Source organism: Pinus tabuliformis, chromosome X (genome assembly GCF_031772625.1).
Source record: "Pinus tabuliformis cultivar Carrire ecotype Pingquan chromosome X, CPIR1, whole genome shotgun sequence".
Lineage (NCBI taxonomy): Eukaryota > Viridiplantae > Streptophyta > Pinopsida > Pinales > Pinaceae > Pinus > Pinus tabuliformis.
Window position 1 is genome coordinate 1,690,084,433 of NC_142308.1, and position 72,089 is coordinate 1,690,156,521.

A 72,089-nucleotide genomic window follows, 5' to 3' on the forward strand; every position below is an offset into this window, starting at 1 on the left:
ATATGTTCGTCCTCGCAGGTGCATAATCTCTTCACTCTAGTCCTCACATTTTATCACAATTGCTTGAGGATTCTTTCCGAAAGCCACAGCCTCGACTCTGCTCGTTGTCTTCGGAATCATTTCTCTGCTTAGGTTCTTGTACATGGCCCTATAGGCCCATTGGACCACTGGCATGCACAGATCCCAATCAGTTTGTCCTGTCTGGTAAACTTTGTTCATGATTCTGCACAGCTCTATGAAGGCTCCGATGTGGAATTTTTTTGGTGTGCATCGCTTTTCCTGCTACCACGTCGGGTTCTAATTTTCGATCCTTAGTCTGGGATGTGCTTGTACAGCACACGTCTGCACCCATCAACACAGGTGGCCGCACACACTGCTTCTTCCTGGCTACCAGGCTCTCGTTCGATGCTGGGGACTTCCAAACCGTAAGCGCATCCTTCTTCTACATTCGTGCCAATTTCCAATATTATTCTGATGTGTATTCCACCATCGTGTGGGTGTCACATGCAATGCCCATTCCATAGCACCGTATCGCTCTTGTTAATGTACCGCAGTTCAAATTTTTCTAAGAATTCATCCACCATTGTTGCCCCATCATATGTTGCCAGTTCCCTTGCTCCTGTTGTCACACATCACAGTGATCTAATCATCATGTTGTATTTCAGCGTTGTCACTATGTGTAACTAGTTCTGCCAACATTCTACTTATTCATCTGAATCCGAAGTATAGGAACTTTCGCGTTCCCATGAGATTCTCCCATTTGCAGTCTGGTTCACCTGATCCTGGTCTTGCACCATTAACTGGTAGATGCAATCTAGCTCATCGTCACTGTCATCATAGTGCACAGGTTCAGTGTAGTGAACTCCTTCGGCTGGATCTAGTGGAATTACTACTTGTAGGGACTGTTACACAATAATTTGTCACCGTCCCTGTTACTCCTTCTCCCGCACATTGGAGGACTTATTCGGGGACTTGTGAGAAGTGACATAACCTGAAAACACTTGCATTGTATCCCCTTGAGTATGTACTTCATATGCCTTGAAGACACCTTCTGCAAAATACCCATAAAAATAGCCCTTTTTCCATTGGTGCGGTTCCACTATGTATCACTCGCGCCAATGGGGGAAATCCTCCAAAGAGGGCATGCCAGCTGGCGCTCTGTCTCAGAGTCGCACTCACGCCAGCCCAGTTGGGTAAAGTTTTTAACAATCAAACTTACAAAGGTTCTTCCTAACCTATTCATGAACTGATTCCATCTTGAGTTAGTTCAGTTGGGCTTCGAATCTCCATAGAAGGGAAGTAGTTCTCCACCTCTCATGGAAGCTTCTTAGTGATAAATCCAATCCCATGAATCTTGTGGATGACCCTAACTCCTTCTCCTCTATCTATAAAAGCTTGTCCTTTTGCCTTTGACAAGTTAGTCTCCAAGTTCCAAATTCTAAGTCTCAAAGTCTGAGAATTGCAAAGTTCATGCTACAAGGAGCCTTATTCATTCCCATGAGGCTAAATCTAAAGTGAGGAGATTCTTGTCCAAGTAACCAAGGAGAGATAGGCTTGTTCCCCATTACCAACAAGCTTTGCAAGGCGTGTGCTGTTTTCACCCAGCCAAAGGAGGATTTGACGTTAGAACTATGGTTGTATTGTACTCCTCGATCGTAATGGTCGGGCAGTTCTTTCGAGCATTGTTTTATACTTTTTTGGGCTCGAGAGACACAACTTTAAGAAAAGGACACCCCTGGAGTTTCCTTTTCTACTGTCTTTGCAAACTCTCTAAACATGAAAAGACGCCAAGTTTTCCTTTGTCAGACTCATTAAAATTTAATGACATCGAATGCCATCAAAATGATGGCTTTCAAGCATATGCTATCCCCGTCAAGCTTGTCATCAAAAAATAACCGGGGTACTCACCGGCAATGGTGGGGAAAATGGAACCACAATCATTGTCGTGTCGGCAGTATGTCGCTCTTGAACATGGCACTTTTCTGCATTCGTGTCTGGGTGGGGACATCTCATCTTGTTTTTACACTTGCCTCCGTGGGTTTGGGTTATCCTGTTTGACCTCTCATCTGCTCATTTCCCTGTCACCATTACCCCTGATCATTTGATGTCAAATACTGCCAAGTCCACTGTCGTGCTGCCAATATGTTCAAGAGAAGTTAACCTCTGCAGAATACTCAACCTCCCTCTGATACCTCACAAAAAACATCTTATCCTTCTCTGTCTCGTGTCGATGATGTGGGAAGCATTATGGCCCACCTTTGATTAAGGTCACTCCGTGTCGACTTCAGCTCATTATCCAGGAAGTTGACCCAGAGACTCCCTTCAGGTGCCTTGGAGCTTGCATGCCTCAATGGCAGGTTCTTCGTGTTCGACGCTAGGTTTTCATTATTGACCTCTGATCGAACGATTCTACGGGTGTTCGACGTCGGCTCACTAATTCGCACGCCGTAGATTGTACCTATAGTACCTTGAGGACCATTGTCATTATTGGTGGTACCTCTCGCATCTGTTAACAGTTTTCATCATTGACCGGTAATCAGACGTTGTTCTTGCATGTTCGACTTCGACTCCCATATTCGCATGCTTGAACTTGTACTTTGTTTGGGTCGAGATGGAGCGCAAGACCCCGGATTTTGTCTATTGAGATCCAAGTTGCAATTTTTTGGATTATTATGATCATTACATGACTCATTCACTGGATGGTTGCGACCATGCCTGAGTCTACTTATCGATCCTTACTGGATGGCTGCGCCCATACCTTGGATCTGGATTTTTATGTACTCTGCTATGGATGGCTGTGCCCATACCACATACATCATGTACTTAAGATATCAGTTGTACTTCTTCATGCAGGTTCTCCGGCGGCAGTGTTTTCAGTTGGCCATGTTCTTGTAAAACATTTCACCCCTCTCTCTCGGGCTTCATGCTTTAGGGGGCATCTATTACACAATAATTTGTCACCGTCCCTGTTACTCCTTCTCCCGCACATTGGAGGACTTATTCCGGGACCTGTGAGAAGTGACATAACCTGAAAACACTTGCATTGTATCCCCTTGAGTATGTACTTCATATGCCCTAAAGACACCTTCTGCAAAATACCCATAAAAATATCCCTTTTTCCATTGGCGCGGTTCCACTGTGTATCACTCACGCCAATGGGGGAAATCCTCCAAAGAGGGCGCGCCAGCTGGCGCTCTGTCTCAGAGTCGCACTCGCGCCAGCCCAGTTGGGTAAAGTTTTTAACAAACAAACTTACGAAGGTTCTTCCTAACCTATTCATGAACTGATTCCGTCTTGAGTTAGTTCAGTTGGGCTTCGAATCTCCATAGAAGGGAAGTAGTTCTCCACCTCTAATGGAAGCTTCTTAGTGATAAAGCCAATCCCATGAATCTTGTGGATGACCCTAACTCCTTCTCCTCTATCTATAAAAGCTTGTCCTTTTGTCTTTGACAAGTTAGTCTCCAAGTTCCAAATTCTAAGTCCCAAAGTCTGAGAATTGCCAAGTTCATGCTACAAGGAGCCTTATTCATTCCCATGAGGCTAAATCTAAAGTGAGCAGATTCTCGTCCAAGTAGCCAAGGAGAGAGAGGCTTGTTCCCCATTCCCAACAAGCTTTGCAAGGCGTGTGCTGCTGATCACCCAGCCAAAGGAGGATTTGACGTCAAAACTATGGTTGTATTCTTCCTTGTTCTTTATCAATAATAGACAACTATCATTATGGTTCCACTCTTATTGTCTTTGTAATGATGATTGAGTTATATCCTTTCTGACTGATATATAGTTGCATCTATTGGATTTTATGCTTGTGTTTGTGTCATTATTTACATGTGCAGGTGTATGTTCACGAGGATCGTGGGGATTGTGGTCGGCCGGAGCAAAGGAATGGGAGCGACGAATCTTCTACAAATATTAGCGTTGGAATCCAGGTAGGTCCTCATCATCGGTCTTTGATTTGCAATTAGGAACCTGCGTGTTAGCGTTGTTTGATTGTTGCTAGACCCCATTTGGGCTAGTAGGGATTGCCTCTGTCCGTAGAGGGGATTTACCTCCACAATAGGGACTTTTTCTCGAATATCATCTTCTGCTTCTTCAGGTTGATGATGCCATTCATATCAGTGGCCCAGTTTATTCCTAGCAACGTGGGATAAGGATTGCTGTCATCAACAATCACTATTACTTCAAAGTCCATCTGCGTGCTCGCGCCTTCGATATCAACTGTTACCCATTTCAACCTCTCCATGGCCGAATATTCTACTGCTTCGCCATTCGTAATTGAATAGGGGACCACTACAATGTGGGCCTGCCCATGCGTTCCCATATCTATTTTGGTTACACATTCGCGTCTGAACCCAGGTCTAGGATTACATGATCCATTTCAAATTCACCAATCTACACCGTTAATCTCATTTCCCTCCCGGTGTGCCATGTATGCTTTCCTAGTTTCCGGACTACGCGCGGTTCCCTTGACCCTGCACATTAAGTTATCAACTCCTGTATTCCTTCAATTGCCCTATTGTCGCGTAGCAACTTCATGCATGTCTCAAAAAAGGTAGTAAGCATAGAAGGATCCATTCCTGGCTCTGATCGATCCTGACTACCTGAAGTAGAGGCCTCCGCAAAGCTCTTCTTAGCGTCCATAAACATCTCCTTTACGCGTTCTATGTCAAACTCAGGTTCCTTTCTAGGAACCTTGCGAACCAGGTATCTTCCTCGGGCTACTTCCCCTTATCTTCCCCTGTGGTCACGCCACTTCTAAGCACCATATTCACATTTGGGTCTTCTTTGCATAGTTCAAACCTCATCATTTGAATATTTTGAGTCAGAGTAGGCTGTAGTACCCCTTTCTTGTACATATGTACGATTAGCATAGGACAATCTACCATTTCATGATCAAACTGAGCACAGTACGAACAAAATATTCTCATTGGGTTGGTACAATCACGAGAAAAGTGCCTTGGTCCTCTGCAATTGTAATAGATTAACTGTTTGCGGCCCCTTCCTGGTCCCATTCCTCCTCGTCCTCACCCTCGGCCCTGAAATCTAGCACGCACCATCCTTGCGGCTAGGTCGAGGCCTCACGTTTCTGTCTTCATTCTATAGGCTGGAGTCCACTCCATCATCAACTCGTAGCTGCAACAAGTACACTTGTCGTGTCCCACTGACCTATAGAAATTACAAAATAGCTATTGCGAGGTCTATGTATACTTTTGCAACAGATGACAATTGTTTGTCATGTGTTTTCCTCCTATCTGATAGATCGCGCACCATAACGCGGGTGTCGTACTCGGCCCTGCCTGTGCTTCTGGTCTCAACGGCATCGGTCCCCCTCTTGCCAAGTAGTTCGCAAATACTAGATAGTGGTCTTTATCATGGCCCTGGCCTCTTCATTTTATGCACCACACTTCTTCGCACGGCTCTGGCTGTGGCACCCTATCCTGCTTCAAACTCTGCATCTCCAAGCATAGATTTGGTAGTTGCATGTGGATTTTTTGGACTCCCAACCCAGGATCTTGTATTGGTGTTTCATGCAACCTTATCACGATTTCCAATGCTTTGGCCTGGGTTGAAAGCTTCTACTGTGACAGTGCCATCCTCAGGTGTGGTGTCAGAGACAACACAAACCATGCATGGTGTTGTGCATCTATTAGTGTCATATTAGCCTCGCGGATCATACTCTTCAGCCTCTGATCCAGATACCAAGGGGTCTCACCTGGAAGCATCGTAATTTCTTTAAATTTGATGATTGACTGTGTCTCTGATTTCGGCCGACTAAATTCTCTGTTCAGTGCATTTTGGATCTCTGCTATTCTAGCATTTGGGTGATCATTTGAGTGCTTGATATAACATGTCAACGCGTGATCCTGCAGTGTGCTTACCAAGGTAGCCTTCTTAATGTTGTCAGCCATGACCCCTTGTGCTTCCCACACTACCCTCACCACAAACTATAACTGGTCTGGGTCCTCATTCCCTACTCCTCTGAATATGGGTAGTTTTATCATGCTCACCATGCTAAACTACGGGTTTGGTGGAGGTGGGGTGGGTGAAGATGGAGATGAATTAGGTGAACTGGGTGATGGTGTAAGTGGAGGTGACAACTATGGAATGTGCTACTTGATCAAACTCACCACACTTCTCAGAGAAACCCAAGCGAGCTCCTCCTCGCTCTCTAGCAAAGGTGAAATTAAAGGACTGTTTCCCAATCCCTCGATACCTTTGTAGATCTTTCCACTCCGCATCTTTCCAAACATTAATGTATTTGCATAACCTGATTTTCACATAATAGCATCTTAATCCAAGTATCCAGGGATTTAATGTACCTACCTCACGGTCCCTTGAGAAAACATTGTTTTGCTTCACTATAGCTCACGGTCATGTCTACTACGGACTCAATGATAAATCCCCCTATTATCCGGTTGATCCAATGGTCCACAGCTCGTGCGATCTTATTTTCTGATGCCTCTAGTGTGTGCACTAACTCCGGAGTCCACACTATCGATTGATCAAGCTTGTACCTTCCCCAGCTCTCAGCTAACCTTGCGATCCACTCATACAATTTAGAAGAGAAGGAAGTGAAGAAGATCTTGTGGATTTCCGTATATATGTAGCGATCCAGCCACCTCTTCTTAGAGATCTGCGGAGTTCTGTTTTCTTGTGTCATGAACTCGTGAAGCTTCTTGTCCAGCCACTCTTCAATTTCCTTCTTTGTTGGGTTCCAGTGGCACGAAATCAAACATCCCTTAGGCAGATCCTGGTCCTGGCAACAGAACCATTTGTTGGCTTGTTGGGGCCTTACCTAGGTTCATAAGTGATTTAGCCAAACAAATCCCGAAACTACCAGCCTTTTTGGCAACAGTCCACAGTGCGCGGACTAAGGTCTCACCCGAGGTAGTGTGGGATAGTGCTGGATCCAGGTTTCCGCACCCTAGGGATGTCTTGATGAAGGTTGGGAAGTTCGCAAACCGATCCTGTGTGCTTGCACTACTTCGCACAACCATCTGTTCTTTGCAACTTATGAAACTACTTTCGCATAGCTCTGTAACTAGCACGAAGAGGGGTTGTCTAGATCCTTATTACTTGCTGAGCTTTTATTATATATCTTAACTTAATTATGTGGGACAAATATTCTCATTAATCATTCAACATTCATAACAAGTGAACATAATCATAAACAGTAAAGAGATGCATAAAGATATCAGAAGCATAGACACAGAATATTCCACAAGTAACTTATCTTTTATTAATCCTTCATTTAGTTATAATTCCAACTCCGCCCTATGCACTCAGTTGCGGGGGTCCACGCACACAGCTACAGACTCTACTAGGCCTCTGCGCACTCAGCTACAAAGCCTCTTACTACTACTACCACCCAAGACTTAGACTTACAAACTCAAAGCAAATTCCTCATCAAAAACCCCTATTACTTCTCAAAGCTTAGACTCAAACTGCCTTTTACACTTAGAGCCTCACTCTATTTATACAATCCCATGGGTAGGTCGACACATTCTATATTAAATTACATTATTTTAAGGCGAAAAACCCTACACTCTCGCACTCCACACCTGCATTTTGCGAGTTCTTTACATTACATTGACCAAAACTTCAGGCTTCAAGCCCCAAAAACATGCTACGGGGGGATCCCCAACCAGTTCAGTGTATCGCGCTCCTTCGGCTGGACCCAGCGGTACTACTACGCGTAGTTACTTTTTCTCAAAGATAATTTTGCGCTTCATCATATTTATGACTCCATTCATGTTGGTAGCCCAGTCTATTCCTAGTAGCGCGGGATAGGGATTGTTGTCATCAATAATCTCTCTCACTTCAAAATCTGCCTGCGTGCTCATGCCTTCAATATCGACTGTCACCCCTTGCAATCTTCCCATGGGAAAAATATTCTGTTTGTTTGCCATTCGTAACTGAATAGGGGACCACTGTAACGCGGGTCTGCCCATGCGTTCCCATGTTTGCTTTGGTAGTACATTCGCATCCGAACCCAGATCCAAGATTACCTGATCCATTTCGTACTCACCTATTTGCGTTGTCAACCTCTTTTCCCTTCCTGTGCGCAATGCATTCTTTCCAAGTTTCCGAACCACACGTGGTTCTCCTGACCCTATGCACCTAGTGATAAGTTCCTATAGCCCTTTAACTACCTTGTTGTCACACAGCAGTTTCATGCATGTCTCCATAAAGGTAGTGACCGTTGAAAGATCCATACCTGGTTCTAATTTATCCTTACTACCTGAAGTGGAGGCCTCAATGAAGCCCTTCTTAGCTTCCACGAATGTCTCCTTCACATGTTCTAAGTCAAACTCGTTCCTTTGTAGGAGCTTTGCGAACCCATGTGCTATCTTCTAGCTGCTTCACTTTATCATCTCCCGTGGCCATACCACTCCTGAGCATCATGTTTACATTTGGGTCTTCTTCGCGTGGCTCAGACCTCATCATTTTTAGATTCTGTGTCGGATGGGGCTGGAGTACCCCTTTTTCACGCATCTTCGCTATCAACGAAGGTTAATCTTCTTCCTCATGATCAAACTGATTACAGTGTCAACATGATATCCTAGTAGGATTCGTACAATCGTGGGCATAATGCCCTGGCCCTCCGTAATTGTAAAAAATTATCTATCTGTGACCCCTTCCTGGTCCCATTCCACCTTGACCCCGACCACGCCCCTGAAACCCAGCATGCACCATTCCTACATTTGGGTTGAAGGCTCGTGTTTTGGTCTACACCCTATAGGCAGGAGTTCGATCCATCATTAGTTCATAGCTTCGGCAGGTGCGTTTGTCATGACCTACCGACCTATAGATATTACAAAACAATTGCTGGGACATCTGCGTATACTTATTGTTGGAGAGGTAAATCCCCTCTACGGATACAGGCGATCCCTACTAGCCCAGAATGGTTCTAGTAACAATCAATCAATGCTACTATGCAAGTTCCTAATTGCAATTAAAAGAGAGGCAATGAACACCTACTTGAATTCCAACGCTATTGTTTGATGAAGAGATACCGCTCTCGCTCCTTCGCTCCGGCCGGTCACAATCCTCCACAATCTCCGTGAATAGATACCTACACACACGAAGAGAAAGACAAACAAAAGAGTGAAATCTAATAAAAGCAATTATACATCAGTCAGAAAGGATGTAATTCACATTAACCATTACAAAGACAAATGAGAATGGAACCATAACAGTAGTCATCTATTATTAAATCAGTAACAGAGAAAGGTACAACCAAAGTTCTAACGCTGAGTCCTTCTCTTGAGGGTCCAGCTAGCAAGTCTCTTAAGCATTCACCCTTGGAGGTAGATTCTCCGAACACAAAAGCTCTCTCTCACACAAGTAATACTCACAACCTTCCTTAAGCTTCCTCTAGCAAAACCACACTTGTCACACCAACTACCTACTAGCAGCAATCCAAGCACTATAAATTCCACACTATTCAAAAACTAGCTACTCATGGCAATGGTTGAGGTTTAAATAGGAGAAGAAGTCCCCATGAATGATGGGAGGATAAGCTTATCTCCAAGGAAGGTGGTTTCAAATGACGAAACAAACATGCCATAGAAGGTAGGGTGACATTTACAAGGCCAACAACCAGGTCTAGAGTCATCTAGAAGGCCAGCTGTTAGAACAAACTCGCCCAAACAGGATCAGCGCGGGTCCATAACTGGACTGGAGCACTGACATCGCAGCTGAATAACAAAGAAGGTCATGTCAGCACGATCAGATATGAATAACAAATGCGCTGGCTCATGACATTTGATCAGCGCGGAAAACACGTGTGCTTCCGCACTGACAGCGCATTCGGTCTGTTATGGAGCGCCCATTAGCGCGGTTATTCGGCCAAAAGGCACGCTAATAGCAAAAACTTTGGCAAAGTGGGTCATTTGGCCAGATTAGAGAGCATGAGCATGATTGATTTGAATTCATGACATAGTAGGGAGACTGACAGGGAGACAGTGACAAATTACTATGTAACAGATGCCCCCTATAGCATGAAGCCCGAGAGAGTGGGAGGGGTGAAATGCTTTACAAAACTGCTGAACTGGAACACCACCAGGAAGGACCTGCACGTATGTACAACTGATATCTCGATTACATGTAGTCTAGGCATGGGTGCAGCCATCCAAAAGACATACGAAGAAGGTCTGTGGTATGGACGCAGCCACCCAGCTGAAGAGACCATGATGATAAAAAGGTATGGTTGCAGCCATCCAAAGACTCAGGTATGGGCGCAGCCATCCATCAATGAGTCATGTAATAATAATCCACAAAATCACAGCCTTGTTCGCAACAGACAAAAACCAGGGTCTTGCGCTCCATCCCAGCCCGAACAAATTACAAGTCCAAGCATGTGAATACATGAGCTGAAGTCGAACATGCGTGAACATCGTCTGATTACCAGCCAATAGTGAAAACTGTTAACAGATGCGAGAGGTACCACCAATAATGACAATGGTCCTCAAGGTACTTATAGGTACAATCCGCGGCGTGTGAATCAATGAGCTGGTGTCGAACACCCGCAGAATCATTCGATCGGAGGCCAATGATGAAAACCTCACGTCGAACACGAAGAACCTGCCATTGAGGCATGCAGGCTCTAAGGCACCTGAAGGGAGTCTCTAGGTCACTTTCCTGGATAATGAGCTGAAGTCGACAGGAAGTAACCTTGACTGAAGGTGGGCCATGATGATTCCCACATCATCGACACGAGACAGAGAAGGATAAAATATTTTGTGTGAGACACCAGAGGGAGGTTGTAAGTTTGCAGAGGTCAACTTCTCTTGAACATATCGGCGGCACGACAGTGGATTTGGCAGTATCTGACGTCAAATGAGCAGAGGTCATGGTGAAAAGGCAATGAGCAGATGAGAGGTCAAATAGGATAACCCGAACCCATGGAGGCTAGTGTAAAACAAGATGAGAAATCCCCACCCAGAAACGAATGCAGACGAGTGCCATGTTCAAGAGCGACATACTGCCGATACGACCATTATTACAGTTTCATTTTCCCCACCATTTCTGGCAGGTACCCCGATTATTTTTTTGTGACAAGCTTGACGGGGATAGCATATGCTTGGAAAGCATCATTTCGACGGTGTCTGATGTCATTAAGTTTTAACGAGTCTGACAAAGGAAAAACTCGGCGTCTTTTCCTGTTTAGAGAGTCTGAAAAGACAGCGGAAAAGAAAACTCCAGGGGGGTCCTTTTTCGTAAAGTTGTGTCTCTCGAGCCTGAAAAAGTATAAAACAATGATCGAAAGAACCGCCCGACCAGTATGATCGAGGAATACTTTTCGTAAGTAGTGACTTTGACCCGAAAAAGTAGAAAAGCGGTCAGAAGTACGTCGTTTTGGATCCAATAACGAGTTCGAAACGACAAACACCCGACAATCTTTTTAGTTTAAACGGTCGAAAAAAGAGCTTTAAAGGCGACCGCCTCTCATTCCTTTTAACGAGCCGAGAGGGGGACTCGGCAATCTTTTCATGTTTAAACGGTCGGAAAAGAGCTGAAAGCAGACCTCCATTTTTATTCTCTTTAACGAGTCAAAAAGGGAAAAATACTCGGAAATCTTTTCATATTTTACGAGTCAGAAAAGAGCTTAAAGGTGACTCGTCCTAGAGGAACGAGTGGTATAAAGGGTAGCAACTGGTTCCGGCAATGGTGGAACTGCTCAAAACATGTAATGGTCAAGAGGCTGGCTAATAAAACCACTCATCGCTGCGGTTCCTCAGGAAAGGAAAAACAACCAAGTGAAAGCATATGATCGGCCAAAGAGATGGCGGCGATGGAATGAAAACAACCAAGGCTCATCTAGCAGAATTCAGCGGATAAACATGGCAATCACGAGATGTAAATTGGGTATGGGTTCATTTTTACACAAGCCTGAACCATGGAGAACTTTGCTTGGTATGAGTTCGCATGCCCCCAGCATAATGACGCAAATCGAGGTACATGCCCCCCAAGCTTCATTGCATTCAACAAAGTGGATGGAATGAAGGTTCACCTTTGAGAGCTTGGAAAGACTCGACTTGGATTTCACGAGATCTTAATCAAAGACTCAATTGGGAAAAGGGGTTGTTTCATTTTTTAATGAGGTTGACACAGTAAAAGAACTATCCTCGTAACCCTTGTTTCATCTTTTAATGAGCTTGACACAAGATCAGGAACTATGCTCGACTCCTTGTTTCGTTTTTTAACGAGGTCGACACAAGATCAGAACTATCCTCGGGACTGATCCAGTTTCATTTTTTAAGGAGCTTGACACAGGAAAGGAACTATGCTCCGACCAAGCCTAGTTTCATTTTTTAAGGAGCTTGACACCGGAAAGGAACTATGCTCCAACCGAACTTCATCATAATGAACACGAAGTCGGGGCTTCCAAGATTGCCACTCCCGGTGGAAGGGAAACATCTTGGAAGTCAGGGCCCAATGCCCCCAGGACACTATGCACGACGGTGTCATCACTGGATACAGGCACGGGGTAGGTGGTCACGTAGTTGATCTGCGGTGGGGTAGATACAACTGGTGGATAAAAACTAGGAGGGGACGACAACTGCGCAGGAGGCATTGGGGGACTAACGAACGACAATTGATCGATAGTCACAATTCTTCCTTCGTGTGGAAAGCAAACCACATAGAAAAGCGAAGAAACAAGGGCCCCCATGGCATAAACATAGTCGCAACCAAGGAGAAGACTAAAGTCTAAAACACCTTGGGTAACCAAGACGTCTATATAGATGGTTTTGCCTCCCAAACTAATAGGGAACTTTGGGAGAACTCCTAGAGATGGGCAAGCTCCTTCGTCGAAAGACAACAGATTCTGAGTGACTAGCCCAAGCTGCGGGGAACCTAAGGCTTGCCAAGTAGTGTATGGCATAAGACTGACCGACGCACCTTCATCCAGAACAGTGCCAGGTACTGCCTTATCAGGCGATTCCAATCAAAGGAAGGGACCAGACTACTTGGTGGGGGAAGCGTATGATTGCCCCCATGTGCTAAAGTGAACGAAGGAGAACCTTCAGGAGCAGCTGGGTTAGGGGAGTCATTTCGGGACTGAGGAGAATCTGAAGAGACGAGAAGAACATGGGTGTGATTCTCTTCCGAAACAGAGTGAGCGAGTGGCGGACTCGAGTCAACACTCTTTCCGACCAATGGTTGGTCTGGAACAGGCTAGGGGCAGCCAGGTTCGGGAAGAGGGGCCTGGACAAGAGAAGAATTTGAAGCAATCTCTTTGTCGGGAGGTGGATGATCTGCAGCTGTAGAAAGATGTTGATATCCAACGGGAAGTTGGGGTGAGGGAGCTGGGAGACTTTCCAAGACACTGGAGGCTTTATCCATGAGTGGACAAAGGTGAAGGGGATGATTGCCTTCACAAAGTCTACAAGGGATTCGAATCTTCCCTTTTCCCTTACCATTCCCAACTAATAAGGTAGCATCGCCGTGAGCTTCAGAGGACGATGAGGGGTGGGCCGGATCGTGAGACCATATTTCTAGTACCCTGGGAATGCCAGGACAATCACGAAGAAGATGGTCCTCCTTGCATAATCGACAAGGAAACTTAACCTTCCGCAGAGGAGTGGAAGGGGGCCCGACTTCAGGTGTACTCGAGGGAGTAACAATTATACTTGTAGCCTCTCCCTTAGGAGACTTCTTCTTCTTGGTCTTCTTCTTCTTCTTCTTAGCCACCTGGTTACTCGGAACGAGGCCTTCGGCAGGCGAAGTAGAAGATGAGGACGTAGAAGTCGGCGTCGAAGGAGAGAGGTCCACCTTAGGATCAACATGATGTTGTTCAGGTGGAGGGACTGATGGACTAACAGCCGACACGGCAAGGACCAAAGAGGTTGAAAATAACCAAACAAGCAACCCGACAGTTAACCCCGGAAGGGATAACGTTGCCATATAAGGAGCACCAACATTCCTGAGAGGAGGGAAATGACCGGGATTCCCGTCAGGAGGGGAACTTGGGTTGGTGAACCCTGGAAAAGTTGCCATGGCAAACAAAAAGAAACCTATTCAAGCTAACACAAGATTTAACCAGGTGATGTTGACGTGGTCGAATAAATTTTTAGGACGCAGGAACTAAACTTGACCTTTTCATGTTTCAAGAGTCGAGAAAAGGACGAAAAGATGACTCTAGTCTCCTTCGAATGTTTAATGAGCACGAAGTGACAAGAAGCTCACTGGCACCTTTTCATTTAGGGAGTCCGAAAAGGATCAAAAGTGACTGCTCTGGAGATTCTAGGCAAAGGGTTTACCAAGCAATCCGTAAAACTGCTTATACACCTTGGAAATCGTATGAGAACCAAGGACTTTCCGTACTGCAGTCAATCTTCCCGAATGTTGTGTTCGGTGCTTTACGGCTCGCAGGGCGGCAGACTCGGATTCCTATGGATCAAGGATAAAAGCCTAGTGGGGTCTCCCTATATACGCGACGGTACGTGGGAGCGCAGTCCGTGTTAGACCACTATCGAGTCACAGAAGGAGGAATCACCCAACCGTAATGTGAAACAATAATGACTATGTTTAAAGACGCCGGAACACGTCTCTAACCTAGACCTCTAGATGTTTGCGTTAAGTTCCAATGCGTTTTTAGATTTATTCAGTTTATTTTATGGTTGATCTTGAATTAAGTTTCGGTTTCAGGCCTTATCGTGTGATCTCTCACAATTACTTAGATGAAAACTACATGCCAAAGAATACCATTTCGTTCGATGAATTCTAACTATGAGAGGGTTAAGAGTTTTCAATCAAACAAAATGAACTCAAACAATCAAACAATCTAATGCAGCCAATGACAAAGAAATGAAAATTTTCTTTTGAGAACACAAATCAATGAAATGCTCTTCTTTTCATTAACTATTGAATGTAAAAGATGCTAGTTTGATTTCTTTTTCAATGGCACTATGCACTTTAAAATGAATTTTGAGAGACAGCAACAACGAGCCAAAAGAAGTAAAATCACTCAATGAAAAGCACAACAAGCGTGAAAAGAGCTGATTGAACCCTAGCAACCGTGATCTGTGTCTTGGGTAGTGAAACAATCCGAGGATCAGTTCAATGACAATCACCTCAAGCAAACAAGCAAAGAAAGCAAAAAAAAGGAAGGTTTCCGCAATAGCAAAGGCAAGTAGCAACGAACTTTGTGAACAAGTGAACAAGTGGATAAAACAAGGTCAATCCAGTGAAGTTTGGATGATGGCACTAGGTCACGGGACACAAAAATGAAATTCGTCCGACAAGACTTCGCAAGCAAGTGTGTAACAGTTCAAACAATAAATATCAAGTCATAAACCAAGTAGAAAAAGCTGGAGATAGTCAAACCAACAGGTTCAGGAGGCAAAATTGAAGAAAATTCAATTTTACAGGATCAGCGCGGGTAGCGCTCAGCAACACTGCGCTGACAATAGGTCACGCGTAGCAACTTGGCGCTGTCAGCGTGGAAGGACACGACTTAAGCGCGCTGGTTCGATTTCAGAATCGTCGCGACTGTTTTACGTACAAGCGCGATGACAACAGGTTTAAAGAAACAGCTATGCGCTGTCAGCGCAACTATTTTGATATAAACCGCACTGAGGCTAAAAAAAAGGCAGAATCAAGCCAAAAAACTCCCAAACCAAGGCCAGAACTCTTTAAACCATTAAGACACTTCCCAGATTGAACCAGGAGGGCTAAAAACAGAGAACTAATCCCCAATTTTGAAAAGAGAGAACAATCAAACTCAAACACAAAAATGAACACAAAGAGACAAAGGCCAGCTCCCCAGCGGAGTCGCCAAATTGTTGGAGAGGTAAATCCCCTCTACGGATAGAGGCGATCCCTACTAGCCCAGAATGGGTCTAGCAACAATCAATCAATGCTACTGTGCAAGTTCCTAATTGCAATTAAAAGAGAGGCAATGAACACCTACTTGGATTCCAACGCTATTGTTTGATGAAGAGATACTGCTCTCGCTCCTTCACTCCAGCCAGTCACAATCCTCCACGATCTCCATGAATAGATACCTGCACACACGAAGAGAAAGACAAACACAAGCGTGAAATCTAATAAAAGCAATTATACATCAGTCAGAAAGGATGTAATTCACATTAACCATTACAAAGACAAATGAGAATGGAACCATAACAGTAGTCATCTATTATTAAATCAGTAACAGAGAAAGGTACAACCAAAGTTCTGACGCTGAGTCCTTCTCTTGAGGGTCCAGCCAGCAAGTCTCTTAAGCATTCACCCTTGGAGGTAGATTCTCCCAACACAAAAGCTCTCTCTAACACAAGTAATACTCACAACCTTCCTTAAGCTTCCTCTAGCAAAACCACACTTGTCACACCAACTACCTACTAGCAGCAATCCAAGCACTATAAATTCCACACTATCCAAAAACTAGCTGCTCATGGCAATGGTCGAGGTTTAAATAGGAGAAGAAGTCCCCATGAATGATGGGAGGATAAGCTTATCTCCAAGGAAGTGGGTTTCAAATGACGAAACAAACATGCCATAGAAGGTAGGGCGACATTTACAAGGCCAACAACCAGGTCTAGAGTCATCTGGAAGGCCGGCTGTTAGAACAAACTCGCCCAAACAGGATCAGCGCGGGTCCATAACTGGACTGGAGCGCTGACATCGCAGCTGAATAACAAAGAAGGTCATGTCAGCGCGATCAGATATGAATAACAAATGCGCTGGCTCATGACATTTGATCAGCGCGGAAAACACGTGTGCTTCCGCGCTGACAGCGCATTCGGTCTGTTATGGAGCACCCATCAGCGCGGTTATTTGGCCAAAAGGCGCGCTGATAGCAAAAACTTTGGCAAAGTGGGTCATTTGGCCAGATTAGAGAGCATGAGCATGATTGATTTGAATTCATGACTTAGTAGGGAGACGAACAGGGAGACAGTGACAAATTACTATGTAACACTTATGCAACAGATGACAATTATCTGTGGTATGTTTTCCTCCTATTTGGTAGATCGCACACCATAATGCAGATGTCGCGCTCGGCCCCACCTGCGCCTCTGGTGTTAATGGCATTGACCCTCCCCTAGCCAAGTAGTTCACGAACACTCAACAATGGTCCTTATCATGCCCTTGGACTTTGCATTTTATGCACCATACCTCCTCGCGCACCTCTGGCCGAGTTTTCCTGTCCTGTTTCAAACTTTGCATCTCCAGACATAGATTTTGTAGTTGCACATGGATTTGTTGGACTCCCAACCTAGGGTCTTGTATAGTGGTCTCATGTAATCTCATTTCCATCTCCAATGCTTCGGCCTGTGTGGAAAGTTTTTGCTGTGACAACTTCATCCCTAAGTGTGGCGCAAGTGAGGCCATAAACCATGCGTGATGTTGTGCATCTGTTAATGTTGTATTGGCTTCATGGATCATAATTTTCATCCTTTGATCCAGATCCTAAGGGGTCTCTCCCGGGAGCATCATGATCTCCTTAAACTCGATGATTTACTGTGTCTCTGATTTTGACCGGCTAAATTCCCTGTTCAACGCAGTTTGGATCTCTACAATTCTTGCATTTGGGTGGTCATTAGAATGCTTGATATACCATGTTAATGCACGATCCTACAGTGCACTCATCAACATAGCCTTTTAAATATTATCATCCATTACGCGCTGTGCTTCCCATACTGCTCTTACCATAAACTAGAATTGGTCTGGATCGTCATTTCCTATTCCTTTGAACACCAAAAGTTTGATTGCACTCGCCATACTGAACTACAGTGATGGCGGAGGTGGAGTGGGTGGGGATGGAGGTGAGGGCGGTGAAACGGGTGGCGGTGTGGGTGGAGGTGGTAAACGCAGAATTCTCTGTCTTATCAAACTAATCGTGCTTCTTGGAGTAACTTTCGCAAGCTCCTCCTCGCTTTCCCGCGAGGGTGAAATTAAGGGATTGTTTTCCAACTCCTCACTACTTCCACTTCTATATATATTTCTACTTTGCATAGTCCCAAACATTAATTATTCGCATAACACGCTTTTCACACAATACGATCTTAATCCAAGTGTTAAAATATTTAATATACTTAACTCGTAGTCCCTTGAAAAAATGTCGCTCTCCCTCACTGTTGCTGACAGTCGTGTCTACTGTGAACTCAGTGATAAATCCCCCTATTATTTGGTCGAGCTAGTGGTCTACAACTCGTGCTATCTTCTCTTCTAAGGCTTCTAGTTTGCACACTAGTTCCCAAGTCCAAACTATTGGTTTGTCGAGCCTACACTTTCCTTGGTTGTCTACTAAATTTGCGATCCACTCATACAGCTCAGACGGAAAAGACTCAAAGAAAATTTTGTGGATTTCAGTGTACAAGTAGCGATCCACCCACTACTCCTTAGATATTTGCAGATTTCTATTTTCTTGCTCTGTGAACTCATGAATCTTCTTGTCCAACCACTCTTTAATTTCTTTCTTTGTAGGATTGTTGGGCAGTGGAGCCCCCATAGTGAATTTTTGGGGCTTAGAGCCTGAGTTTTTGAGTCAATGTAATGTAAAGACCCCGCAAAATGTGGGCGCAGAGCACGAGAGTCTAGGGTAGTCCGCCCTAAGAATATTGTAATTTAATAAAAGATGTGTCGGCCTACCTGTGGTCCGTGGACCATGGGAATGTATAAATAGAGCAAGGCTCTAAGTGTAGAAAGCAGGTCTTGGTTAAGTATTGATCTCAAGTGATATGGGTTTTTGATTGCGATATTCACTCTAAGTCTATAAGTCTAAGTCATAGGTCGTAGTAGTAAAGAGAGGATCTACAACTGAGTGCACAGAGGCCTGTTAGAGTTCACATCTGTGTGTGCAGACCCCTACAGCTGAGTGCACAGGGTGGGGTTGGGATTGTAACGGGACAAAAGCCTAATAAAAGCTAGGTTGATTCTGAATTATTGTGCTTCTATTCCTAGATCTATATGTTTATGCTTCTATTATATGTGTAGGCATCTCCTTACAGTTTATAATTATGCACACTTGTTATGAATGTTGAATGATTGATAAAATTACTAGGCCCACAACATTAAATCAAATCTATAATAATAACATAGTAAGGGTAAAGGATCTAATACAACAACCCTTCACACTCTTTACAAAGCTACGCGAAGGTTAGACAACTGCACAGAGCTACGCTAGCACGCTGGATCAGTTCACGAAATTTCCATACCTCATCAAGACATCCCTAGGGTGCGAAACCTGGTTCCAACACCCTACCATACTACCTTGGGTGAGACCTCAGTCCGCGCTCCGCGGACTGTTGCCGAAAGGGCCAGTAGTTTCAGGATTTGTTTGGCTAACTAACTTCTGGACCTGGGTTAGGCCCCAAAAAGCCAAAAAATGGTTCCGTTGCCAGGACCGAGATCCACCTAAGGGATGTCTAATGTCGGAACACTGGAACCCTACGATGAATGAAATTGAAGATTGGTTGGATCAGAAGCTTCACGAGTTCGTAACATAGGAAAATAGGACTCCACAGATATTCGAGAAGAGGTGGCTGGATCGCTACATATATATAGAAATCCACAAAATCTTCGTCACGACCTTCTTGTCAGAACCGTATGATTGGATTGCGAGGTTAGATAATAGCCAGGGAAGGTACAAGCTCGATCAATTGATAGTCTGGACTCCGGAGTTAGTGCGTAGACTAGAGGCATCAAAAGATAAGATCGCGCGGGCCGTGGTCCATTAGCTCGACCGGATAATAAGGGGGTTTATCACTGAGTTCGTGATAGACACAACCGTGAGCTATAGCAAAGTAGAACGACATTTTTTCAAGGGACCATAAGGTAGTTACACCAAATCCCTGAATACATGGATTAAGATGCTATTATGTGAGAAGCGGGTTATGCGAATACATTAATGATTGGAATGATGTGGAATGGAAAGATCTATAAGGGAATCAAAGGGTTAGGAAACGTTCCTTTAATTTCACCTCCATGAGTGAGTGAGGAAGAGTGCACTCGAGTTTCCCCAAGAAGTGCGGTCAATTTGATAAGGAAGCGCATTTCGTAGTTATCACCTCCACTTATGCCATCACCCACTTCACCTACTTCACCTCCATATTCAACCACCCCACCTCCACCAAACCTACAGTTCCACATTGCAAGTGTGATCAAGCTACTTGTATTCAAAGGAGTAGGGAATGAGGATCTCAACCAGTTCTGGTTGGTGGTAAGAGCAGTGTGGGAAGCACAAGGAGTCACGGATGACATCATTAAGAAGGCCACATTAGTGAGCGTACTGCAGGATCGCGCACTGACATGGTATATCAAGCACTCAAATGATCACCCAAATGAAGGAATAGTGGAGATCCAGAATGCACTGAACATATAATTTAGTCGACTGAAATCACAGACACAATCAATCATCAGATTTAAAGAGATCACGATGCTTCCAGGTGAGACCCCTGGGATCTGGATCAGAGACTGAAGAGTATGATCCGCGAGGTTAATACGATGCTAACAGATGCGTAGCACCACACATGGTTTGTGGCATCTTTAACACCACACTTGAGGATGCCGTTGTCATAGTAGAAGCTTTCAATTCAGGCTGAAGCACTGGAAATGGTGATGAGGTTGCATGAAACACCAATACAAGATCCGGGATTGGGAGTCCAATAGATCCACGTGTAACTACAAAACCTATGCTTGGAAATGCAGGGTTTGAAGTAGGATAGGGCACCCCATCTGGAGGCGCGCGAAGAAGTGTGGTTCATAAAATGTAAAGGCTAGGGCCACGATAAGGATCATTGTCCAGTATTGGTGATCTACTTGGTAGGAGGGGGACTAGTGTCGTTGAGACCAGAGGCACAGGTAGGGCCAAGTACGGAACCCACGCTCTGGTGTGCGATCTGTCAAGTGGGAGGAAAGCACACGAGGGAAAACTGTCATTTGTTGCAGAAGTATACCCAGACTCCCTAGCAGTCGTTTTGCAATTTTTGTAGATCAATGGGCCACGATGAGTGTACTTGTCACAACTACGAGTTAATGTTGGAGCAAACCCTAGTGTTGGGCCTCAAAATAGTCCCTATTTTCACTCCATTATTCACCAATATCTTCACATTTTACCTTCATGTCACCTCCATTCCACCTCCACATCATTACATTTACCTCATTATTGGGTTATAACTATGCTTTTCCAAAGTTTATTAATTCTTAACATTTTTAAGTGAATTTATGGCTAAACTTTAGAAAATAATATGCTTATACTTATACCTAACAATTAGAATGAGTTTGTTGACATGTGTAGGTACAAAGGAAGCTTCCAGGGAATTTTTATGTGGCCTTGAATGATCAAATTCGAATTTGATAAGATAAGCCTCATGGAGAAGATCATGATCTCATGGAGAAGATCATGGACCTCATGGAGGAAATCATGGAGGATAGGGTTATGTGTCTAGATGGTTGAGAAATGTATGGAACTAAAGAGAGATTAGTGGATCATCATTATGAGTTTGTTATCACATCTCATTGTATAAATAGGAGTACCTCCTCCATTCCAAAGGGAGGACTCTTGGAGTATTGTATCCAACTTATGATGGAATAGAATAAAGCTTCATTTTACATATATTTTCATTATGTAGTTTTAGATATAAGTTGTACATATATTTCCATTATGTAGTTTTAGATATAAGTTGCCTTAATGTAGTATATGGAATAGCTTGTCACTTTGTTCTAAGGAGAATTGAGCTCACTCTAGAAGGATCAAAGGAACATGTTATTTCCTATTAGATCTTATTTCATTTAGTTGCTTAGATGTTTGAGGATTTGTTTGTGATTGATGAATGAGTTTTAAATTAGAATCTTATCAACATATGAGAAGATATCCAAGGGTCTAAGTTAGGCTCTCTCTCTCCATTTGATTTGCATGATAATTGAAATTCATTCTTTTGCTTTTATGTTTCAAGTATCGTATGAGGAGATAACCAAGAGTCTAAGTTAGGCTCTCTCTCCATTTGATTCATATGATAATTGAAATTCATTCTTTTTCTTTTAAGTTTCAGTTATTTCATTTCTTATGCTTATGGATGAATCTTAGTTTAGTTTGGATTAGTACATGAGAGGACAATCAATAGACTAAGTTAGTCTTTCTCTCTCTTTGAATCTGAACAACAATTAAAGTTCATTCTCTTGTCTTCATTTCAAGTTTCTAGTTTTATGTAATCAATGATTTCTCTATGATACTGTAGGGAGGGACAACCAGGACCTCCTTAGTTAGGAGCCTCTTCCCTTGCATATCATATTGAATCATACATAATTTAGCTAGACATAGAGTTAGTTGCCTACTCCTGCATATATTTTGCTGGCATCATCACAAGCTCACGAGTTTCCCTGGTCGATAATTTAATGCAGCAATTTAAGCCCAATAAATTGCCCAACATTTTGGCGCCGTTGTCGGGGATGGTGCTAAGGGATTAGGCATTAGGAATTTAATTCAGTACTAGTATTTTTCTTTAGACAAAATAATTTGTGAAACCTGGTGACAGCAGGATCTTCACAAAGGAGTTTAAGTTTGAGTTTTCTGATGTTTTAGTGTTTAGCTAGTTTTAAATTTTGTCTTTTCAAAAACACCCCCCCTGCATAAATAAAAACGAATCAAGCGATTAGTATGCTCTCTTCCTGCGCTTCGTGCGATCAGGAAGATCAGAAAATCTATTGATTTTGTTCAAATAAAAATACTCTTGCTGGAGAACTAATTTGCAAAAAGACAATAAAGAATTTTGTGAATAAAAAAAAAAAACATCTTTAAATTTTTAGATGAAATTTAGTTTTTTAATTTTAGATTTTAAAAAAAAAAAATAAAAAATTTAGTTTTTTTTAGTTTTAGATTTAAAAAAATAAAAAATTTTAGTTTTTAATTTTAGATCTAAAAAAAAATTCCACAAAATAATAATAATATATGTATATACACATATTATTATTAAAAAAAAAATGAAAAAAAACTAACCATTTTTTTTTGTTTTTGTTTTTTTAGATATTTAAAAAAAATTGCAAAACATTAAATACAAACAAGAAAAACAAAAATTAAAAAAAAAAAACTACTGTTTGAAAACAAACCACATTTTTTTTTGTTTTTAATATTTAAAAAAAAAAATAAAAAAAATAAAAAAAAAAAACTTTTTGAAAACTAACCATTTCTATTAGATATAGGTTTAATTTCATTATTTTATTTATTTATTTAAAAAAAAAAACTTCAAAATAAAAATAAAATAAAAATGAAAAATAACCTTTCAAACTAAATTCTTTTCCTTCTGAGATCCTGATCTGTTTGTCTTCATTAATTGAATAAACCCAATACCATCTTCTGTCACAAGGCGAACAATTGGATATGAAATGGTTGTAGTTTTTTCGCTATGTGCACCAATTTGTTGGATCTTTGCCACAACACCTATTTCTTTGTTTTTGTTTCTTTGGAACAAGTGAAACATCATAGAGGAAGACTGTATCCTCAACAAAATTGAAGAATAATCGTAGCAAGCGCAAGGTACCGTTCCTCTCGTTCCCTTTCATAAATCCCTTTCCAATAGCAGCAGATGCGAATAATCAGTCAAACAGATTGCTTCCTGAATACCTAGAGCCAAAGAAAGTTCAAAAGCTTTTATTGCTTGGATATCAAGGATCTGGTACTAATACTATTTTTAAGCAGGCAAGAACTATATACAAGGGTGACATACTTTCCGAGGAAGAGCTGCAAAATATTAAGCTGATGATACAAAGCAACCTGTACAAATACCTTAGTATCTTGCTAGAGGCTCGTGAGCGTTTTGAGGAAGAAAGTTTGACAGAAAGAGATTACAATGCACAGGATCGACCTATCTCATCAGGGGAGAGTGAACAAGAAGCTGATGTTCAAAGTGTTTATTCCATCCAACCGAGATTGAAGGCCTTTTCTGACTGGCTTCTGAAAATTGTGGCGATGGGGGATTTTGATAACTTTTTCCCAGCTGCCACACGTGAGTATGCTCCTTTGGTTGAGAAATCATGGAGGGACCCTGCAATTCAGGCGACATGTAAAAGAAGAAATGAGCTGCACATGCTTCCCGATGTTGCTGGTTACTTTTTGGGGCAGGTTGCTGCAATAGCGAGTAATGAATATGAGCCTTCTGATGAAGACATTTTATGTGCAGAAGGAGTGACCCAAAGTAAAGGAGTTAGCTTGTTTTTGAATTTTCAATGGATGACAGGAACTCAAATTCAGAATTTTACCATGATGGTGTTGATTACCAGTGTCCTCTTGTGAGGTACCAGCTTATCAGGCCGAATGCGAAAGACTTGAATGAAGGCTGCAAATGGCTGGATATGTTTGAGGATGTTCGGGCCGTAATCTTTTGCATTGGGCTCAGTGATTATGACCAGATGTGGGCTGAGAGTAATGGTCACCTCAGAAATAAGATGATCTTGAGCAAAGAGCTACTCGAGAATGTGGTAAAGCACCATTGTTTGAGAAATATGCCAGTTCCTCTTACAACATGGGAGTGGTTCAACGATTTCAATCCTGTCAAGGCACATCATAACAATTCATCATTGGCTCATCAGGCATACTATTATGTTGCTATGAAATTCAAATTGCTATTCACATCAATTAGCAATCGTAAATTATTTGTAGGGCAAGTCAAAGCTCGAGATAGGGACAGTGTAGAAGAAACTTTCAAATATATATGGGAGGTGGAATGGAGGTGACATGAAGGTAAAATGTGAAGATATTGGTGAATAATGGAGTGAAAATAGGGACTATTTTGAGGCCCAACATCTCCCCCAAACTGAAGGTATTGCATGTCCTCATGCAATCTATTACATTACTTTTTTGGTACTTGAGCTTTGGCTTAAACTCTGCATGATATCATTTACTTAACTTTTGCAAAGCGTTATTTTGATGAACTACAACTTGGTTGGTTCTTGTGTTTCAACCATATTTTGTTTGTTGCATTCAATGTATGATCTTTGCATATTGATAATTTGATTTTTATTGCAGAGTATTTTTGTTGGAATGCATCATGGTTGGTTCTTGTGTAACAACCATGATTGTATTGGCATCCAATTAACTTTTAAATACTTTTGACAAAGCCATTTGTATGCTCATGTAATAGCAAATATATTTTGAAGGTAAGTGGGGTTAATAATGTGATATATGAATGCGGATGTTATATGAATGTGACAATGTATGTATGTAAATGTATCCTTCCCCTTAAAGAGATGGTTTGGGCAGTTATGTGAAATGGGGAAAAGAAGGGGAAAGGAAGTGAAGTTTTTCCAAAAATTATTATCCTAACTTTTCAAGGAATTTAATGGTTAAAAGTTAGAAAATATCATACCTTAACTTACCCTTCCAAAAATAGATGAGAGTCGTGCACGTGTGGCTGCAAAAAACTGTTGGTCGTAGTCTTCTTTACTTGGTTTGGAAAATGGTGGATGAATCATGCATGTTTAGCTGCCACAATTCTGCTCTGAAACTTCTTCTTCAAGTTGTGGATGAAAGATGGATCTGTATTGTCGTAATCTGAGGAGTCTGCTGAACATGGCTGAAAGTCGTATCTGCTGCTGGATGATGAATCTGATGAGTCTGCTGAATATGGCTGAAAATCTATAAGGCTTGGAAGGTATACAAAATATATAAGTTACCTTTCCCTCCCAGCCTTGAAATGGTTAAAAACGTTTCAGTGATTTGGGAAACATTAAACGTTTTTAACCATTTCAATGATTTGGGAAAATCAGTGAAATGTTTTAGAAATGGTAAAACAAAATAGAGAATTCATATTGGCCAAACAAGTTGGTTTTTCGATATGAATTCGAGTTTGTATTGTGCCACTTTCGTGGATTTTCACAACCAAACTCCTTTATTATTTTTTACCTTTTTCTATTTTTATTTTTTATCTTTTATTTTCTAGATGGAGGTGGGGTGTAATGGTGTAGGGAAGTATGAAAGCTGATGAAAATAGGTTATATTGAAGTCATGATGTAGTAGTAAGGCTGGACTTCAACATGCTTGGTCGTGGAGCTTAACATACAGTATGGATGATGAACAATGGAGTGAAACGTTTAATGTTTTAAAAAGCAGTGAAATGGTTAAAAACGTTTTTAGGAAATGGGTCAAAACGTTTTTAAAAAAAACACAGAGAAAAAACCACGTTGCATTCCAGTCAGAGCACAGCAAAGGTAATAAGAAAACAGTCAAATGTTTTTTTCAAAAAATAACAGTGAAAACCCTGTAAAGCTACAGTCGGGAGGACAGTAAATAGTAAAAACGTTTTGACATCAACCCTGTGAGTTACTCAAAATAGCTCTGCCATTTTGCAGCTCAAAAATATGAATTTGTTGCCATCACAGCCGTTGAGGGGCTCAGGAACGGGAGATGCCATTAGCATACAGTTGAAAAGCGTTAAACATTTTGACAGAGGAGGTAAGGATAAATATAGCTGAGACCGTGTAGGAGATAATGCCAAGCCGTAATTTATGCAAAGAATCCCAGATTTTATGTTCCAGATCTCGTATGCATAAAATCCTCTGCCACCTGTAGATTTTGAGATACGCTGCCACATGCTGCCTTCTTGTTTTGAAATGTTGAGAGAAGATTTTAAATTGAAATTGTCTTGCCTACACGATAAGCCAAAAAATTCCAGGAAATCCAGAGAATGAGAAGGAACGTAGGTTAATTGAGCCACGTTGCAGAGGAAATCACTACAGTTCATCACAGCCAGGTAAATTGATTCTCCATGCAATCGCCGAGTTTATTAGATAAAACAGAGTGTTTGCATGATGACATCTTCAGATTAATTGCACGAGGAATGAGTTGTTAGCTATGATTCCGGTTCTCCATGCAATAAAATGTTTATTATGGTTTGGCTGCATGCTGAAATAATGAATGAAACGTTTGAGCGGATTTTTGAAATTGCTGAGCCGAAGTCTACACCTATCCATGCGTTTTATGATCAAATAGTCGCGTTCCAGTTTGATGCATGAAGGGAATGGGTCTTTAAAAACACAGCGTGGGCTGATGTTTAAAGATTTGCATTCATATTTGCTAACAGTTTTCAATAAATTTGTAGAATCCATGGCCTCGAGACTCATTTGGATATTGGATATTTTTTGATGGATTTCAGCCTTGATCCATACATTGACACTATAAATAAAAATAGTTTTTGAAGGGAAAACTTCAATACGTTTATTGGAGTCCCTAAATATTCACAATGGAATTTCTAAGATTTTGGTTTATTTGTGTCAGTGTGGCACTCACTACGTTGGTTAGGGTTGTAGCCATTGCCTATGGAAAAGAAGGAATTATCTCCATTAGATGCCAATGGACATTGTAGTAGGTGCAATTGATTGTCATATTTTGATTGAATTAAACAGTGCAGTGGTGTATATAGATCATGGAGCAATGAAATGACATATGTGAAAATTGTCATATGTCGATTGTCATGCTGAAGATTAGGCTTGCATAAAAATTTATACAGAGAACAGAATTTTTCCATCTTTCTTTTTACACACAATGGAAAAAATGCATTTCATCCATGTATGGGCACAGTAAAAAAAAATCGAAACAGAGAGGGGACTTTTGATGAATTTTGGCAAGACACAGAAATTGAAGGCAGAGAAGAATGATTTTTATTTTCTAGATTTCGATAATTGGGGAATATTATGTAGCTGAGCATAATTCTGATTGCCTTATAGGCTGATTTTCATTTTCCAAAAATCAATTACTCAAAAGGTAGTGAATGAATGAGTGTTAGGTTGCATGCAGTGGTTACCTTGAGTAAATCTCCAGCTTTCAATTTTTGAGAAGGCACAGAAGGTGAATTTGAAAATGATTATTCAGATTTGTGAAAATTGTTCATTTGAATAATTTGATTTCAATTGATTTCCAATCAACGGATCAGTCCCAGAAAGGCATTTTGATTTTTGAAAGCCACTATTTTTCGTTGCCTTTTTCTGAGTAAAATAACATGAAATTTGAAAAACGAAAACATGGGTTTTCTTCAGAACGAGCCTAATTAGACTCCATGGAAACAGTTTTCTCAAATTCATTTTTTATTTGGAATATTTTTTTGGTTCTTCCAACCCATATTTTGCAGATTGCATGGGTAAATCAGTGGCTAAATTGAGAGTGAATGCCTATACATAAAAAAATTACTTCTTTTAATGAGATGTAAGGGAAACTGGATATTGGATGCTTTGAGTAAAATTGTTGATTTGAGAGGGACATGGATCCTATATCAGAATGTATTGCAAAATTCAAGTTTTATTTGTTGTCTTCTCTAAAGCCGCTCATCCAGAATGATATATTGGTAAGGAAAGTCATCCACAAGAAAAGAGAAGAAGTATATGAAAGCATAGATATCCTTTTACAGGTAGCTCAAGAGAAATATTCAAGGGACACAACCATTGGTAGAATAGCAAGGGAGGTCAGCATACAGAGGCAGAAGATCAATGAGACAAAGGCAAGCATGAGGACATGCTTGAAGATCAGCAAGGGGGAGATGTTGGCCCTCAGTTTTGGTCTATTTTTGCTTAGGGAAACCTACTTAATCCTTATATTTTCCATCCATTTTCCATCACATCCATCTCATTTTGATGTATTTTATGCATATTCAGGTGTTTAATTTTAATTTTGCAATTTCTAGAAGTTTTTATGAAAATTGAGTTTCAAGTGCAATTTTGGACTGAATCAGAAATTCCCGTAATAGCTATGTGGATGACATGTTTGCAGGACACTTGGGCTCGAGTTTGATGCATGGATGGACAGCTTGGGAACTAGGACTAAGCTAACTCCACTTGGTTCGGCCAAAACAAGCTTTATTAGGCCCGGTCAAGGCTGGTCAAACATGACTAGTCACCAGAAAATCCCTAGGAAATAGGGCAGTTTTGAGATTTTATGGGATTGACCATATTTCTTGGGATGAATTGGATTAGTTCGACTTAGATAGGTGGATATGATTAGATATGAGTGTTAGAGATAATATAGATCAGTTTGTTTCATTAAACCTCTATTTAAAGCCAAGACTTTGATGGCTTTTGTAATGGAATTTGTATGTAACTGTTGTATAATTTGAGTTGGGAGCTAATTTGAAGAACTTGTTTCATTCCAATTTGTTGTTCATGCTTGGTTGATTTACTAAAGTTTCTGTAGCTGAGATTTCTTCAAGTGTGCAAGGCAAGGGTGGAGGGCCCCCACACCAAGCTAAGTACACTTCTTGGTTTAATTTTCATAGTTTTCATAGACTAGTTTTTGTTTCAAATGTATTTAGATGTGTGATGATTGCTGAATGAATATTGGTTTAATTCTAATCTACATATGAAGGGACACACAAGAATTTAAGTTAAATTCTCCTTCTATTTGATCTTGAACTAAAACTGAATTTCATTCTCCATTTCTCATTTGAAGTTACTTATGCATTTCTGATTTGAAGCTATGGTGATTGTGATATAGTAGGATTGTGAAGAAGGAAAATTTGGACCTTCTTAGTTAGGAGCCTCTTCTTTTACATCTTCTGCATCATAAACCATTGTTAATTAGTGCTCTTAGATTTATCTTCATGAAAGTAGTATTGTAGGGAAGGACAACCTGGTTCTCCTAAGTTAGGAGCCTCTTCCCTCATATATTACATAAGTGAATTAGAAATTGTTAAAATAGGTTTATATTTGTAATATGTACTTCTTTAAATCTTCAAATTTTATCTTCTAAACTTAATTATATATGATGTCCATATACAGTAGATTTGCCTCCAAGTTTTACAAACCCGGATTGATAATTAAATACTTGTGTTAATTTAGTCAATAAATTAGCCCAACATTTTGGCGCCGTTGCCGAGGAGGTAATTATCAGCATAGTCAAATAGAAGATAAACAAAAACACTAAAAATCTAGTTAGTATGCATTTCTCTTAGTTATGTTTCTTTATGCTTAGAAATAGAGATCCTAGAAGTAGATTTCCCAAAACAAACCCCCCAACAAAAACATAAAATAAAAAAATAACTACAAAATCCATTTGCAAGACAAGATCTAAAGAATGATGTTAAAGAAATCATTTAGAGAAGGAGGGTATGCTACCACAAAACTATTTTCAAGTCCTTGTCCTCAATTTAGAATGCTCACTAGGGTTGAATCTTTATGTCAAAGGATAGAAGAGCAACAAACCATACATGAAGATGATCCACGGGAAGAGAACCTAGAACTTTCTTCTAGCTATCTTTGTGAGGAGGTGAATGAATCATGGATCACAGGAAATGAAGATCAAACATTAGAGCCAGAAATTGAAGAATTTCAAGCAAGTATATCACACGATCCCTTGTGCATACAAGATTTTGAACAAGTACCACAAGAAGAGTTTTGTGCTATGACAATTAATGAGAACCAAGCAGACAAAGATCATCTTAAAACTTGGTTTCAACTAGTCATTAGCTCACAACACTACTCCATTATTCAACATTCTTTCTCATCAAATCTTGATCAAATAAATTTTCATGTCCAAAATTTCATTGAAGTATATTTTTCAAATTTGGATATGAGTTTACTTATGATCTTGTTACGAAAATGGATGCACTGGAAATTCTCTTATACTTGAGAGAATGAATTATTTTTCTAAAATAGAATAGGATAGAATAGAATAAATAAACAAGTAGAATAAATTCACAATAAGACTTCCATAATAAATTTGTTTCAAACAATTTCTTCAAATCATTGTTCAATATTCATTTGAAAGGACTACATGGAAAAATGCAGTAAGAACAAGCCTATTTTGGGTAACCATATAGGATCATTTTGAAATCATGGTTTATTTACATATCTCTTGAAATCTAGTTTTGGAATCCATTCTGAATTTTTCAATTTATATCACAAATAAAAATGTGATCAAAATCAAAACTAGGTCTCAAGTGACATGTTAAGGACAGAGTTAGTACAGCCTATATTTGAAGTGTCTAATGGAAACATTTTTATCTAAAATTCATAGGGAAGATAGCCCTTGGAATCTAGTTTCCAAATCAATTTGATTCACTTCAATTAGGTATCATATGAAAAAGTTATTCTTGAAATACTAACTGCTCGTCGAAAAATCTGCATGGTGACAAATCTAGGTCTTGACTGTTCATTGGCATATTTGACATACCAAATCATCTTCTTTTCAAAACCTGTTTATATGGGAGATATATATTCAAGTCTAGTTTAAGACACAATTTTAATCATCCCATTTGGAAGTGAAATGAAAAAGTTATGCCACATTTAGTGACTGCATGTCTTCAAAACAGCGTAGTAAAACTCTGCCTCCTAGGTCTGTTTATCACCAATTTTGTGATATCAATCCTAAGAATTTTTAAAACTTGTTTCTACTGGAAATACAAAAATGAATCTAATTTAATATCCAAGTGGAATCACATTGATCTGATCTTTAACGAAGAAGTTACACTTCAAATAGTGATTGTTGGTCTAGTTACAAATTCACAAGCAGCTCTATCAAACATGGCACTCCTTATAATATTTACCATATCATTTTAAACAATTTTGAAAACCTGTTTATACTGGAGGTAGCCATATGAATTCACTTCAACTTGGCTTTGGAATCACTCTAATAGGATATCAAATGAATATTTTGTAAACAAAATACCGCTAGGAGGTCTAGGCTGGCCACCATTCCTCAAAAGGGGTAAATAAATGCATTTTGTTTGTATATCATATTTGGACTTGTTTTCTAAGCAATGCTTGTAATTATTTACATGTTTATTGGAATAAGAGAGACTGTACACCTCTCTTGCTCCATCATTTAATGCTGTATTGCATGCAAGTGCTATGTTTTTGCAGGTCATAGGAAGAATGAAGGAGTGAATTCCATGGATGAAGTAATTTTCAAAGTCAAATTCATATTCCAGAATATGAATACAAATGTTCAAGACAAAGCAAAGTGAAAATTCACCTGATGTTGAGTTCATTCAATGAAACTCAAACTCTTGAAGCTTGCTCTTAGATGCTGACCAACAACACCAATAAACCCTACAACATGATCGAGATCAAGGCAAAAAGACATGAAGAAAATCATTAGAAGTAGTCAAGTTCAGTACTATGTCAAGTCATCAATCTTCAAAGAAGCCTTTCATATTGAATTCATGATTTGATCATCATCATTTGTTCATGATTTGAATTCATATTGTTCATCATCCATACCGTATGTTAAGCTCCACGACCAAGCATGTTGAAGTCCAGCCTTACTACTACATCATGACTTCAATATAACCTATTTTCATCAGCTTTCATACTTCCCTACACCATTACACCCCACCTCCATCCAGAAAATAAAAAATAAAAATAAAAAATAGAAAAAGGTCAAAAATAATAAAGGAGTTTGGTTTTGAAAATCCACGAAAGTGGCACAATACAAACTCGAATTCATATCGGAAAACCAACTTGTTTGGCCAATATGAATTCTCTATTTTGTTTTACCATTTCTAAAACATTTCACTGATTTTCCCAAATCATGCTTTGCGGCCTCATAAAAACGTTTATGTTTTTTAGGTAAAACATAATGTTGGGAAATTTATTGGGCTTAAATTGCTTCATTAAATTATCGATCAGGGAAACCCGTAAGCTTGTGATGATGCCAGCAAAATATATGCAGGAGTAGGCAACTAACTCAATGTCTAGCTAAATTATTTACGATTCAATATAATATGCAAGGGAAGAGGCTCCTAACTAAGGAGGTCCTTGTTGTCCTTCCCTACAGTATCATAGAGAAATCATTGATTACATGAAACTAAAAACTTGAAATGAAGACAAGAGAATGAACTTAATTATTGTTCAGATTCAAGTAGAGAGATAGACTAACTTAGTGTCTTGATTGTCCTCTCATGTACTAATCCAAACTAAACTAAGATTCATTCATAAGCATAAGAAATGAAATGACTTGAAACATAAAAGCACAAAAGAATGAATTTCAATTACCATATAAATCAATGGAGAGAGAGCCTAACTTAGACTCTTGGTTATCTCCTCATATGATACTTGAGACATAAAAGCAAAATAATGAATTTCAATTATCATGCAAATCAAATGGAGAGAGAGCCTAACTTAGACCCTTGGTTGTCCTCTCATATGCTGATAAGATTCTAATTTAAAACTCATTCATCAATCACAAACAAATCCTCAAACATCTAAGCAATTAAATGAAATAAGATCTACTATGAAATAACATGTTCCTTTGATCCTTCTAGAGTGAGCTCAATTCTCCTAAGAACAAAGTGACAAGCTATTCCATATACTACATTAAGGCAACTTGTATCTAAAACTACATAATGGAAATATATGTAAAACTTATATCTAAAACTACATAATGAAAATATATGTAAAATGAAGCTTTATTCTATTCCATCATAAGTTGGATACAATGCTCCAAGAGTCCTCCCCTTGGAATGGAGGAGGTACTCCTATTTATACAATGAGATGAGATAACAAACTCATAATGATGATCCACTAATCTCTCTTTTAGTTCCATACATTTCTCAACCATCTAGACACATAACCCTATCCTCCATGATCTCCTCCATGAGGTCCATGATCTTCTCCATGAGATCATGATCTTTTCCATGAGGCTTATCTTATCAAATTCGAATTTGATCATTCAAGGCCACATAAAGATGCCCTGGAAGCTTCCTTTGTACCTACACATGTCAACAAACTCATTCTAATTGTTAGGTATAAGTATAAGCATATTATTTTCTAAAGTTTAGCCATAAATTCACTTAAAAATGTTAAGAATTAATAAACTTTGGAAAAGCATAGTTATAACCCAATAATGAGGTAAATGGAATGATGTGGAGGTGGAATGGAGGTGACATGAAGGTAAAATGTGAAGATATTGGTGAATAATGGAGTGAAAATAGGGACCATTTTGAGGCCCAACAATAATAAAATGGAGGCCCAACATTGTGTTTTTCCTAAAAACGTTTTTAAGCCCAATAAATTGAAATCATGCTTTGCGGACAACTAAGTTTGCCGGGGAAGCAAACTTAGATGTAAGCTAGTTAAGAAGATTGTTTAGGAAGAATTTTTATTTAGGATCATTTAGGGTTAATTGCATTTAGGAATTTTCATTTAAGTTTATTCTCATATAGAAAACATATAAATAGAACACAAATCAAAAACCCCCCATTCAAAAAAAAAAAAAAAACACAAGAAAGATCCATATGTATATATGGAAAAACAATGAGTATAAGTTTGGAACAACTCGCTCAGATCCTAGCAAGTGTTAGGATCTCCTCTTCTTGCGAAGAAGAGATCTTGACAGCCGCCAAAAGTTTAACTACTCCTCTAGAAGAAAACAATGAATTAACATTTGAAGAATCTTGTATATCTAACGATGAACAATTATTTGAACAGGAAATTGAGGAGGACAAAGAGAAGTTGCAGCATGATCTGAATGAGAGTGGAAATCACGCTTATGAAAGTCTTATCGACAAGTGGTTTCGATGGTTTCAAACAAGTACGAGGTTAGATCGATTTTGTTTTTATTTCATTAGATCATACTCACAAAAACTAGATTCGATCATCCTTGTATATTTTCATTTTAAAATTGTGAAATTGAAAATGAATATATTTTTACTACTATTGCATGAATGGTTACATTGGAAATTTAATTACACGTAATAGTTTGTAATTTTCAATTAGCATAGAGTAGGTAGGATCATATTTTCAGTTTGAATAAGTATGCTCTCCTCCTGCGTCTTTGTATGATCTTGAGGATCAGAAAGTAGCATGTTTATAAATGTTTTTAGGGTAGCAATATACTTATCTCCATTTGCTAAAAAAAATCATCTTAAATCAATAAAAAAAAATCCTAAGTTTTTTTAGGGTTAGAATAAAATTTTAATTTATTTTAAAAAAAGATTTTGATTTAAAAAAATTTAATTTCTTTTATTTAAAAAAAAAATTGATTTTAATAAAAAATAGAATAAAATTATTTAGAAATAAATTTAATTTTTTTTTATATATATAAAAATAAATTTAGAAAAAATTTAGTTTTCATTTTTAATTTAAAAAAAAAAACCAAAACAAAAATCAATTAAAAAAAGAAAAAAAAAATGATTTTAACATAAAAATTCTTAGAAATAAATTCTTTCTTCTTTTTTTTTTTTATTTATACAAATAAATCAATTTTGTTTTTTTAAGTTAGAAAAAAACATTAGAAAATAAATCAAATTAAATTTCTTTTTAGAGATTTAAAAAAAAAAAAAATTACACAAAACAAAATACAACAATTTTACTTTCAAAAAAAATCAATATTAAAAAAAAAAAAAACATTTTTCTTAATAATAATACAAAAAAATAAAAAATAGGACAACATGGCAGAGGCAATGGTAAGTGGTCGCCAAATATTGGAACATTTTGCAAGTCGTCTCCAAATATTGGAACATTTTGCAAGTCGTCTCCCTGTACTGAAGGTCTCTTCCTTCTCTCGTCCAAGTGAAGCGCTCCCCGCAAGCTCCATCCAACATGTATGCAGTTCATGTCTGTAAGGGTGGGTCACGCTTGGTCACTCACCAAAATGTGTATTTAGCAGCTCAAGGTTTTCATCGGCATTTCAGGAAGTACTGGGTCTCATCGGCAGCAATGGCTTCAGCGGCGCTTGCAGCATCATCCACAGTCAGAAACCAGGCTTACAACAATTCGGCCACCCGACCCAACGAACAATCAAGGCCATCGTCTTCGATCTCACTAGCGGCAGTACCAGCGAGGCCTTCTTGCGATGCCAGCACTCGATCTCTTGACCTCACGCCGCTGCTGGCACAGGATCGCTGTTCTCGTCATGGTGGGGGAGGCAGCAAGAGATCCAGTTGCAGAAACGACCATTTTCCTAACCTAAAAGAGTTGTTGCGTTGGAAAAAGTGGCAAGATGACAACTAACTCGCAATTCCTTCTCACACTTATCTCAGACATCCTTTGTGGCGGTTTCAACTGCCCGTAATTTTTCACGCATCAGCTAAAATTAATCTGAGAAAAATCCTTGAAACTCCTCAAAAGTTGGCTTCTCGGATTTCTTGTGATCTCTCTCTAGGATATCGATTGCCCCAGTCCATCATTCATTCGAAGATCTAATATCTATTGAGAAATATTTTTAGAATTCAAACTGATCAATGAGGAAAATCAGTTTTCAGTTCATTTCTTCATGGAGAAGATCACGCCAGTTCAGTTTTCAATTCATAAAATTTGGGATAGATAGCGCCAATTTTTCATGCAAACTCTTAGCCTTCAAGTTACTTTAATTTGTCATTCTCCAGACTTCAGGCAAGATCGACACAACATCAAACAAAAGAAAAGAAATGGGTTTAGAGAGCCAATCTGAAGCACTCTATGCAGCCTTAATCCAATCTCCAGAGCATCGCCCAAACGCCAAACACAACGACTTCACGCTCATAGATCAAATTCCGCTCATAGATCTTTCCCCTCTTAACTCCACTATTCCACCCCACACCACCACCTTGGACTCCCTTGTTGCCCAAATACACGCAGCTTGCAGGGACGGGGGATTCTTCCAAGTCATCAACCATGGCGTATTCCCCGAACTGCACCACACAGTGCAATCCGAAGCAGCCAATTTCTTGTGGCTGACTCTAGGAGTGGGTAGCCACAAGGATCCGGGGGCTCTCACTGTGCTTGCTCAGGATGACGTTGGAGGGCTGCAAGTCAAGCGAAAAGATGGAGAATGGATTGGAGTGAAGCCTATCCCCAATTCCTTTGTCATCCATGTTGGGGATTGCATGCAGGTTTGGAGCAATGGAAAATACGAGAGTGTAGAACATAGGGTGGTTGTGAATGACAAGAAGGAAAGGTTCTCTTTCCCATTCTTTCTTTTTCCCTCGCATCATGCGATGATTGGACCTGTACCTGAGTTGGTTAATGAGAAAAATCCGTCCAAATATAAAGAATCCAGTTGGGGGGAGTTCTCCAAGAGGAGAAGCGACAACAATTTCAAGAATTTGGGCTTGGAGAATATTCAAATCCATCACTTCTCTATTTCCCAAGATTCTTCTAAATAAGATCCTTATCTTACTATGTTCAATATTTGTATGCTTTTGTATTTAGCCACCTACTTTTTAGTTAGCAGGTCTTATTGCTGTCTGTAGTTTAGGTAAGCTCTTTATAGTTTCCCTCATAACAAAAAAAAAAAGAAAAAAAAAGAAAATCAAAACAATGCAAAACATTTTTTATTTTATTTTATTTTTATTTTAATAAACAACCCAAAGCAATTTAAAAAAATCAAAGCCATTAAAAAAATATATATTAAAAAAAATTCAAAAAAAAAAAAATAAAAAAAAACCAATTAAAAAATTTGAAAATAATTAAAAAAGAAATTTGCAAATGGAAATTTCTTAACAGCTGGAAACATTTTATGCTACTTGTCTTATTGGAGTTAGGAACTAGCGCACAAAGGCAACAGGTAAAAAAATTCATTTCATTTTAATTTGTTGCTAGCATTTATACTTGTATTTTATGTTCTTCAAAAAGCTCTAACAATTTTCATGCAAGATTTGAACTGAGCTTTGACAGTTGCGCGATGATCCAAGTCCATGAAGATGTGATTTCTCGAAATCACATTCATTATTGAAGCTTGAAGGAGTTAATTACAATTGTCGTGACATTTGTGGCTACAGAGAAATGTTTTGTTGTCATGATTTGTTTCCCACACTTCTCTTTCAAAGCCTCATCAGTCATACATGTTAAAGTCCATTGATTCATTGCCATATCCATCATGACTTCATACATGTCTACTTTTCTGAGTCGCATACATTTTTGCCTACCATTCAGTTCATTTTTTTCCCTCATGAATAAACCATCCATATCTCTACATTGCCTTGCTTTCCTTGCCATAAAATAACATCTTGTATCTATAGTCCTACCAATCATTTGTACGAACTCGCGTTGACTGATGTGGGATTCCTTAAGGCCCACCTTTCAACAAGTCTTGACCCATCGACCTCAGCACCTTATTTGGGATAAAGACTAGAGTCATTATTAGTACCTTGAGGCTTGCATGCCCTAATGGCAAGTCTTCTCGCCAACGAACAATGGGAATACATTAATGTCTCTTGTTTATTGGATCTTGCAAGTGGCTCGACATCAACTCATTCATTCCCACTTCGCAAGATGTACTTGGGTACCTTGGCACTCATTGACATTAATGGTGAGTTTGCCTCGCATTGGTTAACGACATTCATCAATGGTTGGTAATCCAATGACTTCTTTCCATGTTCGACATCGACACATTCATTCACATGGAAAGAATTGTGCCATGATATGGGACGAGACGAAGACTATATGATTCAAGAGAAGATTCAACAGGTTTAGTAATAGTAATAAAAGATCCACATTCGCAACTTCATCCATCATATATGAAACCAAGGCACAGATCACATTCTTGTATTCTTCATTCCATGATTCAACAGCAGAAGCTACACTTTTCTACATATAGACAGTTTGTCCACTCAGGTAAGTAAAGGTATGTTCTTTTCTAGCTTTTTATCATACAATTCCTTTAATACTAAAATTATAATTTTTGGAAAATGTTTCACCATGTTCATATTCACATCCATATTCCATTATCACCCTCCATATGTCATAGATATCCTTTCTACACATATCATTCTAACCAACATACTTTTTCCAACCAACTACTATTGCATTATGATTCAAACGTTACATGTTTTGCAAATAATGATCAAAGAAAGAAAGGTTGATTAAATGTTTTCAAAGTATTTTGATGCAACACAAAAACAATGAAAGTATTGTTACACAAGAACCAATACTAAACAAATTTTGGTTGTCACACAAGAACCAACCAAAATAATATGTTGCAAGCAAATGTTTTTAAGAGAGAACACTTTGCAAAAAGGAACAAAGTTGTCAAAAAGAAAATTATGTGAAGTTAAAAAAAATCGACATCAGCCAAAGTTCATGTAAAAGCAAGACAATTCAAAAGATCAAATCATGATCAATGCAATAGATTGCATGAGGACATGCAATAACTTAAGTTGGGGGCTATGTTGGGCCGACAACTTGACCTCAATTTTCACTCCATTTTCACCTTTTATCTTCATTTTGTCATCTCATTTCACCATATTATCATTACATAACCCTATATTTCCATTACCATATGAGTTTATATTTTCATTTTCCAAAGTTATTAATTTCATGTATTTAGAGTGAATTTATGATTAAAAGTTAGAGAAATAACATGTATTTGCTTATACCTAAAAGTGGCTTGAGTTTGATGACATGTGTAGATCATTTGGAAGCTTCCAAGGCACCCTTATGTGGCCTCCCAAGATCAAATTCGAATTTCAACTCAAGAGGTGGACCATATTCCAAGGAGGAAGATCATGGAGATTTTGATGTGTCATGGGATTTGTATCTAGTATTTAGGGATAAGTTGAGACAAGTGTGGGTCTAGTAGATATTTAAGGGATCTACATTTATTGAGTAGATATCCCTAATTCATGTATAAATAAGAGAAGCATCCTCCAAATCATGTAATGAAGGAGAGGAGGGAGAGAAAACAATTATCAGTTATTCATTAGCACCAAATTTATGATTGTTCATTCAACATGAATAATATCATTTTCTCCAAATCATGAGTTATGAGTGTTGTTTGATTCTTAAGGTGTGATAGTTGCTCATGTGTGCTCATTGAGGAATGGAAGGATCCCCATACTAAGATAAGTGCACTTTGTTGTAAAGTAATGTTGTGAATATACTAATCTTAATTATGATGTTCATCTTATTTCTTTCTTGTAAATACTTGTAGATAATTTTAGTATGAATTCATGTTGTGGCCATGTTTTGTTGTGTGAAGGTTGATCTCCTTTCAATAGCTAGTTTTGATGTGAGAAGGAAAACCAGGAACTCCTAAGTTAGGAGTCCCTTCTTCATGAGCTAGATTAAATTGAAATAAGATTTACTTTCTCATATGTTTTCCTAGATTACATTTATGTGAATATTGATTCCCTTTCAGTATCTAGAGATCAAGTCCTCCTAAGTTAGGAGACTCTTCTCCATAAGCTAAGAATTGAATTGGAAACAATATTTACTTGCTTTCATTTACATGCTTTCTTTCCTACTTTCTTAGGTGTTTGGCAATGTTATTATAGAAAGATGGTAGAAGGACAACCAGGACTCTTGAACAAGAGACTCTTCTCTATCTTCTAAAGTAAAATAATTCCATTGATCAAACATTATTTTTATGCTTTCATAGAATAGATCTGATAGTTTAGATTTGTAATATGCATTTCCATTCTAAACAAACTTCTTACACCTGTTTCATCTAAGGTCCCATATATATTGGTTTGCTTCTAAGTTTACGATTCCCCGGATTGATAAATTAAATGACAGGGATTTAGCAGACAACTAAGATGTGTTGGGCCTCATTAATCAAGCATGTCCCCATGCTTGCTTGCTCCTCTTTGACCTTCGCCTTTCTGTAGTAGATGTTGTACCTGTAGATGCTTCCTGTTGTGCTGCCCTGGCCAAACAATCTAGACCTGTATCATGTCTTTCCCTAAACAAAGCTGCTTTGACCTTTTGTTTTTCATATTTTGCCTGCCACATGTTCTTTTCCTTTAGCCATTTAAATGCTTGCTTAGAAAGTAGATTATTTTTCCTTTTCAGCCTCCCCAATTCTTCATTCAGTTTCTCATTTGCCTTGACCAATTTAGCATTATCTTTCTTATTTGCCTTGTTTTCTTCTTTTAATTGCTTCTCTAAGATTTTGCTAATTTCCAATTGGTCAGTTAAATCCCTGATTCTTCCCAAATTAAGTTCTCTCTCAAAACCTTGTGTTGTTTTCATTAGTGATGCTGCTGCTGCATCATCATATGAAGAATCCTTCTCAAATGCCTCTTGTGCAAGATCATTTTCTTCTTGCTGTCTTGGGGAATATGTTTCTACTTCCTTCTCTAAATCAATGGGACTCTTATTTCTAAATCGCGTAGGAATAGACATAACAGATGTTTCATTTTCTTGCATGGCCATGCTGTTCTATTGTTTGGCTCTTGCTCTAGGATATAAGGGTGAGTTCATCAATCCTCTGTTTTCCTGCTCTGTTTTATCCTGTACCTCATGAACCTGTTCAATGAATTGATTTTTAGACATGAATTCTCGCCACACTATGCCCTGTGATCTCACCTGACACTCAACTAGGATTTTGATTAATCCTTGGTGGTATATCTGTCCTGCTTTAGGCCTGTTTTCATGTTTGACTGTTTCAATCATTCTCAAAAGGCTCCTATATAGGAAATAAGGCAAGCTAATCCTATCCTCCCCTTTTATATGCTGCAGAAGTCTGACATGATACAAGTGAGCCACGCTATACCCCCTATCACAGGTCAAAAACTTTTGGATAACCAAAACCAACTCACCCCATGGTTCATTAAACCATTCCCTGGGTATCCCTTTTGTTCTGTCAAATGTCCCTTTCCGGTTCTTCTCAAGAAAGAAAGTCCAGGCTTTCTCCTTGAAGTGCAGGCCTTTGTAATACTTCTCACCTATCATAGGCAGATCTAAAGCTTGGGAAAGATATTCCTGGGTTACAGGAATAATGACATCTCCCACCCGTGTCTGGTCTTGATTGAAATTGTTTATGAAATCCCTGGTTATTTGTTCAGAGTGGCCATCAAATTTTTGTAGGAAACTTATCATCCCTGCTTGGTAAAGTTTTTCTATAGTTTCCTTCCCCCAACTCTCTATCTGGAATTTTGGCTCTACTCTGACTGACATTGCTTCTGTAAACCAATGAATGAATTCCTCTGCTGTTACTAATTTCATTTTGAAAGAAAGATATAATTATTTGTTTGATTTCGAAATGAAATTTTTGAAGGCAAAGAACCTTACCTTCCTCTTTTCAATCAACTCAATTCACCTCTGTTTGACTCTGCCCTCAGCAACAGCACTATTTTAATCCCTGTTCAATGCAAACAAATGCCTGTATACCCTGTCAATATGCTGCTCTCTATTTTTGAAAACAAAAATACACATACAAACAATGTTTATACATGCTCCTGGCCTTATTTTGTTTACCAAAATTCAAATGATTGATTACTGTGTATGTTTAACCAGGAAAACTATGTAGTGCACATACATTTGGCTCTCCGCCTCATCAACAAATATTCAAGATGCTCTCGACCTAACCCAATATATTTTTTAAAGAACTTTTGACTGAAAAATTTTGACTGTGTAATGTGCCAAAATTATGCACACGGCCTCAATTACCAAATCAAATACCAAACTACACTCAGTTACAACAGAACTATGAGCACGAAGGCACTTAGCCTTAGCATGGTAAATAGAGGGCTATTCACATACGCTCAGCCTCTAAACACAAATGAACACGGCGCATTATAGCACTTGGAAATTGAAATCATGCTTTGCGGCCTCATAAAAACAATTTGCAAATACTCCTGGCCATAAAAATTTGCAAAACACAACCCTCAGCCCATCAAAATTTTGCAAAAACTGCTCTCGGCTATCTCATAAAAACTCTCAGCCTCAAAACAAAAACAAATAATAGTGCATTCAAATGAATTTTTAAATGGCTTCGACATGCAATCCTTCAATCAGAAATGGCATTATGCATTCAATCCTTAAAGCATATCAATCCCCTGTTTTGGTGTAAATGAAAACAACAGTGCGCAGCAAAGGTATGGATGCTGTTTTGACTGTTTGTTTTGCGGTTTAAATCAGCGCACAATCAATTAACTATGTGACAATACAAATGCAGTGCGCATTCTACAGCGCTTTACATTGCCATTCACCGCCATTCAACATGCAATAACACTGAACTGTCGTGCCTCCTTAGTTCATGGATTTCATTATTGACATGGCACGGCATACAACTCCACATACAATGCCAAAATCTACGTGTTGACCATGCAATGCATTCGCATTTAAGTGAGACCTGATCCACTAAGGATTCATACCAACATTCACGCAGCAAATCAACGAGTTGGGGCTACAATTTCGGCTTACCTTAGATCACCGAGCACCTGGAGGGATATCGGCGCTCCAAATCTTGGTTTAACCATTCAATTTGACTGGTGGCAAGGCAAAAAAATCATTACCATTAATGACTGAGAGTTTCTAACTTTGATTCACTGTGCCGAGCTTTAAACAATTAACGCCTTACCTTATTGAATCCCTGAAAATCCGTTATCTCAAAACGTCAAACCCGGAACGATTTGCCTCTTTAAATTCTCCCAACTCAGTTCACTTTCCTTTTCACTAGGCTACAGCTTCAAACGCCATTTCTCTGAGCTTATGCGGCGATGAGGATTATGGTTTAACACGACACAGAGGATTATTGTTTGAACTGCACAAGAGCTCGGTCAGTGTTCATGACCGTTTCAGGCTGTACTGCAATGTATATCCATTGGTGTTTTTAAAATTCGTGGCTTACATGGCCGTCCTGTTGACCAGTCGCCCGACTGTGTCATGAGGATGGCCAAGTCATGGCTTGGTACGCATGATCCCTGCGCAGCATATCATCCAATGGATAAACGAATTGCCATGCCACCGTGTTAAGTTCATACCTGTGTGCTGGCCGGTTGTCGTATGGGATTACTGTTTAATTCATTGCAATTGTTTTATCATCATATCCACCGCCGTATGCTTGCACTACTATATATTCACTGCTTGCTGTGTAATGATATGTACGCAATGATGTTTGGATACCATTTCCCACCGCAATGTTCTAATGTTTATTTATTCACAGCCGTCCACCATATTCCATAAACTTTGATGCATGAACCTTTGCTTGTAACTATGTTATATTCCATACCTTATACCATATGTATGAACCTTTGCGCGTTTATTTATGTGCAACATATATATACCTTTTACCATATACCATATGCGCGTTTGGTAATAGAAATGACTTTAGCGCATTCACACACTTTTTCGAACTATGGTATATATGTTGGTATGATATAATAACCTTTGATTTCCATATAGCGCATAGGTTTATTTGCTTTGTATAACATAGTTTTATAATTTTAAAATGACCATTCGGGTCATATTTAAAATTATTACCATCACTAATGCTCTGAGTTGCATGAATTTGTATGTGCAGGTTGAAAGTTGTCCCAGTTTGGCCTTTTTAAGCTCACAAAGAAAAATACTTAGGGGTAGTAGGGTTAATGAAAAGAGGGAATATGTATGGAAATGAAAGAGAATAGGGTTATAATGTATAAGGGTTATAGGAATATAGGATATAGATGATAATGAATATCCCCAGGTACTAATTTCAACTTAACAAAAACTAAAAATTTCTAAGAAAAATTTGAATTTTTAAAGCACAAAATGACCACATATACTCCCCTGGATGATGGCTGTACAAGTAGGATGAAATCAATTTGATCAGATGATGTAGATGGATTCAAATGTAGAATTTATTGCTGCTCCTTGTTCTTCATGTTCTAATTCTTGAATTGATAATCAGGTCCCTCTGTAATGATTCATTGTTTCAGGTCCCTCTTTCTGCTTACAAAATATGCACATGTTGTGTTGACATTGGTAGGTCTTTCAAGTCCCTTGGCAATGATTTGTTATATCAGGTCCCTCTATTGACAATACAAGTTTATATTCCAGCGTTCCAGCTAAAGAGCTTGATGTTTGCAACTTGAGTTTTCTACTTAAAAAGCAAATGCAAGTCTCCCCCCTTGTTGAAGATATGACTTTTCCTCAAGTCATTGATTGGTGGGGTGTACCTGCAGTAAGAGAACAGTAGAACAAGTAGAAAGAATTCATAGAGTCCAAGTCCAAGCAATGTGCAGTTGCCTGGTTTTCACTTGCAAACAATTTATTTATTTCTTATGTTGTTTTTTTTTTCTCCCTCTGTTTTTTTTTTTTTTTTTTCTCTCTCTGTTTTTTTTTTTTTTTTTTTTTTTTTTTTTATTTATTCAACTAGTAGACTGGAAGATGGCAGATCCTGCGCCATGAGTTCCAGTTCTGTGTCTTTGATCAGTTGTTTCATAAATGCTTCTTTATTGATAGGCCGATTGTAAACTTTGAGCCTATGTCCATTCACTATAAAAGAGGTGGAATCCTAGTCGATTGTCTTGATCCTTACTGCTCCATTGTCAAAGATTTCGTCTATTTCATATGGGCCTAGCCAGTGTGTTGTGAACTTTGCTTAGAAGTCTTCGAATTTGGAGTCGAAAAGCAATGCCCAGTCTCCCTTGTGAAATGTCTTTGTTTTGATGTATCTGTCATGCCACTTCATTCTTTGTTGTTGCACTAATGTAGTATGTTATATAGCTTGTTGACGATGCTCATCTAACTGATTCAGTTCCATGATCCGTTGTTGTTGTGCTTCTGTCAAGTCGAGTCCTAGTTCAGCTGCTAGTCTGTATGTATGTATCTGAAACTCTATAGGTAGTAGAGCCTCCTTCCCATATACTAACTGGTATGGACTGAAACCAGTTGTTGTTTTCCAAGTGATCCTATAGGCCCAGAGTGCATCTTTTAATTTTTCAGACCAATCTTTTCTATTCATCTGTACTGTTTTTGTCATAATATTTTCCAAGACTTTATTTGTTGATTCAACTTGACCATTTGCTTGTGGATGATATGGTGTAGATTTCCTATGCTTGATCTTGTATTTCTCCGTTAGATCTCGTACCAGCTTTGATGTAAACTGTGTGCCTTGATCTGTTACAATTTGTCTAGGTACTCCATATCTGACAAAGATTTCTTCAAAAAGAAAGGTGACCACTGTATCTTCTGTTGCTCTGTTAACTGCTTTTGCTTCTACCCATTTGGTTACATAGTCTGTACATACTAAGATGTAACTCTTCCCATTTGATGGTGGATTGATAGGTCCAACAAAGTCAAGTGCCCACTGCTCAAATGGTTCTATGAGAACCTGTGGCTTCAGTGGCATTTCATCTGATGTTATTGGTCGTCCTGTTCTCTAGCAGCTATCACATTGCTTGACATATTTCTTAGAGTCTCTGAAGATGGATGGCCAGTAATAGCCTAGTTGCATCACTTTATATGCTGTTCGTTTATCTGTAAAATGGCCACCACAGGGTTCATCATGACATGCTCTTAAAATTTCTAATATTTCATCTTCTCGTACACATTTTCTAATTATTAGGTCTGAACCAGTATAAAATAAATCACCATTGACCCATGTATATCTAGAGCTTGCTTTAACAATTTTGTGTTTTTGCTTTTTAGTAAATTGAGCTGGAAACCTTCCAGATGATAAATAGTTTGCAATATCTGCAAACCATGGTGTTTTGACTGTGATGGCAAACAGATGTTCATCAGGAAAGTTATCTACAACTGGAGTTGGATCAGGGGGTGAGTGTATGCGGGACAGAAAGGCAGCCACTTGATTTTCCTTTCCTGGCCGATCTTGTATCGTGATATTAAATTCTTGTAGTAACAGTAACCATCTTGTTATTCGTCCATTGGTGATGGGTTTATTCATCAAGTATTTGATTGCTGAATGATCAGTACGAATGAAAACTTGATATCCTGTTATATAGTGCCGGAATTTATTTACTGCATGTATAACAGCTAACATTTCTCTTTCTGTGACTGTGTAGTTCATTTCTGCAGGTGTTAGATTTTTGCTTATGAAGTATATTGCATAAGTGAACAAGTTCTCTTTCTATCCAAGAGAGGCACCTATCGCGGTATCAGATGCATCAGTTGAGCTATGAAATGGTAAAGACCAGTTTGGTCCACGAAGAATGGGGGCAACTGACAATTTGTCTTTCAGAATTTGAAATGCATTTTGACAATCATTTGTCCAGTGAAATTCAATGTCTTTTGCTAATAATTTGAACAGAGGTTGGGCTATTTTACTAAAGTTTTCAATAAATCGTCTATAATAGCCTGCATAGCCTAAGAAACTTCTTACCTTTTTCTGTGTTGTAGGAGGCATTAAGTTTACTAAGACTTGGATTTTTGCTGGATCCACCTTTATTCCTGAAGCAGAAATGTGGTGTCCCAGAACTATTCCTTCTGTCAACATCATATAGCATTTCTCATTGCTTAATGACAAATTTGTTTCAATGCATCGTTTCAAAACTTTCTCAAAGTTGTTTAAACAATCATTGTATGTGTTTCTGTAAACTGTGAAGTCATCCATATAGACCTCTACACATTCATGAATTAGATCAGCAAATATTGCAAGTACTGCTCGTTGGAAAGTTGCAGGTGCATTGCATAGACCAAATGGCAAAACATGATATGCATAGGTTCCCCATGGGCAAGTAAATGTTGTCTTGTCTTGGTCTTCTTCTTCTATTCTTATCTGGTTGTATCCGCTAAACCCATCTAAGAAGGAGAAAAATTTCTTTCCAGCTAATGAGTCTAACACTTGGTCAATGAAAGGTAGAGGAAAATGATCTTTGAGTGTAGCTTTGTTTAATTCCCGGTAGTCCACACATACCCTCCACTTTCCATTTTTCTTTGGCACAATAACTAGCGGAGAAACCAATTGACTATCTGAAATAGGATAAATGAATCCAACTTCTAACAAGTTTTGCAGTTCTTCTTTCACTGTTTCCTTCATCATAGGATTCATTCGTCTTTGAGGTTGTCTTACAGGTTTAAGTTGATCATCTGTATAGATGTGGTGGAGACATGTGCTAGGATGAATTCCTTGCATATCAGTATAATCCCAGGCAAAAGCTTTTGAATATTTCTGTAATAGTGCAATTACTTCTTGCTCTTGTGCTGGTTGCAATTCATTTCCAATGTTTAGATGTTTTCCAGGATGAACCTCAATTGTTTTGATTGTTGGCTTGGAGACTGTGTTTACAGGAAAGATGTCTATAAAAGAATTCTGCAAAGTTTGAACAGTACAAGTTTCCTGAAAACATTGATTCAGAAGGTTACTTGCAGCTTCATATTGAGCTTTCCTAAGCTGCTCTGAAATACTTGGTTCTGAAATGAAAAGATCCATTAAGTCCTCATTCCCTTCTTCTTCTCTAAAATCAAAGAATTGATTTATACTTAAAACTGATTTTGTTTGCTGTTTTTCTTGAGTTTCAAGTATTGATTCTAAAGAAGTGGATTGTGCAGGTGAATAAAGAGTGATATGTTTCCTTTCATCTCCATGTGAAATAATCATGCTTCCAGATCTGCATCCTATGAAGGCATCAGCAGTAGCTAACCATGGTCTGCCTAAGATTAGAGGATGTCCTCCCAAGTTTGTTTTTGGTTGCAAGATCAGGAAGTCAAGAGGATACTCCCATGAATCCAAGGAGACTATGATATCTTCTAATATTCCTTCAGGAACAACTTTAGATCTATCTGCTAGTTCCAAGATTGTAGAAGTTGATCTAATGTTGTTTAATTGCAAAGTTTTCATTGTCTCCATTGTCATTACGTTTATAGTTGCTCCCAAGTCTATTAATGTATTTGGTACTGAGAAATTATTTATTGATATGGTAACCATTGGGATGCCAGGATCAATATATTTCTCTACTATGGTTTGTGTAGACATGAGGCTTGCTAATTTACCAATGACTTGGATTGTTGTAGGATCCTTTTTATTTTTCTCTGATTTCTGAATGCACAATTCCTTTATTGTTTTAGCATATATTGGTATTTCTTTAATTGCCTTCAACAAAGGAATTTTTACATAAGCATTTTTTAACTCATCTAAGATATCAAATTCAGGAAGGATTATTTTGTTTTGTTGTTCCACTAACCTTTCAGGATAAGGTGGTGTTTGTGTTGTAACATTTGTTCCTTTCTGATTTTGTATCTCAGTTTGTGATGTTTCAGATGATTCTCCTTGTTCAGTTGGTTCTTCTATAATTGGAGGAGAATCCTTTTTAAGCACTTTTCCAGACCTTAGATGGACATCATTAAGAGGAAGGATCGAATATGTAGGAAAACATGCTGCTTCCTCCACAGTGTATGCAGATTTGTCCACCTTATTATTTGGATTGGCCATTGGTTGGGCTGGTAGTTGAGTTGGTCTGGGTTGATTTGTAGGTAGCTGTAATTGTTGTGGTTGGGTCAACAACGATGGTGGATTTTGTTGTGGAAATGGGATGGATTGCGGATATACAGAATGTTGTTGTTGAAAGGGTATGGATTGCGGATATTGTGGATATGCAAATGGTTATTGGTATTGTTGCTGGTATTGTTGTTGATACTGTTCAGGCTGCTGGTTGCCATAACCATATCCTCTCCAACCTTGTGCAGGTTGTTGTGAATATTGTTGTGGAGGCCAAGCTTTCCATGGCATTGGAGGGGTCCAAGGATTATAAGGTGGATAGGCATAATTTTGTTGAGGGAATTGTGGCTGATTTGGTTGAGGTATCCTAGGTTGCCATGGTCTTCGTGGTGCAACATAATAGAAACCTTCTGTCCCTGGCACTTCTTCCATTGAGTTCATTTGTAACTCTTTCAATGTTACACAATTATCTGTGGAATGATTGCCTGTACAAAGACCACAATCCTGAATACTATCCAAAGGACATTCTCTCAAAGGATGTTTCTTTTTACATTTGGAACAAAAGATTGCTAAAGCTTTTTCTTGTTCTTATTTCTTCTTGTTTGCCTTTAGCACATCCACTTGTGTCCCTAATGTACTCAAGAGGTCTGTTTTGAAATTTTCCAATAGACTTCCTATTTCAGCTCTTGCTATCCCTCCTGCAGCTGACTTTGCTGCTTTGGAACTCACTTCCCTTCTTCCGGTTTTTGATCTTCCTCTAGAATATTTCTGACATAACTCGACAATTTCATCAAATGGAAGGTTTGAAATATCTCCTTTACCCATCACATTCAAAATGTCAAGGTATTCATCCCTTACACCTTTGAGGAAGATTGTGCGAACAGTTTCTTGATTTAGAGAATGTTGTTTAGATTTCTGAATATTATATGCAAATCTTTCCAAATATTCTTCTAAACTTTCATCTTCTCGTTGTGTCATTCTAAAAACATCTTCCTTTGAATCTCTAGATCTACAATAAGCTTGATATTTCTTAAGGAAGACAGTTCGCATATCATCCCAAGAGGCTATTGTTTGTTCTCCTAAACCCATAAACCATTTTAAAGCTGTTGCTTTTAATGTTGCAGGGAAAAGACGAAGTTTATGAACGTCATCAATATATCCATATGTTCTACATAGGATATCAAATTCAAACATAAATGCATCAGGATCTTCTGTAGACATTCCATAAAAGTTTGGCAATACAGAAGGTGGAATATTTTTCATTTTTACTTCTTCTCCCAATATTGCACTTGTATCTACTATTGGAAAACCAAAAGTAGTTTCTTGATCAATTCCATCTTCTTGTCTTTTCCGGTCGTTTTCTAGCTTCCTATCATTTTCTTGTTTTGCCTCTTCCTCTCTCTTTCTTCTCCATTCTCTTTGTTGTCTTTCATATTCAGCCCTTTGTTGTTCAGGAGTGAGATGAATGGATCCATGTCCCTCTTCTGCCATTGTTTGATTTATTTCAATTTCAAGTGGAATTTCAAGTTGTTGGAAGATAGGAGGATTAATGGATGGAAAGACAAGTTGTTTTCCTTTTTCTTTTTGTTTTCTGGAAGTGGAGAATTGCTTTTGTTTTGCTTCCCAAGCTAACAAAGTTTGCCTTTCAATTAAAGTTAATCTTTAGCCAGTTCTTTGTTTTTCTACCAACTCCTCAATTATTGGATTACCAATAACTGGAGTGTGTGATGATCCTATTTCTACTTGTGGGGGGTTTTTGATAAATCTACCTTGAGGATCTCTATATCTAGGCATAAAGAAACATAACTTAAAATGGAATGTAACTAATGTTTTTGTGGTTTTGAAATTTATCTTTCTATTGACTATGCCGATATTTGCCTCCTCGGCAACGGCGCCAAAATGTTGAGCTAATTTATGGTCCTAAATTAACACAATTATTTCTTATCAATCCGGGTTGTTTATGCTTTGAGGCAAGTTCACTATATGTGAAGATAAAATATAACCAAACCTTGAAAGATAAGTTATTCAAAAGCTAAAAGTAATACATCTTATAACTCTAATTCAATCAGCTTAAAAAGAGAGAAATATTGAAAGGGTTCTTGACCTCAAGAAGTCCACCTTCACCTCAATTATCACTTAATGAATCAGAGATCGAAACCAAAAGCTTAAGATGGATAAATTATTAATGAAAGAAGCTCTTAACTTAAGAGACACATAAGATATTCCATCATAATTCATTCATCTCAATATCCAAATCCTGATGAAAATAAAACTACTTGCATGTAAACAAAAGAAACTAGTTTTGATTCATCATTTTAGCAGAAGGGATGCCCAACTTGAACACCTATTTTTCCAACTCAATAAAGTGATGAATAAGCTATTAAAAACTGAAATCAATCACTATGCATGAACCATAAAGCAAACTAAAATAAAGCTTTGAAAAATTAGTGCTACAATCAATCAGATTACAAGGAAATAAAACTAGTTAACAAGGAAGTGTACTTAGCTTGGAATGGGGGCCCTCCACCCTTGCCTTGCACACTTCGAGAGGTGATATCAGAAGCTTAAATCAGTCACACATCCATAGTATTGAACAGCAAAATAATAATAACACAAGTCTTCAAATTAACTCCTCAATCCAAATATGTCACAGCATAAAAGTATATCACAAAATCAATACATAAGCCATCAAAGTTTTGGCTTTAAATAAGAAGTCTCATGAACAAACTGATCTATATTCACTCAAACAAACCCATCTACTCTCATCCACCTATCCAAGTCGAATTCATTATCCCCATCCCAAGAAAGATGACCATTCCTATGAAATCTCAAAACTGCCCTATTTTTATGGGATTCCTGCATGACTAGTCATGGTTGACTAGCACCAAATGGGCCTAATAAAGCTTGTTCTGTTCGAACTAAGAATTGTTGGCTTAGTCCTAGTTCCCAAGCTATCCATCCATGCATTCCATTTGTGCCCAAGTGTCCTGCAACCATATCAACCATAGAGCTATTACGGGAATTTCTGAATCTGCCAATTTTGCACTAAAAACCAAATTTTCATAAAAACTTTAGAAATTGAAAAATTAAAATTAAATACCTGAATGAATATCAAATATACATCAAAATGGGATAAATGAAGGGAAAATGGATGGAAAATAGATGGATAAGTAAGTTTCTTTGAGCAAAAATAAGACTAAAACTAAGGCCCAACATCTCTCCCTTGCTTATCATCAAGCATGTCCCCATGCTTGCTTGCTCCTCTTTGACCTTCGCCTTTCTGTAGTAGATGTTGTACCTGTAGATGCTTCCTTTTGTGGTACCCTGGCCAAACAATCCAAACCTGTATCATGTCTTTCCCTAAACAAAGCTGCTTTGACCTTTTGTTTTTCATATTTTGCCTGCCCCATGTTCTTTTCCTTTAGCCATTTAAATGCTTGCTTAGAAAGTAGATTATTTTTCCTTTTCAGGCTCCCCAATTCTTCATTCAGTTTCTCATTTGCCTTGACCAATTTAGCATTATCTTTCTTATTTGCCTTGTTTTCTTCTTTTAATTGCTTCTCTAAGATTTTGCTAATCTCCAATTGGTCAGTTAAATCCCTGATTCTTCCCAAATTAAGTTCTCTCTCAAAATCTTGTGTTGTTTTCATTAGTGATGCTGCTGCTGCATCATCATATGAAGAATCCTTCTCAAATGCCTCTTGTGCAATATCATTTTCTTCTTGCTGTCTTGGGGAATATGTTTCTACTTCCTTCTCTAAATCAATGGGACTCTTATTCCTAAATCGCCTAGGAATAGACATAACAGATGTTTCATTTTCTTGCATGGCCATGCTGTTCTGTTGTTTGGCTCTTGTTCTAGAATATAAGGGTGAGTTCATCAATCCTTTGTTTTCCTGCTCTGTTTTATCCTGTACCTCATGAACCTGTTCAATGAATTGATTTTTAGACATGAATTCTCGCCACACTATGCCCTGTGATCTCACCTGATACTCAACTAGGATTTTGATTAATCCTTGGTGGTATATCTGTCCTACTTTAGGCCTGTTTTCATGTTTGACTGTTTCAATCATTCTCAAAAGGCTCCTATATAGGAAATAAGGCAAGTTATTCCTATCCTCCCCTTTTATATGCTGCAGAAGTCTGACATGATACAAGTGAGCCACGCTATACCCCCTATCACAGGTCAAAAACTTTTGGATAACCAAAACCAACTCACCCCATGGTTCATTAAACCATTCCCTGGGTATCCCTTTTGTTCTGTCAAATGTCCCTTTCCGGTTCTTCTCAAGAAAGAAAGTCCAGGCTTTCTCCTTGAAGTGCAGGCCTTTGTAATACTTCTCACCTATCATAGGCAGATCTAAAGCTTGGGAAAGATATTCCTGGGTTACAGGAATAATGACATCTCCCACCCGTGTCTGGTCTTGATTGAAATTGTTTATGAAATCCCTGGTTATTTGTTCAGAGTGGCCATCAAATTTTTGTAGGAAACTTATCATCCCTGCTTGGTAAAGTTTTTCTATAGTTTCCTTCCCCCAACTCTCTATCTGGAATTTTGGCTCTACTCTGACTGACATTGCTTCTGTAAACCAATGAATGAATTCCTCTGCTGTTACTAATTTCATTTTGAAAGAAAGATATAATTATTTGTTTGATTTCCAAATGAAATTTTTGAAGGCAAAGAACCTTACCTTCCTCTTTTCAATCCACTCAATTCACCTCTGTTTGACTCTGCCCTCAGCAACAACACTGTTTTAATCCCTGTTCAATGCAAACAAATGCTTGTATACCCTGTCAATATGCTGCTCTCTGTTTTTGAAAACAAAAATACACATACAAACAATTTTTATACATGCTCCTGGCCTTATTTTGTTTACCAAAATTCAAATGATTGATTACTTTGTATGTTTAACCAGGAAAACTGTGTAGTGCACATACATTTGGCTCTCGGCCTCATCAACAAATATTCAAGATGCTCTCGGCCTAACCCAATATATTTTTTAAAGAACTTTTGACTGAAAAATTTTGACTGTGTAATGTGCCAAAATTATGCACACGGCCTCAATTACCAAATCAAATACCAAACCACACTCAGTTACAACAGAACTATGAGCACGAAGGCACTTAGCCTTAGCATGGTAAATAGAGGGCTATTCACATACGCTCAGCCTCTAAGCACAAATGAACACGGCGCATTATAGCACTTGGAAATTGAAATCATGCTTTGCGGCCTCATAAAAACAATTTCTCCATTTAAATAATGTTACATTTCACTGATTTTTAAAACATTTCAATTTAAAGAATAAATTAAAAAATTATGTTTTTTAATTTATTGTTTAAAAAAAAAAAAGAAAAACTAAATAAATAAATAAAAAATCAACATAAAAAATAAAATAAAAAAAATTTGTTTTCATTTATTTATCACATTTGATATTTTCTAAATCAACATAAAAAAAATAAAATAAAAAATATTGTTTTCATTTATTTATTACATTTGATATTTTCTTTTTAAAAATTTGTTGTTAAAAACAAAAAAAAACAAAACAATTTTCTCATGATTTTCTTATTTTTTTTTTTATTATTATTTTTTTATTAACAAAAAAAAAAAAAAAAACAAAAATTAAAAAAAAAATAAATAAATAAATAAATTCAAAAAATAATAATAATAATAAAATAAAATAAAAAATAAAAGTTCACAAAATTCACACAGCTTTAAAAAAAAAATGGAATACTTGGAAACAAATTTCAAAAATCGATTTATCAAACATTGGAGGATTCTTGTTTCGATAGCTTCAAGTTGGCATTAACTCATCACATCTTTCTGTTGTATGCTTTATGATGCACTAATATGCAGAACAGAATTGCCAAGCACATTTCATGAGTTATCTAACACAAACAGGGAGTATTATTTTTCACGGTTGTTTTTAAGATTGGATTGAAATTGATATCATGAATTGAGTTACTTTCAACATTTTGATTTTTCTTAAATCTGTTTTATTTGGTATGAAATTTTTGCGTAAGAATCATGAAGGAAATGCGCAATTCTTCTTGAACAAACTTATGTTTTCTTTCTGCCAAGTTTTTTCACAGGTTACAGGATAACAAAGTGATCATTAAGGAGATTGCATTGTGATGACAATTAGTCTTCCAAAGACTAAATTCATGAAAAATTCTGAAGACAAATCCATCTCCATAACCACTACCTTCCACCTTCCTTTCTGAAAAAGATTTTGAATTCCACCAATTGTAAGAATGACATTTCCATATCCATTTTTCACAGCAAGAGTTCATGCATTTCCATTCCCCTTATCGCCATTTTCCTTGTCATTACCATTCCCCTTCATTTCCGCCAATAAAACCCTGCTTGAGTCAAAGTCCTAGAGTCTATGTATCATTGAAAAAACACCTAGAGGCTTGCATGCCTTAATGGCAAGTACTCTTGCCAATGAACAATTGGAGTACATTAATATCCCTTGTTCGTTGGATCTTGTAGGTGACTCGACCACGACAAATTTATTCGTACCTACAAAGATGTGTTAGGCATCCTGACTCCCATTGGAATCAATGGTGGGATCTCTTGTGTTGGCTAGGGGCATTCATTAACGGCCACTAAGTCAACAACTTCTTGCTATGTTTGACATTGACACATTTAATCACATAGTAAGATTTGTGCCATCGAGCGTTGAAGACTTGAAGACCCATATTTTGTAGCAGATGAAGCCAATATCCATTCATTGTTTTTCAGTTTGTCATCACTTGAGGACAAGTTAATCAATAAGGCTGGGAGGGAAATGTAACTTATATATTTTGTATACCTTCCAAGCCTTATAGATTTTCAGCCATATTCAGCAGACTCATCAGATTCATCATCCAGCAGCAGATACGACTTTCAGCCATGTTCAGCAGACTCCTCAGATTACGACAATAGAGATCCATCTTTCATCCACAACTTGAAGAAGAAGCTTCAAAGCAGAATTGTGGCAGCTAAACATGCATGATTCATCCACCATTTTCCAAACCAAGTAAAGAAGACTACAACCAACAGTTTTTTGCAGCCACACGTGCACGACTCTCATCTATTTTTGGAAGGGTAAGTTAAGGTATGATATTTTCTAACTTTTAACCATTAAATTCCTTGAAAAGTTAGGATAATAATTTTTGGAAAAACTTCACTTCCTTTCCCCTTCTTTTCCTCATTTCACATAACTGCCCAAACCATCTCTTTAAGGGGAAGGATACATTTACATACATACTTTGTCACATTCATATAACATCCACATTCATATATCACATTCTTAACCCCACTTACCTTCAAAATATATTCGCTATTACATGAGCATACAAATGGCTTTGTCAAAAGTATTTAAAAGTTAATTGGATGCCAATACAATCATGGTTGTTACACAAGAACCAACCATGATGCATTCCAACAAAAATAATCTACAATAAAAATCAAATTATCAATATGCAAAGATCATACATTGAATGCAACAAACGAAATATGGCTGAAACACAAGAACCAACCAAGTTGTAGTTCATCAAAATAACGCTTTGCAAAAGTTAAGTAAATGATATCATGCAGAGTTTAAGCCAAAGCTCAAGTACCAAAAAAGTAATGTAATAGATTGCATGAGGACATGCAATACCTTCAGTTTGGGGGAGATGTTGGGCCTCAAAATAGTCCCTATTTTCACTCCATTATTCACCAATATCTTCACATTTTACCTTCATGTCACCTCCATTCCACCTCCACATCATTACTTTACCTCATTATTGGGTTATAACTATGCTTTTCCAAAGTTTATTAATTCTTAACATTTTTAAGTGAATTTATGGCTAAACTTTAGAAAATAATATGCTTATACTTATACCTAAAAATTAGAATGAGTTTGTTGACATGTGTAGGTACAAAGGAAGCTTCCAGGGCATTTTTATGTGGCCTTGAATGATCAAATTCGAATTTGATAAGATAAGCCTCATGGAGAAGATCATGATCTCATGGAGAAGATCATGGACCTCATGGAGGAAATCATGGAGGATAGGGTTATGTGTCTAGATGGTTGAGAAATGTATGGAACTAAAGAGAGATTAGTGGATCATCATTATGAGTTTGTTATCTCATCTCATTGTATAAATAGGAGTACCTCCTCCATTCCAAAGGGAGGACTCTTGGAGTATTGTATCCAACTTAAGATGGAATAGAATAAAGCCTCATTTTACATATATTTTCATTATGTAGTTTTAGATATAAGTTGTACATATATTTCCATTATGTAGTTTTAGATATAAGTTGCCTTAATGCAGTATATGGAATAGCTTGTCACTTTGTTCTTAGGAGAATTGAGCTCACTGTAGAAGGATCAAAGGAACATGTTATTTCCTATTAGATCTTATTTCATTTAGTTGCTTAGATGTTTGAGGATTTGTTTGTGATTGATGAATGAGTTTTAAATTAGAATCTTATCAACATATGAGAAGATATCCAAGGGTCTAAGTTAGGCTCTCTCTCTCCATTTGATTTGCATGATAATTGAAATTCATTCTTTTGCTTTTATGTTTCAAGTATCATATGAGGAGATAACCAAGAGTCTAAGTTAGGCTCTCTCTCCATTTGATTCATATGATAATTGAAATTCATTCTTTTGCTTTTAAGTTTCAAGTTATTTCATTTCTTATGCTTATGGATGAATCTTAGTTTAGTTTGGATTAGTACATGAGAGGACAATCAATAGACTAAGTTAGTATTTCTCTCTCTTTGAATCTGAACAACAATTAAAGTTCATTCTCTTGTCTTCATTTCAAGTTTCTAGTTTTATGTAATCAATGATTTCTCTATGATACTGTAGGGAGGGACAACCAGGACCTCCTTAGCTAGGAGCCTCTTCCCTTGCATATTATATTGAATCGTACATAATTTAGCTAGACATAGAGTTAGTTGCCTACTCCTGCATATATTTTGTTGGCATCATCACAAGCTCACGAGTTTCCCTGGTCGATAATTTAATGCAGCAATTTAAGCCCAATAAATTGCCCAACACCTAGCATATAGAATGCAGATTTCAATGACGAGGTTGAGGGCGAGGAGGAATGGGGCCAGGAAGGGGTTGCGGATAGTTAATTTGTTACAATTGCGGAGGACCAGGGCACTACGCTCGCGATTGTACCAATCCGATGAGATTATCTTGTTCATACTGTGAGCAGTTTGATCATGAAATGATAGATTGTCCTACACTGATAGCACAAATGTGTGAAAAAGGGGTACTACAGCCTACTCTAACCCAAAATATCCAAATGATGAGGTTTGAACTGTGCGAAGAAGACCCAAATGTGAATATGGTGCTTCAAAGTGGCACGACTATTGGGGAAGATAAGGGGAAGCAGCTCAAGGAAGGTACATGGGTTTGCAAGGCTCCTACAAAGGAATCTGACTTTGACTTGGAACGCGCTAAGGAGACATTTATGGAAGCTAAGAAGAGCTTCACGGAGGCCTCTACTTTAGGTAATAATGATCAACCAGAGTCAGGAATGGATCCTTCTATGCTTACTACCTTTTTAGAGACATGAATTAAGCTGTTGCGCGACAATAAGGCATTTAAAGGAATACAAGAGCTAATCACTAGGTGCATAAGGTCGAGTGAACTGCACATAGTCCAGAAGCTGGGAAGGCATGCATTGTGCACTGGGAGGGAAATGAGATTGACAACACAAATTGGCGAGTATGAAACGGATCAAGTAATCCTAGACTTGGGTTCAGACATGAATTTGTTACCAAAGCAGACATGGGAACGCATGGGTAGGCCCGCATTGTAGTGGCCCCCGATTAAATTACGAATGGTGAACCAAGAAAAGATCTTTCCCATGGGAAGGTTGCAAGGGATACCAGTGGACATTAAAGATGCGAGCACACAGATAGACTTTGAGGTGATAGAGATTGTTGATGATAGCAATCTGTATCCCGCGTTGCTAGGAATAGACTGGGCCACTGATATGAATGGAGTCATCAACCTGAAGAAGCGGAAGACGATATTCGAGAAAAAGTCTCAAAGCGTAATATTTCCACTAGATGCAGCCGAAGGAGAGCGCTACACTGGACCCATGTGTGACGATGACAGCAATGATGAGCTGGATTGCATTTACCAGATAATGGCACAAGACCAGGATCCGGTAAACCCAACAGCAGATGGGAGAATATCATGGGAGCGTGATAGTTCATGTACTTCAGATTCAGATGAGGAAATAGAACATTAGCAGAACCAGTTGTACGAAGTAACAACGCTGAATTGCAACATGATGATTAGATCACTCCGGCATGTGACAGCCGAAGCAAGGGAACTACCAACAGATGATGGGGTAACAAACGTGGAGGAATACTTAGACCAATTTGAAAGTGAATTACCAAAACAATAGCAGTACGATGTGCTAGAATGGGCGCTGCGTGCAACGCCCGCATGATGGGGGCATACATGTCAGAAGACTATGGGGAACTGGCACGAATATAGAAGATGGATGCGCTTATGGTGTGGAAGTCCCCAACATCATACGCGAGATGGGTAACTAGGATGAAGAAGTTTTCGCACGCACCTATGTCGATGAAACCGGTTGCAAGCATACTCCAGACTAAGGATCAGAAATCTGAACCTGACGTAGGGAACGGGGTGCATGCTACAAAATTCCACGTTGGAGCCTTCGTAAAGCTATGTGGAATCATGAATAGAGTTTACCAGATAGGATGAAATGACTGGGACCTACGCATACTAGCGGTTCAATGGTCTTATAGGACCATAAGCAAAAATCAGTGCGCGGAAATGACCCCAACACTGACAAGAAGAGACAAAACCAGGAGGATAGAGGAGAATCGCAAAACCACAACTCCCATGGTTGGGACAGGACGTGAGGATATGGGTACAGGAATTAGGTAGTTATGGGAAGCTATTTGGCGAGGGAGCTTGAAGCTTCACGGACTCGACAAAGAGTGGGCCCAGTTGAGGAAGAAAAGCATGACATTGGATGAAGAAATCAACAAACTGGAAATTGAGGTCACACAAGTTGGCCTTGAGAAACTAAGCATGATGGGACCAATTCTAGCCAGCCCTACTATTGTGTTAGAAGGAGATGTGACCCTGCTACCATGGCTTCCACCGCATCTTACAAAATAGGGGAGCGTACTATACAAAGAAGAATGTGACGCAAGGGTATTTGAAAGGTGCCCACGACCTCGGCTAGCGAGAAAGGTGAAGCCTCGCACTGGGGGTGCGACCACCTAACTATCTGTAGGAGGTACAATCTCAGCACTCCAAGCAGTTGAAAGAAGGCACAAGACTATAAATAAGTCTGCAAGAGAGCTAGGCGGGAAGGAGGTTCCACACAGGGCCAGTATGTCATAAGGGTCGTGGTCGCATGCAAGGGGTTGTGCTGCTATGCAGACTGGATGGGAGGTGACTATTGATGTCACTGTTCATGATAAGAGGTCCAATCTAAGATAAGAAGGAGTGAGCGATGGGCCATTAAGATAAGAATTAAGAGCTAGATTCACAGCGATCTACCGCCGAGAAGGTACTAATGACTCAACAATGGAGGGAATGGTCGAATTCAAATTCAAACATTATTATAAAAACCCTTGGGGTAGCCTCGAGGAAACACTTGGTTGTTTGCGATTTGAGCCAGTACATAGCATTGAGCACCAAGCTACCTTACCACCCATAAGTACACGACTGAACGAATCCAGTATAGAAATGATGATGGCTGCAAGAACCAGAGTGAGATTCGCGGAAATTACCCCAGAGCATCGTGTGACCCAGGGGGAGCCTGGAAAGGTGGTAGTGGCACAAGAGGTTCCAAAGTCCCCATGCACACCGCGACCACAGAAAGACAGGTAGACAATGGGGCTAGTCCGAGTATCACCATGGAACCCACCAGTTAGTAAACTGACAATAGCAGAAAAGGGCAAAGTTGTCACCATTGAAACTGAGGTAGAGGAGTAAGATTTGCAAGCCCTGATCGCTCAGATTGAAGCATAGGATGATGAGGCAGAAAATGTTTCCCAAGTACCTTCAAGGATAAAGTTACCCCCCTACATGCCCCTGTGGAGAGGAACAACCAAGATACCGAAGGACTTGGAGGCCATGAAGAGTGCACCCTAGACCCCGCTTCTTCTGGATGAAATAATGTTTGATGGTCCACTGTCGGGACGGGTACCGAATATGAAGTTTGAAGACTAGGACCTCATGGATAGTGACAAGTTCCCACAATTGGTCGCAGAGAAATTACTGTAGCAGAAATGGTTCCGCGGCATGGAGAATGCTGGGTTACTCCATCTGCGGTGGATACCCCACTACCATCGCACGCCCATCACAATTTTTGTCATCTGGAAGCTACTGTGTCTAGTACATGATGGGTATCTCTAGCTAGGGGAGTCGATTCCCATCATGGCCAAATTAATTCATCGGATTTCTCGACTGCCCATGAAAGGAAAAAATACCACAGCCATAGCAAGAAAGAGCAGCGACTTGGGCCTCACAGAAGCTATGAAGGCCAAATATAAGTTGGAGAAGAGGAAGCAAGGGTATGTAACAAAAAGCATCAAGGATCGAGGGTTGCACGTCACCACCCAGCTGCTGGCCAGAAAGCTCATGAGGAAATGTCACGCAGATGAGGTGCCAGCATCTGTAATTGCGTTGGCAGAGCAGTGTGCAGAGGGGGTCTAGTTCAACTGGGTGCAGTTTCTCTGCAATGAATTTTTGACAAATTGTAGGGAGGCCTAGGAGCAGGGTAAGACCTTCCACTATGCGTGATTGCTCTTATCCATCCTGCTAGTTGCAGGGGAGCTACTGAAGGACAACTAGTTTCCCACCATTGAAAGGAACCTACCTAAATCCGCGACGTACACCTCACTCTGGGCAACGAAAGACACGATGAGCATTTGCAAGATCAAGGTGTTTTGGGTGTTCATGGAGGGGAGCATCTGAACATGGATCAACTGCAAGCCATGCTTATCCCCAGCAGTATACAACAGTTTGCAAAGTGCAGCCGAATTTAAGGTGGATATGCATAATTTGTATATCAGGGCACAAAAGGACCCAACCCAAACATGGGTGAAGCTTCCGTTCATTGCAACAGACGATGCAATATTCGACGTAATGGCGGCATGGTCTCCGGAGTGGCACACTCCAGACTTGGTAGAACTAGAAAAGATTGCAGCATAGCAGGGGAAGAAGGAAGCCAAGCTGCACATCGCGAAGTTGGTGGAGTGAAAGCACTAGGAACAGGAAGCGGCTGCACAGCAGAAGGCGGCTGAGGCTACAACGACCGCGCAGATGACACAAATCACAACTGTGACCACCGGAGAGAACGAGGAAGGTAAGGAAATGTCGACAGAGCTAGACATACAGGGGGAAGATCATCTAGAGGTACGCAAGGACCCTGTCCCGACTCAACTCAAGAGGTCACGTAACCAAGAGAAAGCAGCGCCGTGGAAAAGCATAAAGGCAATAGAGCCAACAGATGCATTGGAGGAATTAATCATGTAGAAGAGATTGTGTTGGGGGTGATTAAAGAGTAGCTGTAGGCATTACAAGAGTGACTCCCAGGAGTGATTTCACCACACGGCGCGAAAGAGCCATCCGACGATACTCAGTTGATGCACACCCACACGGCCCACATTGTTGGATTACCAGAAGGCGTAGTTTTGGCAACCATCAAGGACTACAGGGCCACAATAAAGGGTTGTGGGTTGAATATGGTTGCCCTTCCTAGAGAGACCCTATACCAGCTGCAGGATGGGGTAACCACTGAGCTCCGTGCCAGGGAAGGCCATGCCCTCCAAGTCTTAATGGAGCAAAAGGGAAATCTAGAGAAGATCAGTCTACAGCGTGATGACTTGGTTGCACACAGCCAAGGATCAGAATAGGCTGTGGAGGAGGCCTATAGCACCGTGCCAGAACTGGCTATGCCAATGGAACTCCCAGCAGTCGAAAAGATTCATCACATGGCAGCAGGATTTTGTAAGGCCCAAGAGGAGGCCGTGAAAGTTCATTTGGAGTTGAACTTGCATATCGCTGAGCTATGGATGAAGGCGTAGCCCTCTACACCCCAGAAGTCAAAGAGCAGCATCACCGTGCCATTTAATCGAGGTTGGAAGTGATAGAGCACGTGGTATAGGACTGCACGGGTTTGTTGGATCAGTCCCTCCTCACGCTCACTTCATTGTAGGAAAATTCAACCATAGAGCAGCTAGAGGCAGAAGCATGGCAGCTATAGCTGGCATATGACAATTTCAGAGGGACCGCACAAAAGGTTGCCCTTACTCAACGCCTTACGAAAATGAAGGAGGCCCAGGCTCTCAAGGAATAGGTGGATGTTGCGTGCCAGAAAGAAGCAATGATGAAAGCATGCATTTATCCTTGGCTCGAGGAAGCCTTCCTGGTCACCACCACAATCGAGGAAAAGTTGGCACAGATGCAGAATGCATCTGGGCTAAGGAAAGAAGGTACCCTTGATGATGATGCATTAGGGATATGCGCCCAACTGATATAGCAAACACTAGAGGAGTTTGTTGCTGTCGTAAGCAAAGCACAAAAGTTTTTGGATGAACTCTGTGCAAAGATTAGCGTACCAGTCAAGTGACTTGGGACAAGTCACGTTGATTGTGTTGGGGGCCTGTTGGGTAGTGGAGCTCCCATAGTGAATTTTTGGGACTTAAAGCTCGAGTTTTTTAGTCAATTTAATGTAAAGACCCCGCAAAATGCACGCGTGGAGCGCAAAAGTATAGGGTAGTTTTCCCTAAGAATATTGTAATTTAATAAAAGATGTGTCAGCCTACCCATGGTCCGCGGACCATGGGAATGTATAAATAGAGAAAGGCTCTAAGTGTAGAAAGTAATTCTTGGTTAAGGATTGATCTCAAGTGATATGGGTTTTTGAGTGTAATATTCGCTCTGAGTCTGTAAGTCCGAGTCTTGAGTCATAGTAGTAAATAGAGGCTCTGCAGCTGAGTGCACAAAGGCCTGTTAGAGTCCGCAGTTATGTGCATGGACCCCTGCAGTTGAGTTCGCAGGGTGGTGTTGGGATTGTAATGGGATAGAAGCCTAATAAAAGCTAAGTTGATTCTGAATTATTGTGTATCTATTCCTAGATTTGTATGTTTATGCTTCTGTTATATGTGTAGGCATATCCTTACCATTTGTAATTGCATACAATTGTTATGAATGTTGAATGATTGATAAAACTACTAGGCCCACAAAACTAAATCAGATATATAATAATAACACAGTAAGGGTAAAGGATCTAAGACAACAACCCTTCATGCTCTTTACAAAGCTACACGAAGGTCAGACAGCTGCATAGATTTCTGCTAGCGCACTCGATCAGTTAACAAACTTTCTAGACCTCATCAAGACATCCCTAGGGTGAGAAAACATGGTTTCATTACCTTGCCATACTACCTTGGGTGAGACCTCAGTCTGCGCTCCACAGACTGTTGCCGAAAGGGCTGGTAGTTTCAAGATTTGTTTGGATAACTCACTTATGAACCTAGGTTAGGCCCCAATAATCCAACAAGGATTCCAGTGGTATGACATCAAACATCCTTTATGAAAATCCTAGTCCTCGCAACAGAACCATTTGTTGGCTTGTATGGGCCTGACCCAGGTTTAATGGTGATTTAGCCAAGCAAATCCCGGTACTGTTGGCCCTTTCGACAACAGTCCACGGAGCACAGACTGAGGACTCACCCGAAGTAGTATGGGAGGGTTATATAACTTGGTTTCCGCACCCTTGGGATGTTTGATGGGCTTTTGGAGGTCCATGGTTTGACCTGTTTCTACGCGCACTTGTGATCCCTTCGTGACCTGCGGTGTGGCTTCCGTGTAGCCATACTTGCGGTGCGACCCTTATAATACCCAAGATCCTTGCTAATTAACTGATTACTTAACTTGTGTGTGTAAGATTTATGGTTATTACAGCATATTCATCAATCATATCAGTGCCTGTAATACATAAATGAATACAAACATAAAGAAGATAGTACATAAAAAATACACAAGAATAAGAATCAACTTCTCTTTTATTAATCTTCAATATTTCTTACAAATTCCACGCCACCCTGTGAACTCAGCTGCAGGGGTCTGCGGACTCTATTAGGCTTTTGCGCACTCAGCTGCAGAGCCTCTTGCTACTAATACAACCCAAGACACATAGAATTCTACTCTAAGCTTGCACCATTCCTGTGCTAATCACTTTATCCTCTACTATCTTTACAACTTAGAGCCTCTCTCTATTTATACAATCCCATGGTCCACGGACCATGGGTAGGCTAACATGAATTTACATTACATAATTACTTTAGGGCAGATAGCCCTATGACTTGACCTCTACTTCGCGCTCCACGCCCACAATTCTAGGAGTCTTACAAAATTATTGACCAAACCTTGGGCTTTGAGCCCCAAAACCTGCTGTTGGGGGATTCCATGCCCAATAGTGTTGTTTGAGGGCAACTTGTTGGCCCATATACCGAATCTCAAAATCGAGGATTGGGACCTTGGGGACCATGATAAATTTTTACAATTGCACCAACCAAGTACTTAAGAAGGTCTACTATGAGGAGTCAGGCGTCACGCACCTTGAACTAATGAACTGGATGGCTTGAGTTGGGGGTGCGAGGCTCCTAAACATGTTATGGGTGCGACAATTTAGTCGCATCAATATTAACACCATCGGTGTGTGCCAAATGTTGACGCTAGTACACAATGGGTTTATTTGGCTAGGCGAACCTATCCTGATCACCGACATGCTTATCCGCTGTATAACAATGGTGCCATCCCAAGGATTAGGCCCTGTGGAGGGTTTCATATAAAATTCGTATAAAAATAAGTTGGTGGACCAAATGAAGGGTGAATTTGGTCTGGTCAAGACATCATGCAGATACTCCATTCAGTCCATATCAGATGGCGCGATGAATTTTTTTGCACAGATATTAGCTGGTAAGATCATGAGAAAGTGTTGCATGGATGAAGTACTAGCACTCGTTGTCTCTTTGGCTGTGTAGTGTGTGAAAGGAGTCCAGTATTATTGTGCTCAATATTTATGTAAAGAGTTTCTGGAGGACTACAGGGAGGCCTAGGATGAGGGCAAGGCATTTCACTATGCCTGGTTGTTCTTGTTGATCACTTTAGTGGTATGGAGGATGCCCAAAGAGAGTCAATTTCCTCAGCAGGACTCAGACCTAGAGGAGGAAGTGAAGTTTGCTTCGTTGTGGGATACTAATGACCCCGCTCACGTAATGGAGACCAAGATATTCTAGGTGTTGTTTCAGACACAACTATGAACGGTGATCAACCAACGACCAAGGTTATCAGCCACTTTGCATGCACAGTACGGTAATATCTCTGATTTTAAGGTATATTTCCATAATCTACATATTTGTGCAAAGAAGGATGCGTGGGGGATATGGCACAAGTTGCCTTACTTGGTTGTTGAGGAAGATATCATAGGAATCATCAGCGAGTGGCCAAGTGACTGGCTGACCCCTTCTAATGTTGGTGTAGGTACTAACACAATTGTCGAAGGTTTAGCAATGTAGACCATGGCAAAAAAATGAAGAAGGATGCACAGAAATCTACCTCGAGAAAAGGTTGTGCAGAAGAAAGAAGCTGCTTCGAGGGAGAAAGAAGTTGCTGCGAAGGAGAAAGTAGTGGCATCCAAGGAAAAAGAAGCAACACAAGGAAATACTACATCACAAGTGACCATAGACATCGACGAGTTAGACACCAAGCGAACATAGGTGGAGGAAGATGTTATCATTTTGTGATTTTTAATATTGGCAAGACAAATTCACAAAAGATACATCAAACTGCTTAGGAGTCTAGGATCTAGCCCTCCTAGACCCAGAGAGGACTCTCTCTGTATATTTAGGATTTAGCTTTATCTCCAATGCTTTAATGTGTCAAGCTAGATAAAATAATCAAAGAAATTTATCACTTGATTCCTTGGTTTTTTGTTTTTTTGGTTGGGGTAGATCATATTTGAATCATTTCCATTGGGATATGGAGTCAAAGGCTGGGTGGTAACATAAATTTTCCAGAGAATTTACAAGGCAAGCTAATTGTCTCTACTGGATCTAAAAGAAGAGTGAGAAATGAGATGACAGAAAAGTGATACCAGTAATGATTTCAAAGAAGTTAAGTATTTTTTAATCATACCTCAGAGTAAAACATTTAGATTGCAAACACCGATAGAAATAAGGTGCTCCAACTGCATATCTTAAACTAGAATTTCTGCTTCACAATAAGACTTAATGATGCATAAATGAATAAAACATAGATACACTCAACACAAAAAGGAAGACATCACCAGGTCAAAACAAATCAAGTATCTTGCAAACGGTCATTTTTATTAATGCTCCAGCTTAAAATTACAATGCTCAAAAGAGAAAAGATCACTCAAATGACTTGGGTCCAACCCCTAATACTTCCAATGCATGAAGTATTTAACAAAAACCTATAGTGATTTCCTTATACACTTGGAAATCTATTATTAATTACACTAAAAGAAATTCAACTACTGTAACCAGGAAGTGGCCGAAATGAGAAAAATGGGACATCTAGTCCTCTCTTTTAGGGATGGTGTTGCTTGAGAAGTCAATTTAACTGTAGTGGCCCTAATGACATGGTGCTAGCTCAGATATACATTGTCACTTCTGTTGTGTGTGGAGCATGATTGTTCAGAGGTCTTTGTTTCAGCTGGATGTATACCCCAGGAAGTTTGTACACCCTTCCACGCGGGGCGGTGTGGGGGGGACTTGCCCCCCCCGCGAGGGTCCAGGGGGGCCGATCCCCCCTAGATGGGGGCTCCAGGGGCTAGCGGTCCCCCGGCGGGGGCTCGGGGGAAGTGCCCCCAAAGCTAAAAATAAATGTAAAATTGCCTTGTAAAAGTATAGTAATTTCTAGTCAATCTGGGCTGTTCATTAAGCAAATGATCTGACGGTAGAACTTATGTTTAGTTTAGGGTTTTTTGCCCTAGAAGGAAACCCCTCTCTTTGTATGAGGGCATTGTATTGGAGGCTGAGATATAGATGTGTATTCTGTGAGCGAGAAATAGAGAGGTGAGACTGTGAGAGAAAACAGAGGATATTACAGCGGATTTGTTGTAGGTTGTGTCTCTTCATTTTGCTGGATAATAGAAAGGAAGGACTGGTTGTTCGAGGTGGACGTAGCCCAAACTGGGTGAACCACGTATATCTGTGCCTCTCTTGTTTTTTGCATTCTCTGTGTTTATATTTCTGCAATATTTTATGTGTTCCATTGCTCCGTAATATATAATTTTCTAACAACTGGTATCAGAGCCGAAGGTCTATTTGGCTAATAAACTCGCAGGAAAGAAGGGTTCCTGGTTCGAGTGGGAGCAATGGCAGAAGATGTTAAGTTTAGGGTCGAGAAATTTAACGGCCAAAACTTCTTGCTGTGGAAGATGCAGATGGAAGATTATCTATATCAGAAAGATCTATACCTACCATTGGGCGGAAAAACAAAGATGCCGACAGGTATGAAAGATGAAGAATGGAACCTTCTCGATAGAAAGGCACTCGGAACAATATGGTTGTGCGTTGCTGCATCAGTCACCTTCAACATTTCGAAGGAAACCACGACAGAGGGATTGATGCAGACGTTGTTGAAACTATATGAAAAACCCTCGGCCTCAAACAAGGTATTTCTTATGAAACGGTTATTTAATATGAATATGTCGGAAGGTGGATCTGTTGAAAACCATTTAAATGATTTTAATACAGTTACAAGTCAGTTAAGTTCTGTAGGGGTAAACTTTGACGATGAAGTTAGAGCTCTGTTATTCTTGTGCTCATTACCAGAAAGTTGGAATGGTTTGGTAATGGCCATTAGTAACTCCATTTCTGGATCTAGTACTTTAAAGTTTGATGATGTTGTCGGTGCTATCCTTAGCGAGGAAATGCGATGGAAAAGCTACAGTGAGACATCGGGAAATGCTTTGAGTGCAGAGTCTAGAGGAAGAAAAATGGAAAGAGGAAAGAGCTCAGGATATCGCAGCAAATCAAGGAAAGGCAGATCCAAGTCCAGATCGGGGATAGTGTGTTGGAAATGTGGAAAGAAAGGACACCTAAAGAAAGACTGTAGATCTCGAAAGGGAAAAGAAGGAGATGCACAGCAAGAAAACAATCATGAATCAAATGTGACAGGTGAGGTGTTACAAGATGCTTTGATTCTTTCTTTCGAAAATATTACTGATTCTTGGGTGGTAGATTCAGGGGCTTCATTCCATGCCACACCTGATAAGAAATATTTTCATGACTATGTTCAAGGAGATTTTGGACAAGTTCATCTAGGTGATGATAAACCCTGTAAAATCGTTGGAATGGGTAAGGTTCTTGGAAAATAGAAAAATGGAAACCAATGGCTATTAAAGGAGGTAAGGCATGTTCCAGATCTAAAGAAAAATCTGATTTCAACAGGGCAGTTAGGCGGTGAAGGTTGTGTGACAATTTTCATAGATAAAGGCTTGGAAGGTCACCAAAGGAGCCCTGGTAATAGAAAAAGGCGAAAAGGTTGGTACATTGTATTTATGCAATGGTATTTCTAACTCTGTTAATGCTTTAACTTCCAAAGGAGCAAATGCAGCATTATGGCATCATAGGCTCGGACACATGAGTGAAAAGGGGATGAAGATTCTTCACTCAAGGAATTTGTTGTCGGGTTTGAAGAATGTTGATTTGGACTTCTGTGAGAATTTCATTTATGGAAAACAGAAGAGAGTCAGATTTCTCAGAGTTGGGAAAGAAAAGAAGAATGAAAAATTAGAGCTTGTGCATCCAGATGTATGGGGACCTGCTCAGGTATCATCTCTCGGTGGCTCTTGTTATTATGTTACTTTTATTGATGATGCAACTAGAAAAACTTGGATTTATTGTATTAAGAATAAATCTGATGTATTTGATACTTTCAAGAAATGGAAAGCTTTGTTTGAGATTGAGATAGGAAAGAAATTGAAGTGTCTTAGATCAGACAATGGAGGTGAATATTGCAGCAAAGAGTTTGATAGGTATTGTTCAGAGCATGGAATTCGAAGAGAGAAGACAGTTCCAAGAACACCACAAGAAAATGGTGTGTCAGAAAGGATGAACAGAACAATCATGGAGTGTGCAAGATGCATGAGATTGCATTGCAGGATTGACTTTACAGTTTTGGGTAGATGTTGTAGATACTGTCGTTTATCTAATAAACAGAGGGCCTTCAAGTTCCTTGGATGGTGGTGTTCCAGAGGAAGCATGGACAGGTAAAAAGGTAAACTACTCCTTTTTAAAGCCTTTTGGTTGTGAGTCCTTTGTCCATATTGATAAAGAAAATAGAACAAAGCTTGAGGCAAAGTCAAAGAAATGTACCTTTATTGGATATGGTGTTAATGATTTTGGTTATCGCTTATATGATTATGAAAATCAAAAAATCATTAGGAGCATAGATGTAATATTCAATGAAAAGGTCTTGTATAAGAATCAGTTGCATGAAAAGAAGAAAGAAAACGAAAACAAGGAATGCGCAGTTCTTTATGAAATCACTGAAAAAGTAAAGGTGCCTGAAACTAATAATAATCAACAACCACAACAACAACAACCACCACAGCAACAACAGGCACCCCAAACACCTGAAAGTGGTGTTAGAAGATCTACCAGGTTAAGTAGACCCCCTGAACGATATTCTCCTTCATTATATTATTTATTATTGACTGATTCTGGTGAACCCGAATGTTATGAAGAAGCAATGCAGGTTGAAAGCAGGAAGAAGTGGGAGGTAGCCATGGAAGAAGAGATGGACTCCTTAATGCATAACCAGACTTGGGATTTAGTCAGGTTGCCTGCAGGAAAAACTACATTGAAGAATAAATGGGTTTACAGGCTGAAGGAAGAAGATGGAGGAAAACAGAGGTACAAAGCTAGACTTGTAGTGAAGGGGTTTGCACAGAAGAAATGTATTGATTTTGATGAAATATTTTCTCTTGTTGTTAAAAAGACTTCAATCAGAACTATTTTAAGTCTTGTAGCAGCTGAAGATTTGCATCTTGAGCAGTTAGATGTAAAGACAGCCTTTCTCCATGGGGATTTGGAGGAAGAGATATATATGCAGCAGCCACAAGGATATGAGGTGAAAGGGAAGGAGAAACTAGTGTGCAGGTTGAAGAAGAGCTTGTATGGCTTAAAACAGGCTCCAAGGCAGTGGTATCTAAAATTTGACAAGTTTATGTCTGAACAAGGTTATACTAGATGTCACTCTGATCATTGTCTTTATTTGAAAAATCAAAATGATGGCAGCTATATTATATTGTTATTTTATGTAGATGACATGCTTGTTGCAAGATCTAACATGCAGGAAATAAATGTTCTCAAAAGAAAATTGGCAAATTCATTTGCAATGAAGGATTTTGGAGCTGCAAAACAAATCCTTGGTATGAGAATAACTAGAGACAGGAAAAATCGTAAATTAACATTGTCTCAGAATGAGTACATACAAAAGGTGTTGAAAAGATTTAACATGCACAATGCAAAACCAGTTAGTACACCTTTTTCTAGCCATTTCAAACTTAGCAAGGAAATGTGCCCAAAGACCCAAGAAGACATGGATTATATGTCTAAAGTTCCATATGCATCAGCAGTTGGAAGCTTAATGTATGCAATGGTCTGCACAAGGCCTGATATTGCACATGTAGTGGGAGTTGTAAGCAGGTACATGAACAATCCAGGAAAGGAACATTGGATGGAAGTGAAATGGATTCTCAGATATTTGAAAGGTACCACAAATCAAGCATTATGCTTTGGTGGTTCAAACATCTCCCTACCAGGATATGTTGATGCAGATATGGCAGGTGACAGAGATAACAGGAGGAGCACTACAGGATATGTATTTATTGTTGGAGGAACAATTGTCAGTTGGGTTTCAAAAATCCAAAGTGTTGTTGCACTTTCAACAACAGAAGCAGAGTATGTTGCTGCTATAGAGGCTAGTAAAGAAATGATTTGGTTACAAAGGTTTATGGGTGAATTGGGTAAGGAGCATGATATGGGCACGTTATACAGTGATAGCCAAAGTGCCATTCATCTTGCAAAGAACTCAGCATTTCATTCTAGGAC

The 72,089-nt window shown here is 39.2% G+C and overlaps 1 protein-coding gene and 1 pseudogene across 1 annotated transcript; both read left to right on the forward strand.

Moving 5' to 3' along the window:
- Nucleotides 1-5,982: 5,982 nt before the first annotated feature.
- Nucleotides 5,983-24,675, forward strand: LOC149146506 (extra-large guanine nucleotide-binding protein 3 pseudogene; annotated as a pseudogene).
- Nucleotides 24,676-36,280: 11,605 nt separating this feature from the next.
- On the forward strand, nucleotides 36,281-37,091 carry LOC149146507 (protein DMR6-LIKE OXYGENASE 2-like). Its single transcript, XM_089452791.1, has one exon. It carries the CDS (start codon nucleotides 36,294-36,296, stop codon nucleotides 37,008-37,010), a length of 717 nt encoding a protein of 238 aa, XP_089308917.1. The 5' UTR covers nucleotides 36,281-36,293; the 3' UTR covers nucleotides 37,011-37,091.
- The last annotated feature ends 34,998 nt before the right edge of the window (nucleotides 37,092-72,089 follow it).

Coding starts and splice junctions, on each gene's coding strand:
- LOC149146507 (XM_089452791.1), top strand. CDS start 36,294: ATGGGTTTAGAGAGCCAATCTGAAGCACTCTATGCAGCCTTAATCCAA.